Raw genomic sequence first — 72089 nt, 5'->3', positions numbered from 1 at the left:
CTCGTTTTGTGTTCTACACACCAAAAACTCATTCTTTCAGGCTTGCGAAACAACTTTTTCAATATCGACGCAAACGGTGCTCGTTTTGTGTTCTACACACCAAAAACTCATTCTTTCAGGCTTGCGAAACAACTTTTTCAATATCGATGCAAACGGTGCTCGTTTTGTGTTCTACACACCAAAAACTCATTCTTTCAGGCTTGCGAAACAACTTTTTCAATATCGAGCCTACAAACGGTGCTCGTTTTGTGTTCTACAGACCAAAAACTCATTCTTTCAGGCTTGCGAAACAACTTTTTCAATATCGACGCAAACGGTGCTCGTTTTGTGTTCTACAGACCAAAAACTCATTCTTTCAGGCTTGCGAAACAACTTTTTCAATATCGACGCAAACGGTGCTCGTTTTGTGTTCGCGGGACCAAAAACTCATTCTTTCAGGCCTGCGAAGCAGCTTTTTCAATATCGATGCAAACGGTGCTCGTTTTGTGTTCTACAGACCAAAAACTCATTCTTTCAGGCCTGCGAAGCAGCTTTTTCAATATCGATGCAAACGATGCTCGTTTTGTGTTCTACAGACCAAAAACTCATTCTTTCAGGCTTGCGAAACAGCTTTTTCAATATCGATGCAAACGGTGCTCGTTTTGTGTTCTACACACCAAAAACTCATTCTTTCAGGCTTGCGAAACAACTTTTTCAATATCGATGCAAACGGTGCTCGTTGTGTGTTCTACAGACCAAAAACTCATTCTTTCAGGCTTGCGAAACAACTTTTTCAATATCGACGCAAACGGTGCTCGTTTTGTGTTCACTGGACCAAAAACTCATTCTTTCAGGCCTGCGAAACAGCTTTTTCAATATCGATGCAAACGGTGCTAATTTTGTGTTCTACAGACCAAAAACTCATTCTTTCAGGCTTGCGAAACAACTTTTTCAATATCGATGCAAACGGTGCTCGTTTTGTGTTCTACACACCAAAAACTCATTCTTTCAGGCTTGCGAAACAACTTTTTCAATATCGACGCAAACGGTGCTCGTTTTGTGTTCTACAGACCAAAAACTCATTCTTTCAGGCTTGCGAAACAACTTTTTCAATATCGATGCAAACGGTGCTCGTTTTGTGTTCTACACACCAAAAACTCATTCTTTCAGGCTTGCGAAACAACTTTTTCAATATCGATGCAAACGGTGCTCGTTTTGTGTTCTACACACCAAAAACTCATTCTTTCAGGCTTGCGAAACAACTTTTTCAATATCGATGCAAACGGTGCTCGTTTTGTGTTCTACAGACCAAAAACTCATTCTTTCAGGCTTGCGAAACAACTTTTTCAATATCGATGCAAACGGTGCTCGTTTTGTGTTCGCGGGACCAAAAACTCATTCTTTCAGGCTTGCGAAGCAGCTTTTTCAATATCGATGCAAACGGTGCTCGTTTTGTGTTCTACACACCAAAAACTCATTCTTTCAGGCTTGCGAAACAGCTTTTTCAATATCGACGCAAACGGTGCTCGTTTTGTGTTCGCAGGTCCAAAAACTCATTCTTTCAGGCTTGCGAAACAGCTTTTTCGATATCGATGCAAACGGTGCTCGTTTTGTGTTCTACACACCAAAAACTCATTCTTTCAGGCTTGCGAAACATCGTTTTCAATATCGATGCAAACGGTGCTCGTTTTGTGTTCTACAGACCAAAAACTCATTCTTTCAGGCTTGCGAAACAACTTTTTCAATATCGATGCAAACGGTGCTCGTTTTGTGTTCTACACACCAAAAACTCATTCCTTCAGGCTTGCGAAACAACTTTTTCAATATCGATGCAAACGGTGCTCGTTTTGTGTTCTACAGACCAAAAACTCATTCTTTCAGGCTTGCGAAACAACTTTTTCAATATCGATGCAAACGGTGCTCGTTTTGTGTTCTACACACCAAAAACTCATTCTTTCAGGCTTGCGAAACAACTTTTTCAATATCGATGCAAACGGTGCTCGTTTTGAGTTCTACAGACCAAAAACTCATTCTTTCAGGCTTGCGAAACAACTTTTTCAATATCGACGCAAACGGTGCTCGTTTTGTGTTCTACAGACCAAAAACTCATTCTTTCAGGCTTGCGAAACAACTTTTTCAATATCGACGCAAACGATGCTCGTTTTGTGTTCTACAGACCAAAAACTCATTCTTTCAGGCTTGCGAAACAGCTTTTTCAATATCGATGCAAACGGTGCTCGTTTTGTGTTCTACAGACCAAAAACTCATTCTTTCAGGCTTGCGAAACAGCTTTTTCAATATCGACGCAAACGGTGCTCGTTTTGTGTTCGCGGGACCAAAAACTCATTCTTTCAGGCTTGCGAAGCAGCTTTTTCAATATCGATGCAAACGGTGCTCGTTTTGTGTTCTACACACCAAAAACTCATTCTTTCAGGCTTGCGAAACAGCTTTTTCAATATCGACGCAAACGGTGCTCGTTTTGTGTTCGCAGGTCCAAAAACTCATTCTTTCAGGCTTGCGAAGCAGCTTTTTCGATATCGATGCAAACGGTGCTCGTTTTGTGTTCTACACACCAAAAACTCATTCTTTCAGGCTTGCGAAACAACGTTTTCAATATCGATGCAAACGGTGCTCGTTTTGTGTTCTACAGACCAAAAACTCATTCTTTCAGGCTTGCGAAACAACTTTTCAATATCGATGCAAACGGTGCTCGTTTTGTGTTCTACACACCAAAAACTCATTATTTCAGGCTTGCGAAACAACTTTTTCAATATCGATGCAAACGGTGCTCGTTTTGTGTTCTACAGACCAAAAACTCATTCTTTCAGGCTTGCGAAACAACTTTTTCAATATCGATGCAAACGGTGCTCGTTTTGTGTTCTACAGACCAAAAACTCATTCTTTCAGGCTTGCGAAACAACTTTTTCAATATCGATGCAAACGGTGCTCGTTTTGTGTTCTACACACCAAAAACTCATTCTTTCAGGCTTGCGAAACAACTTTTTCAATATCGATGCAAACGGTGCTCGTTTTGTGTTCTACAGACCAAAAACTCATTCTTTCAGGCTTGCGAAACAACTTTTTCAATATCGATGCAAACGGTGCTCGTTTTGTGTTCTACACACCAAAAACTCATTCTTTCAGGCTTGCGAAACAACTTTTTCAATATCGATGCAAACGGTGCTCGTTTTGAGTTCTACAGACCAAAAACTCATTCTTTCAGGCTTGCGAAACAACTTTTTCAATATCGACGCAAACGGTGCTCGTTTTGTGTTCTACAGACCAAAAACTCATTCTTTCAGGCTTGCGAAACAACTTTTTCAATATCGACGCAAACGATGCTCGTTTTGTGTTCTACAGACCAAAAACTCATTCTTTCAGGCTTGCGAAACAGCTTTTTCAATATCGATGCAAACGGTGCCTCGTTTTGTGTTCTACAGACCAAAAACTCATTCTTTCAGGCTTGCGAAACAGCTTTTTCAATATCGACGCAAACGGTGCTCGTTTTGTGTTCGCGGGACCAAAAACTCATTCTTTCAGGCTTGCGAAGCAGCTTTTTCAATATCGATGCAAACGGTGCTCGTTTTGTGTTCTACACACCAAAAACTCATTCTTTCAGGCTTGCGAAACAGCTTTTTCAATATCGACGCAAACGGTGCTCGTTTTGTGTTCTACAGACCAAAAACTCATTATTTCAGGCTTGCGAAACAACTTTTTCAATATCGATGCAAACGGTGCTCGTTTTGTGTTCTACAGACCAAAAACTCATTCTTTCAGGCTTGCGAAACAACTTTTTCAATATCGATGCAAACGGTGCTCGTTTTGTGTTCTACACACCAAAAACTCATTCTTTCAGGCTTGCGAAACAACTTTTTCAATATCGATGCAAACGGTGCTCGTTTTGTGTTCTACACACCAAAAACTCATTCTTTCAGGCTTGCGAAACAACTTTTTCAATATCGATGCAAACGGTGCTCGTTTTGAGTTCTACAGACCAAAAAGTCATTCTTTCAGGCCTGCGAAGCAGCTTTTTCAATATCGATGCAAACGGTGCTCGTTTTGTGTTCTACAGACCAAAAACTCATTCTTTCAGGCTTGCGAAACAACTTTTTCAATATCGACGCAAACGATGCTCGTTTTGTGTTCTACAGACCAAAAACTCATTCTTTCAGGCTTGCGAAACAGCTTTTTCAATATCGATGCAAACGGTGCTCGTTTTGTGTTCTACAGACCAAAAACTCATTCTTTCAGGCTTGCGAAACAGCTTTTTCAATATCGACGCAAACGGTGCTCGTTTTGTGTTCTGACCAAAAACTCATTCTTTCAGGCTTGCGAAGCAGCTTTTTCAATATCGATGCAAACGGTGCTCGTTTTGTGTTCTACACACCAAAAACTCATTCTTTCAGGCTTGCGAAAGCAGCTTTTTCAATATCGATGCAAACGGTGCTCGTTTTGTGTTCTACACACCAAAAACTCATTCTTTCAGGCTTGCGAAACAACTTTTTCAATATCGATGCAAACGGTGCTCGTTTTGTGTTCTACAGACCAAAAACTCATTCTTTCAGGCTTGCGAAACAACTTTTTCAATATCGATGCAAACGGTGCTCGTTTTGTGTTCTACACACCAAAAACTCATTCTTTCAGGCTTGCGAAACAACTTTTTCAATATCGATGCAAACGGTGCTCGTTTTGTGTACCAAAGACCAAAAACTCATTCTTTCAGGCTTGCGAAACAACTTTTTCAATATCGATGCAAACGGTCCTCGTTTTGTGTTCTACACACCAAAAACTCATTCTTTCAGGCTTGCGAAACAACTTTTTCAATATCGATGCAAACGGTGCTCGTTTTGTGTTCTACACACCAAAAACTCATTCTTTCAGGCTTGCGAAACAGCTTTTTCAATATCGACGCAAACGGTGCTCGTTTTGTGTTCTACAGACCAAAAACTCATTATTTCAGGCTTGCGAAACAACTTTTTCAATATCGATGCAAACGGTGCTCGTTTTGTGTTCTACAGACCAAAAACTCATTCTTTCAGGCTTGCGAAACAACTTTTTCAATATCGATGCAAACGGTCCTCGTTTTGTGTTCTACACACCAAAAACTCATTCTTTCAGGCTTGCGAAACAACTTTTTCAATATCGATGCAAACGGTGCTCGTTTTGTGTTCTACACACCAAAAACTCATTCTTTCAGGCTTGCGAAACAACTTTTTCAATATCGATGCAAACGGTGCTCGTTTTGAGTTCTACAGACCAAAAACTCATTCTTTCAGGCTTGCGAAACAACTTTTTCAATATCGACGCAAACGGTGCTCGTTTTGTGTTCTACAGACCAAAAACTCATTCTTTCAGGCTTGCGAAACAACTTTTTCAATATCGACGCAAACGATGCTCGTTTTGTGTTCTACAGACCAAAAACTCATTCTTTCAGGCTTGCGAAACAGCTTTTTCAATATCGATGCAAACGGTGCTCGTTTTGTGTTCTACAGACCAAAAACTCATTCTTTCAGGCTTGCGAAACAGCTTTTTCAATATCGACGCAAACGGTGCTCGTTTTGTGTTCGCGGGACCAAAAACTCATTCTTTCAGGCTTGCGAAGCAGCTTTTTCAATATCGATGCAAACGGTGCTCGTTTTGTGTTCTACACACCAAAAACTCATTCTTTCAGGCTTGCGAAGCAGCTTTTTCAATATCGATGCAAACGGTGCTCGTTTTGTGTTCTACACACCAAAAACTCATTCTTTCAGGCTTGCGAAACAACTTTTTCAATATCGATGCAAACGGTGCTCGTTTTGTGTTCTACAGACCAAAAACTCATTCTTTCAGGCTTGCGAAACAACTTTTTCAATATCGATGCAAACGGTGCTCGTTTTGTGTTCTACACACCAAAAACTCATTATTTCAGGCTTGCGAAACAACTTTTTCAATATCGATGCAAACGGTGCTCGTTTTGTGTTCTACAGACCAAAAGACCAAAAACTCATTCTTTCAGGCTTGCGAAACAACTTTTTCAATATCGATGCAAACGGTGCCTCGTTTTGTGTTCTACACACCAAAAACTCATTCTTTCAGGCTTGCGAAACAACTTTTTCAATATCGATGCAAACGGTGCTCGTTTTGTGTTCTACACACCAAAAACTCATTCTTTCAGGCTTGCGAAACAACTTTTTCAATATCGATGCAAACGGTGCTCGTTTTGTGTTCTTCAGACCAAAAACTCATTCTTTCAGGCCTGCGAAGCAGCTTTTTCAATATCGATGCAAACGGTGCTCGTTTTGTGTTCTTCAGACCAAAAACTCATTCTTTCAGGCCTGCGAAGCAGCTTTTTCAATATCGATGCAAACGGTGCTCGTTTTGTGTTCTACACACCAAAAACTCATTCTTTCAGGCTTGCGAAGCAGCTTTTTCAATATCGATGCAAACGGTGCTCGTTTTGTGTTCTACACACCAAAAACTCATTCTTTCAGGCTTGCGAAACAACGTTTTCAATATCGATGCAAACGGTGCTCGTTTTGTGTTCTACAGACCAAAAACTCATTCTTTCAGGCTTGCGAAACAACTTTTTCAATATCGATGCAAACGGTGCTCGTTTTGTGTTCTACACACCAAAAACTCATTATTTCAGGCTTGCGAAACAACTTTTTCAATATCGATGCAAACGGTGCTCGTTTTGTGTTCTACAGACCAAAAACTCATTCTTTCAGGCTTGCGAAACAACTTTTTCAATATCGATGCAAACGGTGCTCGTTTTGTGTTCTACACACCAAAAACTCATTCCTTCAGGCTTGCGAAACAACTTTTTCAATATCGATGCAAACGGTGCTCGTTTTGTGTTCTACAGACCAAAAACTCATTCTTTCAGGCTTGCGAAACAACTTTTTCAATATCGATGCAAACGGTCCTCGTTTTGTGTTCTACACACCAAAAACTCATTCTTTCAGGCTTGCGAAACAACTTTTTCAATATCGATGCAAACGGTGCTCGTTTTGAGTTCTACAGACCAAAAACTCATTCTTTCAGGCTTGCGAAACAACTTTTTCAATATCGACGCAAACGGTGCTCGTTTTGTGTTCTACAGACCAAAAACTCATTCTTTCAGGCTTGCGAAACAACTTTTTCAATATCGACGCAAACGATGCTCGTTTTGTGTTCTACAGACCAAAAACTCATTCTTTCAGGCTTGCGAAACAGCTTTTTCAATATCGATGCAAACGGTGCTCGTTTTGTGTTCTACAGACCAAAAACTCATTCTTTCAGGCTTGCGAAACAGCTTTTTCAATATCGACGCAAACGGTGCTCGTTTTGTGTTCGCGGGACCAAAAACTCATTCTTTCAGGCTTGCGAAGCAGCTTTTTCAATATCGATGCAAACGGTGCTCGTTTTGTGTTCTACACACCAAAAACTCATTCTTTCAGGCTTGCGAAACAGCTTTTTCAATATCGACGCAAACGGTGCTCGTTTTGTGTTCGCAGGTCCAAAAACTCATTCTTTCAGGCTTGCGAAGCAGCTTTTTCGATATCGATGCAAACGGTGCTCGTTTTGTGTTCTACACACCAAAAACTCATTCTTTCAGGCTTGCGAAACAACGTTTTCAATATCGATGCAAACGGTGCTCGTTTTGTGTTCTACAGACCAAAAACTCATTCTTTCAGGCTTGCGAAAAAACTTTTTCAATATCGATGCAAACGGTGCTCGTTTAGTGTTCTACATACCAAAAACTCATTCTTTCATGCTTGCGAAACAACTTTTTCAATATCGATGCAAACGGTGCTCGTTTTGTGTTCTACAGACCAAAAACTCATTCTTTCAGGCTTGCGAAACAACTTTTTCAATATCGATGCAAACGGTGCCTCGTTTTGTGTTCTACACACCAAAAACTCATTCTTTCAGGCTTGCGAAACAACTTTTTCAATATCGATGCAAACGGTGCTCGTTTTGTGTTCTACACACCAAAAACTCATTCTTTCAGGCTTGCGAAACAACTTTTTCAATATCGATGCAAACGGTGCTCGTTTTGTGTTCTTCAGACCAAAAACTCATTCTTTCAGGCCTGCGAAGCAACTTTTTCAATATCGATGCAAACGGTGCTCGTTTTGAGTTCTACAGACCAAAAACTCATTCTTTCAGGCTTGCGAAACAACGTTTTCAATATCGATGCAAACGGTGCTCGTTTTGTGTTCTACAGACCAAAAACTCATTCTTTCAGGCTTGCGAAACAACTTTTTCAATATCGATGCAAACGGTGCTCGTTTTGTGTTCTACACACCAAAAACTCATTCTTTCAGGCTTGCGAAACAACTTTTTCAATATCGATGCAAACGGTGCTCGTTTTGTGTTCTACAGACCAAAAACTCATTCTTTCAGGCTTGCGAAACAACTTTTTCAATATCGATGCAAACGGTGCCTCGTTTTGTGTTCTACACACCAAAAACTCATTCTTTCAGGCTTGCGAAACAACTTTTTCAATATCGATGCAAACGGTGCTCGTTTTGAGTTCTACAGACCAAAAACTCATTCTTTCAGGCTTGCGAAACAACTTTTTCAATATCGACGCAAACGGTGCTCGTTTTGTGTTCTACAGACCAAAAACTCATTCTTTCAGGCTTGCGAAACAACTTTTTCAATATCGACGCAAACGATGCTCGTTTTGTGTTCTACAGACCAAAAACTCATTCTTTCAGGCTTGCGAAACAGCTTTTTCAATATCGATGCAAACGGTGCTCGTTTTGTGTTCTACAGACCAAAAACTCATTCTTTCAGGCTTGCGAAACAGCTTTTTCAATATCGACGCAAACGGTGCTCGTTTTGTGTTCGCGGGACCAAAAACTCATTCTTTCAGGCTTGCGAAGCAGCTTTTTCAATATCGATGCAAACGGTGCTCGTTTTGTGTTCTACACACCAAAAACTCATTCTTTCAGGCTTGCGAAACAGCTTTTTCAATATCGACGCAAACGGTGCTCGTTTTGTGTTCTACAGACCAAAAACTCATTATTTCAGGCTTGCGAAACAACTTTTTCAATATCGATGCAAACGGTGCTCGTTTTGTGTTCTACAGACCAAAAACTCATTCTTTCAGGCTTGCGAAACAACTTTTTCAATATCGATGCAAACGGTCCTCGTTTTGTGTTCTACACACCAAAAACTCATTCTTTCAGGCTTGCGAAACAACTTTTTCAATATCGATGCAAACGGTCCTCGTTTTGTGTTCTACACACCAAAAACTCATTCTTTCAGGCTTGCGAAACAACTTTTTCAATATCGATGCAAACGGTGCTCGTTTTGAGTTCTACAGACCAAAAAGTCATTCTTTCAGGCTTGCGAAACAACTTTTTCAATATCGACGCAAACGGTGCTCGTTTTGTGTTCTACAGACCAAAAACTCATTCTTTCAGGCTTGCGAAACAACTTTTTCAATATCGACGCAAACGATGCTCGTTTTGTGTTCTACAGACCAAAAACTCATTCTTTCAGGCTTGCGAAACAGCTTTTTCAATATCGATGCAAACGGTGCTCGTTTTGTGTTCTACAGACCAAAAACTCATTCTTTCAGGCTTGCGAAACAGCTTTTTCAATATCGACGCAAACGGTGCTCGTTTTGTGTTCGCGGGACCAAAAACTCATTCTTTCAGGCTTGCGAAGCAGCTTTTTCAATATCGATGCAAACGGTGCTCGTTTTGTGTTCTACACACCAAAAACTCATTCTTTCAGGCTTGCGAAGCAGCTTTTTCGATATCGATGCAAACGGTGCTCGTTTTGTGTTCTACACACCAAAAACTCATTCTTTCAGGCTTGCGAAACAACGTTTTCAATATCGATGCAAACGGTGCTCGTTTTGTGTTCTACAGACCAAAAACTCATTCTTTCAGGCTTGCGAAACAACTTTTTCAATATCGATGCAAACGGTGCTCGTTTTGTGTTCTACACACCAAAAACTCATTATTTCAGGCTTGCGAAACAACTTTTTCAATATCGATGCAAACGGTGCTCGTTTTGTGTTCTACAGACCAAAAGACCAAAAACTCATTCTTTCAGGCTTGCGAAACAACTTTTTCAATATCGATGCAAACGGTCCTCGTTTTGTGTTCTACACACCAAAAACTCATTCTTTCAGGCTTGCGAAACAACTTTTTCAATATCGATGCAAACGGTGCTCGTTTTGTGTTCTACACACCAAAAACTCATTCTTTCAGGCTTGCGAAACAACTTTTTCAATATCGATGCAAACGGTGCTCGTTTTGTGTTCTTCAGACCAAAAACTCATTCTTTCAGGCCTGCGATACAGCTTTTTCAATATCGATGCAAACGGTGCTCGTTTTGTGTTCTTCAGACCAAAAACTCATTCTTTCAGGCCTGCGAAGCAGCTTTTTCAATATCGATGCAAACGGTGCTCGTTTTGTGTTCTACACACCAAAAACTCATTCTTTCAGGCTTGCGAAGCAGCTTTTTCGATATCGATGCAAACGGTGCTCGTTTTGTGTTCTACACACCAAAAACTCATTCTTTCAGGCTTGCGAAACAACGTTTTCAATATCGATGCAAACGGTGCTCGTTTTGTGTTCTACAGACCAAAAACTCATTCTTTCAGGCTTGCGAAACAACTTTTTCAATATCGATGCAAACGGTGCTCGTTTTGTGTTCTACACACCAAAAACTCATTATTTCAGGCTTGCGAAACAACTTTTTCAATATCGATGCAAACGGTGCTCGTTTTGTGTTCTACAGACCAAAAACTCATTCTTTCAGGCTTGCGAAACAACTTTTTCAATATCGATGCAAACGGTCCTCGTTTTGTGTTCTACACACCAAAAACTCATTCTTTCAGGCTTGCGAAACAACTTTTTCAATATCGATGCAAACGGTGCTCGTTTTGTGTTCTACACACCAAAAACTCATTCTTTCAGGCTTGCGAAACAACTTTTTCAATATCGATGCAAACGGTGCTCGTTTTGTGTTCTTCAGACCAAAAACTCATTCTTTCAGGCCTGCGAAGCAGCTTTTTCAATATCGATGCAAACGGTGCTCGTTTTGAGTTCTACAGACCAAAAACTCATTCTTTCAGGCTTGCGAAACAACGTTTTCAATATCGATGCAAACGGTGCTCGTTTTGTGTTCTACAGACCAAAAACTCATTCTTTCAGGCTTGCGAAACAACTTTTTCAATATCGATGCAAACGGTGCTCGTTTTGTGTTCTACACACCAAAAACTCATTCTTTCAGGCTTGCGAAACAACTTTTTCAATATCGATGCAAACGGTGCTCGTTTTGTGTTCTACACACCAAAAACTCATTATTTCAGGCTTGCGAAACAACTTTTTCAATATCGATGCAAACGGTGCTCGTTTTGTGTTCTACAGACCAAAAACTCATTCTTTCAGGCTTGCGAAACAACTTTTTCAATATCGATGCAAACGGTGCCTCGTTTTGTGTTCTACACACCAAAAACTCATTCTTTCAGGCTTGCGAAACAACTTTTTCAATATCGATGCAAACGGTGCTCGTTTTGTGTTCTACACACCAAAAACTCATTCTTTCAGGCTTGCGAAACAACTTTTTCAATATCGATGCAAACGGTGCTCGTTTTGTGTTCTTCAGACCAAAAACTCATTCTTTCAGGCCTGCGAAGCAGCTTTTTCAATATCGATGCAAACGGTGCTCGTTTTGAGTTCTACAGACCAAAAACTCATTCTTTCAGGCTTGCGAAACAACTTTTTCAATATCGACGCAAACGGTGCTCGTTTTGTGTTCTACAGACCAAAAACTCATTCTTTCAGGCTTGCGAAACAACTTTTTCAATATCGACGCAAACGGTGCTCGTTTTGTGTTCTACAGACCAAAAACTCATTCTTTCAGGCTTGCGAAACAGCTTTTTCAATATCGATGCAAACGGTGCTCGTTTTGTGTTCTACAGACCAAAAACTCATTCTTTCAGGCTTGCGAAACAACTTTTTCAATATCGATGCAAACGGTGCTCGTTTTGTGTTCTACACACCAAAAACTCATTCTTTCAGGCTTGCGAAACAACTTTTTCAATATCGATGCAAACGGTGCTCGTTTTGTGTTCTACAGACCAAAAACTCATTCTTTCAGGCTTGCGAAACAACTTTTTCAATATCGATGCAAACGGTGCTCGTTTTGTGTTCTACACACCAAAAACTCATTCTTTCAGGCTTGCGAAACAACTTTTTCAATATCGATGCAAACGGTGCTCGTTTTGTGTTCTACACACCAAAAACTCATTCTTTCAGGCTTGCGAAACAACTTTTTCAATATCGATGCAAACGGTGCTCGTTTTGTGTTCTACACACCAAAAACTCATTCTTTCAGGCTTGCGAAACAACGTTTTCAATATCGATGCAAACGGTGCTCGTTTTGTGTTCTACAGACCAAAAACTCATTCTTTCAGGCTTGCGAAACAACTTTTTCAATATCGATGCAAACGGTGCTCGTTTTGTGTTCTACACACCAAAAACTCATTATTTCAGGCTTGCGAAACAACTTTTTCAATATCGATGCAAACGGTGCTCGTTTTGTGTTCTACAGACCAAAAGACCAAAAACTCATTCTTTCAGGCTTGCGAAACAACTTTTTCAATATCGATGCAAACGGTCCTCGTTTTGTGTTCTACACACCAAAAACTCATTCTTTCAGGCTTGCGAAACAACTTTTTCAATATCGATGCAAACGGTGCTCGTTTTGTGTTCTACACACCAAAAACTCATTCTTTCAGGCTTGCGAAACAACTTTTTCAATATCGATGCAAACGGTGCTCGTTTTGTGTTCTACAGACCAAAAACTCATTCTTTCAGGCCTGCGAAGCAGCTTTTTCAATATCGATGCAAACGGTGCTCGTTTTGTGTTCTTCAGACCAAAAACTCATTCTTTCAGGCCTGCGAAGCAGCTTTTTCAATATCGATGCAAACGGTGCTCGTTTTGTGTTCTACACACCAAAAACTCATTCTTTCAGGCTTGCGAAGCAGCTTTTTCGATATCGATGCAAACGGTGCTCGTTTTGTGTTCTACACACCAAAAACTCATTCTTTCAGGCTTGCGAAACAACGTTTTCAATATCGATGCAAACGGTGCTCGTTTTGTGTTCTACAGACCAAAAACTCATTCTTTCAGGCTTGCGAAACAACTTTTTCAATATCGATGCAAACGGTGCTCGTTTTGTGTTCTACACACCAAAAACTCATTATTTCAGGCTTGCGAAACAACTTTTTCAATATCGATGCAAACGGTGCTCGTTTTGTGTTCTACAGACCAAAAACTCATTCTTTCAGGCTTGCGAAACAACTTTTTCAATATCGATGCAAACGGTGCTCGTTTTGTGTTCTACACACCAAAAACTCATTCTTTCAGGCTTGCGAAACAACTTTTTCAATATCGATGCAAACGGTGCTCGTTTTGTGTTCTACACACCAAAAACTCATTCTTTCAGGCTTGCGAAACAGCTTTTTCAATATCGATGCAAACGGTGCTCGTTTTGTGTTCTTCAGACCAAAAACTCATTCTTTCAGGCCTGCGAAGCAGCTTTTTCAATATCGATGCAAACGGTGCTCGTTTTGAGTTCTACAGACCAAAAACTCATTCTTTCAGGCTTGCGAAACAACTTTTTCAATATCGATGCAAACGGTGCTCGTTTTGTGTTCTACACACCAAAAACTCATTCTTTCAGGCTTGCGAAACAACTTTTTCAATATCGATGCAAACGGTGCTCGTTTTGTGTTCTACACACCAAAAACTCATTATTTCAGGCTTGCGAAACAACTTTTTCAATATCGATGCAAACGGTGCTCGTTTTGTGTTCTACAGACCAAAAACTCATTCTTTCAGGCTTGCGAAACAACTTTTTCAATATCGATGCAAACGGTCCTCGTTTTGTGTTCTACACACCAAAAACTCATTCTTTCAGGCTTGCGAAACAACTTTTTCAATATCGATGCAAACGGTGCTCGTTTTGTGTTCTACACACCAAAAACTCATTCTTTCAGGCTTGCGAAACAACTTTTTCAATATCGATGCAAACGGTGCTCGTTTTGTGTTCTTCAGACCAAAAACTCATTCTTTCAGGCCTGCGAAGCAGCTTTTTCAATATCGATGCAAACGGTGCTCGTTTTGAGTTCTACAGACCAAAAACTCATTCTTTCAGGCTTGCGAAACAACTTTTTCAATATCGACGCAAACGGTGCTCGTTTTGTGTTCTACAGACCAAAAACTCATTCTTTCAGGCTTGCGAAACAACTTTTTCAATATCGACGCAAACGGTGCTCGTTTTGTGTTCTACAGACCAAAAACTCATTCTTTCAGGCTTGCGAAACAGCTTTTTCAATATCGATGCAAACGGTGCTCGTTTTGTGTTCTACAGACCAAAAACTCATTCTTTCAGGCTTGCGAAACAACTTTTTCAATATCGATGCAAACGGTGCTCGTTTTGTGTTCTACACACCAAAAACTCATTCTTTCAGGCTTGCGAAACAACTTTTTCAATATCGATGCAAACGGTGCTCGTTTTGTGTTCTACAGACCAAAAACTCATTCTTTCAGGCTTGCGAAACAACTTTTTCAATATCGATGCAAACGGTCCTCGTTTTGTGTTCTACACACCAAAAACTCATTCTTTCAGGTTTGCGAAACAACTTTTTCAATATCGATGCAAACGGTGCTCGTTTTGTGTTCTACACACCAAAAACTCATTCTTTCAGGCTTGCGAAACAACTTTTTCAATATCGATGCAAACGGTGCTCGTTTTGTGTTCTACACACCAAAAACTCATTCTTTCAGGCTTGCGAAACAACTTTTTCAATATCGATGCAAACGGTGCTCGTTTTGTGTTCTTCAGACCAAAAACTCATTCTTTCAGGCCTGCGAAGCAGCTTTTTCAATATCGATGCAAACGGTGCTCGTTTTGTGTTCTACAGACCAAAAACTCATTCTTTCAGGCTTGCGAAACAACTTTTTCAATATCGATGCAAACGGTGCTCGTTTTGTGTTCTACAGACCAAAAACTCATTCTTTCAGGCTTGCGAAACAACTTTTTCAATATCGATGCAAACGGTGCTCGTTTTGTGTTCTACACACCAAAAACTCATTCTTTCAGGCTTGCGAAACAACTTTTTCAATATCGATGCAAACGGTGCTCGTTTTGTGTTCTACACACCAAAAACTCATTATTTCAGGCTTGCGAAACAACTTTTTCAATATCGATGCAAACGGTGCTCGTTTTGTGTTCTACAGACCAAAAACTCATTCTTTCAGGCTTGCGAAACAACTTTTTCAATATCGATGCAAACGGTCCTCGTTTTGTGTTCTACACACCAGAAACTCATTCTTTCAGGCTTGCGAAACAACTTTTTCAATATCGATGCAAACGGTGCTCGTTTTGTGTTCTACACACCAAAAACTCATTCTTTCAGGCTTGCGAAACAACTTTTTCAATATCGATGCAAACGGTGCTCGTTTTGTGTTCTTCAGACCAAAAACTCATTCTTTCAGGCCTGCGAAGCAGCTTTTTCAATATCGATGCAAACGGTGCTCGTTTTGAGTTCTACAGACCAAAAACTCATTCTTTCAGGCTTGCGAAACAACTTTTTCAATATCGACGCAAACGGTGCTCGTTTTGTGTTCTACAGACCAAAAACTCATTCTTTCAGGCTTGCGAAACAACTTTTTCAATATCGACGCAAACGATGCTCGTTTTGTGTTCTACAGACCAAAAACTCATTCTTTCAGGCTTGCGAAACAGCTTTTTCAATATCGATGCAAACGGTGCTCGTTTTGTGTTCTACAGACCAAAAACTCATTCTTTCAGGCTTGCGAAACAACTTTTTCAATATCGATGCAAACGGTGCTCGTTTTGTGTTCTACACACCAAAAACTCATTCTTTCAGGCTTGCGAAACAACTTTTTCAATATCGATGCAAACGGTGCTCGTTTTGTGTTCTACAGACCAAAAACTCATTCTTTCAGGCTTGCGAAACAACTTTTTCAATATCGATGCAAACGGTCCTCGTTTTGTGTTCTACACACCAAAAACTCATTCTTTCAGGTTTGCGAAACAACTTTTTCAATATCGATGCAAACGGTGCTCGTTTTGTGTTCTACACACCAAAAACTCATTCTTTCAGGCTTGCGAAACAACTTTTTCAATATCGATGCAAACGGTGCTCGTTTTGTGTTCTTCAGACCAAAAACTCATTCTTTCAGGCCTGCGAAGCAGCTTTTTCAATATCGATGCAAACGGTGCTCGTTTTGAGTTCTACAGACCAAAAACTCATTCTTTCAGGCTTGCGAAACAACTTTTTCAATATCGACGCAAACGGTGCTCGTTTTGTGTTCTACAGACCAAAAACTCATTCTTTCAGGCTTGCGAAACAACTTTTTCAATATCGACGCAAACGATGCTCGTTTTGTGTTCGCGGGACCAAAAACTCATTCTTTCAGGCTTGCGAAGCAGCTTTTTCAATATCGATGCAAACGGTGCTCGTTTTGTGTTCTACACACCAAAAACTCATTCTTTCAGGCTTGCGAAACAGCTTTTTCAATATCGACGCAAACGGTGCTCGTTTTGTGTTCGCAGGTCCAAAAACTCATTCTTTCAGGCTTGCGAAACAGCTTTTTCGATATCGATGCAAACGGTGCTCGTTTTGTGTTCTACACACCAAAAACTCATTCTTTCAGGCTTGCGAAACAACATTTTCAATATCGATGCAAACGGTGCTCGTTTTGTGTTCTACACACCAAAAACTCATTCTTTCAGGCTTGCGAAACAACTTTTTCAATATCGATGCAAACGGTGCTCGTTTTGTGTTCTACAGACCAAAAACTCATTCTTTCAGGCTTGCGAAACAACTTTTTCAATATCGATGCAAACGGTGCTCGTTTTGTGTTCGCGGGACCAAAAACTCATTCTTTCAGGCTTGCGAAACTAACCCTAATCCTTCAATCTTTGGATTGAAATATCCTTTATTGTTGATAAGTTGGAAAATTCAGTTGAATAAGCAGCTAAGCAGAAACATATTAAAATAAAATAATAATAAATAGATATTGTGCAATAAAATCAAATGTGGAACATTGTAAAAACTATATACTTAGGAAAAATAGCAGATCCTAAGAAAGGCTCAGCATGTCCAGCTTAGAACACATTTTGACATGCTGAAAGAGACTGGTACATTCCACCTTTACTTAACATGCTAAGTCTGTCTTACACACAACCCAGTTCATTCAGAAAATGTTTATTCATACGGGTGACTCAGCAAAAAGTCAAGATCTGCTCTTTCCAGGACTGTAACAATCTGAATCCATGACTGTAAATTATCAGACGTGAAAAAGGAAAGTGAGACAGCACTAATGAAAGCAGCTAGCTGCTCCCAGCAGGGACAGCCAGCTCTTCAGTTTTTCTGTTGTCTGGTTTTCCCTCTCATGTTTCCAATGAATGCAGCTGGGTTGTCAGCTGGACCCATGCACTGCACTGTGGGGTTCCTTTGAATTTCTTTCCAAAGAAATCAGTGATCACTCTGAGAACAGCAGAGGCAGGTCAGACACTGAACATATAATGTAATTATTATTCTTATTAATAGATCTTTAGTTTATCACTTTGATCAATTAGTTTCCCTTACACTGGGATATATGTAGTTAGGATTAATTGGAATGTATGTACCCGACTTAAAATCTGTATGATTCAACTGAAATGACTTTGTAAAGTGCCTTGAGACAACATGTGTTGTGAACTGGCATTATATAAATAAAACAAAATTGAATTAAACTGAATATCTATTTGATTAATACCTTTGTACATATTATTAATAAATGGTCTGTTTTGGTGTATGCTGATATTATTGCAGTTATTGTTGAGTGCAGTCTGTTCCACACGGTCGAAGGTTTCACTTAAACTGAGTGACTGTCACTGTGGGAAAGAAGAAAAGTGATGGCAAAGATAATAACTATGAAAACAGAATAAAATATGTCCTGCAAATGCAGTTCAAGCCTTCAGCTGATCCAAAATGCTGCAGCAAGAGTTCATCAGAACTTTTAGCTGTTTTTCTCTCCTAGATGAAGCCACTAAAGGATTAACTACTGTCATGTACTCTCATCTCAACATTTTCTTTGACATAGAAATGACTCCTTGATCAGTGCTTCTAAGTTATTAGAAACATGAGTTTTTCTCTCCAGTGTCGCTACATGCATGCTCAGTATGAGGGATTGCTGCAAAGTCAATGACACAATGCAAGCCACTGTCACCTGTTGCTACATGCTCATCCAGGAAGAGTGAATGCTGCAAGTCACTGACTTAATGCATCTGCTGGGTTTTCTTAGATAGAAAACTTTTGAACCAAATTGAAAATAAACTTGATTTGACTGCATTGTTGGATAACAACAATCAATTGGAATGTATGTAATTGACTTGCAATTTGTCTGTAAGACTTGACTGAATTCACTTTTTTGTAAAGTGCCTCGAGCTGAAGTAAATGTTAATGGTTGTAGCTCCTTTACTCGTTTCATCTAGGAAGAAAGAACAGATAAACTGAGCCAGTTTTCAAGGTTAGAGTTGTCATGATGTAGGGTTGTTTGATTTTTCGTTTCGGGGTTTTTCCTTATGTTTTTCACTGTTCAAGTTTTGAATCGTGTTTCTGTTTATTTTCCTGGTAATGCTTTTGTTTTGTCGTCTTGTTCATGTTTTTTCAAGTTTGGTTTTCGGATCTGGTTATGCTTTTGCTTCATGTTTTTCTAGTTTGTGTTCAAGAGTCTCTGTTTTGCTCCAGTCACGTTTTGTTCTGTTAATTAAGTTTATTCAGTTCACCTGCTTCAAGTTAATCTGTCTCCTTACTCCACCTGGTTTTCACGCCATATATATTCACACCTGTTCTGTTAGTCTTCGCGGAAACATCTTTCACTCTCATGCTCATGTCTAGCTCTCATGCTCAAGTCTTTTTTTTTGATCATGCCATGCCAGTCTTGCCTGCCCGTTTGTTTTGTTCCTGCCTCCTGTAGTGAGTGAGTTTTTGTTATTAAATCTTTTTTACTTACCATCACGCTGCCTGCTCGTCTGCATTGTGGGGTCCAATTCCAAGTAAACCGTGACAGAACCGTGACAAGAGTATGAAAGAGAGCACATATAATTGGTCACAGTAAAAGCGCAGTCAGTAGCTATGTCTAGAACAGAGACAGGGTTAAACACTGAAAGACAGGGCCAAGTGTATCATCGGTAGAAGGTGAGAACCAAGTTGTTGCCAGCAGAAGCTTGGACGATGCCCCCCTCCAGGAAGGTGTCACAGGTAGACGAAGAGGCCAGGTGTAGTTTCTAGCAAGAGAAAAGAGAGAGAAAATAAAGTTAAAAGCTAAAATAACAGCATATAATGCAAAATTGGAGAGTAGTATGAGAATAGCGAAGAGAGTGAAAGTGGTCATTATGTCATCCAGCAGCATAACTACAGAGATAGCTCAGGATAACCTAAGCCACTCTAACTATAAGCTTTATCAAAAACGAAAGTTTTAAGCCTAACCTTAAAAGTAGACAGGCTGTCTGCCTCATGGACTAAAACTGGGAGCTGGTTCCACAGGAGAGGAGCCTGATAACTAAAGGATCTGCCTCCCATTCTACTTCTAGAGACTCTAGGAACCACCAGTAAACCTGCAGTCTGAGAACGAAGTGCTCTGTTAGGAATATATGGAACAATCAGATCTTTGATATATGATGGAGCTAGATGATTAAAGGCTTTATATGTTAGAAGGAGAATTTTAAATTATCTTCTGAATTTAACAGGGAGCCAGTGAAGGGAAGCTAAAATAGGAGAAATATGATCTCTCTTTTTCATTTTCATCAGAACTCTTGCTGCAGCATTTTGAATCATGAAGGCTTTTAACTCCATTTTGTGGATATCGTGATCATAAAGAATTACAGTAGTCCAGCCTTGAAGTAACAAATGCATGGACTAGTTTTTTAGCGTCACTCCTGGATAGGATATTTCTAATTTTGGCAATGTTCCGGAGATGAAAGAAGGAGATCCTAGAAACCTGTTTAATATGGGTTTTAAATGCCATGTCCTGGTCAAAAGTAACACCAAGGTTTTTTACTTTATTACCGGAGGTCAATTTAATGCCCTACAGGTTATGTGATTAACTAAGCAGTTTCTTTTTCAAAGACTTCAGTCCAAAGACAGCTTCTGTCTTGTCTGAATTTAAAAGCAGAACATTTAAAGTCATTAAAATGTTTATGTCTTCAAGACATGCTTGTAGTATATCTAACTGGTTGGGCTCATCAGAATTTATTGATAAATAAAGCTGAGTATCATCAGCATAACAGTGAAAAATGCCTGATAATGTTACCTATTGGAAGCATATACTTATATAGTGAAGAGAACTGGCCCAAGCACTAAACCCTGTGTTACTCCACAATAAACCCTGGAGTTTGAAAATGATTTATCATTTACATGAACAAATTGGAATCTGTTAGACAAATAAGATTTAAACCAGCCTAGTGCTGTTTCCCTGATCCCTACAGCATATTCCAGCCTTTCTAAGAGATTATTGGGATTGACTATATCAAATGCAGCACTGAGATCTAACAGGACAACTACAGACACAAGTCCATTATCTGAGGCCATAAGAATATCATTACTGACATTCAGCAGAGCTGTTTAAGTGCTATGACGAGCTCTGAAACCTGACTGAAACTCTTCAAACAGGTCATTCCTGTGCAAATGCTCAAACGTGAGAGAGACTAAATGTACATCCTTCAATCAAACGAGGTGTGAAAATTTTGACAGGTGGGCGGGACTTCCGGTGGCCGGGACATCCTAGGGCGGGACTTCCGGTGGCGGGCCTTCCTGTGACGTAACCGGATATCATCATTAACCGGATATCATCATTAACCGGATACCGTCATTAACCGAATGTTGTCATTAGCCAGATGTTGTCATTACAAGGAAACGAATCTTTCTAATTGTATGTTTTTAGATGTTTTTTACATCTAAAAACAAAACATGTAGTTTATCCACTTTAAAAGGTTACTCAGGTTAATGCAGGCACATCACACGAAATTCTGATAAAAAGAGAGAACCTGACAGAATTGTAAATTCATTTTGTTTTAACACAGGGGTTATTTAGATGGATGTTTTTATATCTAAAAAACAAGGAGACAAAAAGTAGATACAGAACCTTTCTTCCTCTGCTCAAATGTTTGAGCAATCTAATCTGCACCAGTAACTTGTAGAGATGATCTAAAACAGGGAAATAAATGAACTGAAAAAATAAAAAATAAAGGTTATAAAATCCTCAGTCACTGTTTATTGAATTAAGGCATCCACAGCTGTTTCGTGTGTATTGTCTCAGACACAGTCTTCACACTGACAGTGCTCTTTTCCTGGCCCAAAGTCTGGAGCATTGTCTCAGTCAATACACATCCACTGTTTAATGAATAGGTGACCAGACCTCAGACATCCGCAGCTGTTTCTTGCGTATTGTCTCAGACACAGTCTTCTCACCAACTGTAGTCAAAGTAATTAAGAGGAATGTGCTCTTTTCCTGGCTATAAGTCTCGAGCATTGTCTCTGACAATTCCCATTCCCTGTTTATTGAATTAACACGTCTGTGCTGTTGCTGAGGTGTCTCGAGGGGTGTGGCCAAGGGACGTAACTATGCGCGCTGATAGGATTTCGTCCTTAGGGGGCAAATCTAGAATCAACGAATTAAAAAAACAGAGGGGCATTCTTCAGTGTTTGTTTTAAATACTAGCAGAAAACGCAACAATTTACCTGCAGCATTCGCTGGAAAAGAACGCTTGTTGAACAATGGTTAAAGTTAAGAGAGTTTTTCATCAATCCGGGGAGAAAAGCAAGGTGTGCCAAGATGATGAACAACCATCTACATCATCTATTTCCTTGTCTGAGATACCTATCGGAATTCCTATCGTAACATACTCTGCAGATGATGATTCAACTTCACCAACAACAATGGATGAAAAACAGGCCTCAGGTCAGCTAAGACGTACGTCTCTTCTGTGTGAAACCCCAGTAACCGTCAACAGGCATACACACCGTGAATTGGATGCCCCGAAGAAATCAACATATTACCTATGCAAGTTACAAAGGCCTCCGTTCGACACTCTGCAGGAAGAGTGGTCTTTGGAACCATATGGACTGAGCGGTAGCTGGGGGTATATTTTCATGTACGAAATAGGAAAGCTCTGTCTGTATCAATTGGATCAAGACGAGGTATTTAATGTATCATTGGCTCTGTGTACTCTTACCCACAACGACTGGGCTGTGTTACGGCTGGCAATCCCACACCTTAACGATAACCCTGAATCAGTTTCAGTGTACGAAAGGGAGGATGAAGATAAAAGCTCTCCTCAACCAGCAAAAAGGATGAGAATGTGTCCTTCCGATGTTGAAATAGCTGCGAGAGAACCTCTCTTTATTCCAGTGTGGGGGTCAAAAACCACAGCAAATGGCCGCTGGTCTTTTCAGGCAAGCAAACGCAAGAATAACCGGACGACCCCCTCAGATCTGTTTGTGTTGGAGGCATTCAATCAGAACTGCGGTGTATTCAAGACTGTGCTGGCTCTACCGTATGATGATGTTGAGAAGATGAATGAAATTGGACAGCGTCTTTCCAACCTTTTCGAAAACTCACGCTGCTGGATTGATGTTATGTCAGTGAAAAGAATCCTGACGTTCCCTGTTGTGGATCTAAAGCCCACCCTCTTTTGAGGACCCACCCTCTTTTGAGGACCCACTGCCCTTCTTGAGGACCCTCCCACCTTCCTGTGCTATATATCAGGGTCTAACTGCGAGCTCACAGACCCTTTTCTTCCTAAAGGCGGGTGGCAGAACTTGAGAATGTATGGAGCGTAAGGGAAAACACCATACTGGGACCTCTACAACCAGCAAGAAGAGACCGTCTTCTCTCCCGATCATGATGATGAAAACTTCAACACCGGGCCATATCATCCACCTTCTCCAGACCTCTACTCACCAGCCACCTCATTGTCGCAGCTCTTTGAGTTCCTATTCAGTCCAGGGACACCGACAGGATACAACCTCAGATCGTATCATCCGCCTTCTCCCGACCTCTATTCACCGATATGCCTACAAAAGTAGGCTATTTTTCCAGATAAACAGGAATCCTCTAGGTGTGTACAGCACCATTTTCTCTCCAATTTTCTAACATTGTGCTTTAAAGTACGCAGCTCTGAATTAAACCAGAGAGCCAGCCTCCTATGAATAATTACCTTATTTTTCAAGGGGGCTGTATTGTCTCCTGCACCACGCAATGATGAAGAAACAAAATTATTGCCCTCCACTGTGTTTTTCTGTGATAATGAGGAAATTAAAAGTGGAAAAGATTATTTTAAGGGTTGTTACAGCATTGTCTGATAATGATCTACTATAATTAAATGTTCTTTCAGGTGTGGAGTACTCGGTTAAATTAAACTCAAAGGTTATTAAAAAATGGTCAGAGAGGACAGTGTTATGAGAAAATATTGTTATTTATTTACACTCAATGCCATATGTCAGCACAAGGTCCAGAGAATGAAGACAAAGGTTGGTAGGTTTGTTAATATTTTGAGCAAAGCCAGTTGAATCTAAGATAGCATTAAAGGCTAAATTTAGGCTATCACTTTCAGTGTCAACATGAATTTTAAAATTCCCCACTATAATAACCTTATCTGTATCTAAATCACTAAATCAAATAAAAGGTCTGAAAACTGATCTAAAAATTGGAGTAAGGGCCTGGTGGATGGTACAAAACAACAAACAGAAGTGGTTTTAGTCTTTTGCAATTTGGATGAGGAAAACTAAGGATTAAATATTCAAAAGAGTTGTAGCTATTAATTGGTTTGGGACTAATCAATAAATCGGACTGAAAGATGGTTACTACTACTCCTCCTCGCCCAGTATTTCGAGGTACGTGATAATTTAAATAATTAGTAGGAGTTGATTCATTTATAGTAACATAATGCTCTTGCTGCCATGTTTCTGTGAGGTAAAATAAATCAATCCGATTGTCACAAATCGAGTCACAGCAAAGTCTTTGAAAAATGGTAAATGGACTGAACTTATATAGCACTTTTCCAGTCATACAGACCACTCAAAGCGCTTTACACCTAGAGCCACATTCACCCAATTGCACTCACATTCATACACCGATACGCAGATCAGTAGGCAACTTGAGGTTAAGTGCCTCGCCCAGGGACACATCGACATATGGCAGGAGGAAGCTGGAATTGAACCCACAACCTTCTGATTGCAACACGACTACTCTGAGTTGTGTGTATTTTTGTCATTTTCATGATTTCTTCCTTTCAGATTATTTTTTAATCTATTCAATTTTGGCCGTGGGTGAGACAATGTCTTAGTACGGTAATAGCTGGGTAATAGTACAGAAGCTGCAGAGAGGTTTGAGATAACACAATAAAATAATTCGTACTGTTAATCTGCAGCACATTCTAGACATTTCATGCAGCATTAAGATAAAAACAATTGTTTTATTCATGTCTTACTTTAAGTGAAATCTTTTTTAATGTTAAAGTAATTGATCACTTTTGCAGAGCAGTGGAATGTTATATGAGCTTGTTATGTGAACAAGAAACTGAAAGGAGATACGTGAGGCAGTAAATAAGCAGGCAGACTGAGCAGAGGTCATGTGATCAACACACATTTCAGTAGGCTTTACTGGCACTTCAGCAGCTGATAAGGATTGTAAGACATCAGCTTAGAATTTCTCAAAAGCTGAGTCTGGAACTGAGGCCACAATTTAGCTTTGGCTAGAAACCTCAATGCATACCATCTACTTTGGGATTATATGTGTAAAGCAATGTTTTCTTAATTTGTCATTTGTATTTGTTAGGCTAACAAATAAAATAAGAACAAAAGTAAATTAAATATTTTTTGTATGACAAAGTTACATGCTACACAAAAAAGAGCCCTGAGAACAATTCAAGTGTAAATTGAATAACAGAAGTGTATGCATTCATGTGTATGATCAAAATTGTATTTTTAAATATCATTATATTTTTTCATGGTAAATGGCCTGCACTTATACAGCGCTTTATCAAGTCCAAGGACTCCAATCAATCAGTTATCCACACATTCACACACTGACAGTGGTAGGCTAAACTTTAGCTACAGCTGCCCTGAGGCATAATGACAGAAGTGTTATGTATTTTTGACTTGTTCTGCAGCACTGTCAGGCATTCCTCTGGAACCTGTTTAATACAACAGCCATAACTCATCCATTATAGTTGCATTTTGGCCACATATGATCCAGTTTTGAATCCATTAAACCAAACATGACACACCCCAAACGGAACCAATACAAACAGAGATGTTCTCTGTTTGTGTCTGCCTGCAAGTCTAACTTGTGCCAGCTTCTTCTCATACTGGACATTGATTTGTGCTCCATATAACCCAAGGGCTGTTGCAAACCTTTCCGCTTATCACCTGTGATTCATCTTTTCTGAGGCTTGTGAAGGTTTTTACTAATTTCCAACTATTGTAAGCATCTGAACTGTTTTAACAATTCAGAATATTAAAAAATATTTAAGTAAATATTTAACTGAATGGCCACGTTTTACAAAAGGAAGAAAAAATATAGAACAGGTATTAAATTACATTTCCTATAAGTAGTAAGTGTGATAATCACAGTAAGTATTGCAAATTGCAAAGATCAATCTATATACAATGAATAACCACTGCATCCACCAAACCCTTTCCTACAAGACCCTCCACAGTCACAATGTTATGATAGGCAGAAGCTGAAAGCTAAAACAGATGAGACGGGGCATCTTTTGTGCTCCAGTTCAACTTCTTGGAAAACTATAGACCTCCTGTTCCCAAAGCCAGGAAAACATTCTTAGTGAATTTTACAAACACTGTAATGAGAGCAAAAATACCGAAGAAGTGACCTCCAAACTATGTACTGTGAACTGGCCAGAAAAGAACTGTATTCATGAGGTGGTCACCTGTCAAACTGGTCAGGCCGAAAAACCGTCCCTTTGTAATAACCACTCCTCTTTTTGATGCATCCCCAGCTATACCATAATGTTATTATTGTTCTTCATTTATCATACAGGCCAGAGGAAATGTGTTCAGTGTTTCCTAAATATTTTTTATCAAAATATACATATTGGGACTTTGATGCCAATCCCTTTGAAACAAATTTTCTAAACATTTCAAACATTTTAAGTATTTCATTTTGAAATGCATCAGCCAGCATAACCTTATCTGTTAGTGTATGTTTTGGGTCATGTCCCTACTTACCTTTAAGTAATTTACATGCATCAATTTTTTTTATTTCTGAGCAAGCACAAAGTGACAGCAACAACTTAATGTTCTCCTTCCACCTGGCCATGTCTTTCAGTGTTTAAACATGTCTCTTTGCGAGATCCATCTATTGGCTGAGCTTCTGAGCTTCGACTAACTCTGTGATCTCTTTAATTCTAAAGACCTAATAACTGGCTCAGAGCTTTTCTGCTTATCTGTCTTTTTCTCCTAGATGAAGCCACTAAAGGAGCTATTACTGCCTTTAATGGTTTACTTTTCTTTCACATAGAAAGCACTCCTGGTTTTTTTTGGTGGTTTTTTGTGTGTATCCTTTGTTCTCATAAACCCCTAGGTGGTCATGACAGATGGCTGCTCACACTGAGCTGGGTTCTGGTTCTGCTGGAGGTTTCTTCCTATAAAAGAGGAGTTTTCCTCTCCACTGTCACTACATGATAATCCTTGAGGAGTGAATGCTGCAAGTCACTGACTCGATACAATCCCCAATGTTAAGATCTTCTTAAGAAGAATTTGAAATCCTATTCTGAATTTAACAGAGAGCCAGAGGAAAGAAGCCAAAAATGGTAAAAACAAGATCTCTCTTGCTAAATTGCTTAAGAGCAACTCTCTTAAGGATGTGTTAAATGTTTTTTACTTTCTGGCATTAAAGATTCATTTAAGTCCAGGCTAACCTTCTTGGTTAGGCTAACATCTAAAAACCAAGTGGATACTGTGCTTTGAGCCAGTCACTACCAACTGAAAGAGGCAAACGTAGTTAAAAATCTGATCTATTTTGGATTTAATAATGTTATATAATAATGTTAGAAATCTCTCCTAACAGTGAATTTTAAATCCTTTATCTGGGTGGGTGCATGGTGTCTGAGCTTGCCCAGGAATTTACACAATGGATCTTGGGTGTGTTGGTATGCACACTGTAGAGATAAGCAACAGAGGTGGGACTTTTTCTTGTTAGAACATGAAAGTCTCTTAGTTTATCCACAGGGTCAATCATAAGAATGTTTGTATCGCAGCATAGCACCCATATACCCTGCTTCCTGATACACATTAAAAGGAGAATTATAGTCTAAGCTAAGAAGATCTCATAATCTCGTTTTAATTGTAAATAGTACAAAGCTAAAGAAACTACAGCCATAGACAAGGTAAAAAAGAAGGTACGTCTTTTGTCTGGTTTTACCATGTAAATAATGTTTGAAAGTTGAAGACAAAATAATACATGAGATGGGTAAATCTCTAAAAAACAGACCAAAGTCCCAACAAAGACTTGGCACAAGAGCTGAGAAATGCATCGTCATTCAGGAAAATGTTATCTAGAATCACTTTGTTGTTGACTAATTGTTATTGCAAAAATATTCCTACTTCTTAAATTGGCTTATGTTTATTGTTACAAACAGGGGGTTTAACACTGTTGCCTACAGGTTCCAATCCGTGGGCTCTTTCTGATTGGAGTTTGCAGGTTGACCCCATAAAACCAGTCCCCCCACCCCCTTGCAAACATGCAAGGACAACTTGGTAAAGACAATGAATTTCCATTCAATGTTACAACAAACTGTTTTATAGAGATATGGGATAAACCATCACAAAGGTAGTCCATTGACATTGAATTTGGCCCTCCTGAGTTAATTAGAATTAAACTTTAACTGCAGTTAAAACTGCAGTCTCTATGTCTCCACCAACTTTGCTGTCCTGGACATCCATATTTCTGTCTATTTGTCTTTGCAATATAGTTCTGGATCAAACTGATTTTCTGTCAGGTCTGAACTTTGACTAGACCATTCCATTGTACCTCTGACTGTATTTTAAGGTACTTTAACAAGTTTTCTCATGGATTGTCCTTATTTACCTCCATGTATCTTCCCATCAAATCTGACCAGCATTCTTGACCCTGCTAAAGAAAAGCATTCTACTAGCATGATGTTGCCACCACCATGTATTACAGGGTCATTTTGTACAAGTGATGTACAGGGTGCCACTACACATAGTCTAGTAGGTCAAAAAGTTTAATTTTGGTATCCTTTGACCAGAGCACCTTTATTCACGTTTTCCTTGTCCTCTACATGACTTGTGACCAACTGCAAACGAAACCAAAACATCTGCAAACCATAGTTGAACCTGAAAGCCAACTGTGTCATGATCCCAGGGTGTTATTTATTATTGTAGAATCATTTATTATTGTCATTATGAGCTTTCAGGTGCAAAGAGGATCAGGCGGCGGTCGAAGGCGAGACATTAATGACCCAGTCCCCGGACCCTTAGCGGTATACACGTAGCAGGGTATTTAAAAAAACGAATATCTCCCCTACATAATTTTTTTAAATTATATCGTACACATGTGAGGTTTTTCAGAAAAGTTTTCATCCATACCAACCCGCAGAAATACACCGAGTGTACACTGCAGATGTATAGGGAGCAGTGTACTGCAAAAATTAAACCTATGTCAGCCAATCAGAATCCTTCAAAACAATTACGACTTCCTGTTAGGTTTAGAACATGGCGCCACAAGGTTCCTTTATATGGACAGAAAAATAAGTTAAACTTCTTTTAAACACAGTCTTACAATATAAAGCTGATAAAACACAAGATAGTGTTAATTGAGGATCGTTCATTATTCATTTTTATTCCACTGTACTATCAACAATAGTCACACATTTAACATCAGAGCTGCAATATTTATCTTGAGTTTTTATAAATCTCCACTTTGGCCAGGGTTTTCAGAATTATTCGTTTTTAGTGATGTAAAACGGAGTTTATGTGTGGATAAAAGGCCAAACAGCATAAAAAGTTATTCGTTTTCCCAAATATCCGCCAACGTGTGGACACGGCCTGAAACTGGCTCTAAGGACGCGGAATCTTACCTTGCTGGGAGGGAAGAAGCCTGACTTTTTGCGGGAGGTTGACAGATATCAACCAAAAATCAGGCTCACCTCTAGGCACAGCATGGTCTTCGGAACCCAGCTCCTTGAGGAAGGTTGGACTGGAGAAATGCAGAAGCGGGTTGGGGTGTGTTTACTTGATGACCCCCTAGCTCAGTGGTCCCGTGTTGGGGTTTGCCATGTCTGTACATGTCAGGGCCAAGTGTCTGTTGGGAACGTCTGGTGGAGACCCCTAACAAATGGGCCGTAGGTCAAGTGAACAGAGTTAAACTTAAAATTAACTGAGGTGAATCAACACAATGATGATGTTAGTACCTGTTATTGCCACCTCTCAGTAAATGTCATGTAGTGAGACTATTCTATTTATGTCCACATTGTTTTCCTTACTTGGTAATGTAAAGTGAGCACATTTATCAAAGCTGTCTGATAAGCTTGTTACAACCCAGCAGGGTTAATATCTGGCCGTTAGCAGCAGGACCACTGACCAGCATAGCAAAGAAGGCTTATATTGCTGCTTGTAAAGACTCTTACAATTGATTTAAACAGATGCAGATGAATTAAAAAGCCCATAAAATGATCTTTGTGTGATCCAATACTTTGAACACCACAAATCAGAATTTAAGTCAATCTGGATTTGGTATGATTTCCATCTACTGAAAAACCTTTATTGAGCAAACTCTGAGCTGACAAGTGTCTTCCTCTCGTCTTCCACCACAAGGAAAAACTAGTTCAACCACGAGCACTTCTAAAAGGCTGAGCTGACCTATTTGGAATAAAAACATTTGTTTACACACTACCTTGCCAAAAGTATTTGTCTGTCTATTGATGAACTTCAATAATATCCCTTGCCTAATCAATAAGGTCCAATGTGTTAATGGACCTCATGTGATTTTAAGTTTGCTCGAACTAAATATCCATCTGGGAAAAAAATGTAAGGATCATTTACAGCATTAAATGCTTGCACTGGGCCTCCTGTGTGTCAGCGCTCTGGTGTTACGTGTTTTACACAAGAGGATGTTCACCCTTTCGCCTGGATTGATGAATCAGAGCTGTTGGTAGGGATCTAGTTTCCAATCAGTACAAAAATCCCAACAGTCTCTTCTTTGTGCATTGGAATCATCTTCTCCAAAGGAAGGGCATTACAGTGAAAATGCACAGACTTTATAGAATTGGACTCGTTTAGTTTCCAGGTGTGCTTTGATTTTAGATTTTTCAGTGCTGCTACAGTTCTTTGTGTTCCTGTGTGCATGGATCTTTACAAAATGGTGGCCTGTTCAAGATGTACCCGTCTCCTACTGCTAAAGTTCTTTATATTTATTCACAGTATATGTTACAGTAATCCAACCTGATGCATAGGTCTGTAAATGGTTTCCATGCTCATGGTGGCATGCAGTCTTGCAGAGGATAGATCAGCATAGACATCCTAACAAATGGGCCACCAAACAGGAAGTGATGGGGGACGCCCAGTCTTGCATGCTTTTGTCTTAAAGGCATTTCCCCCACCCTCAATAATCAAGAAGAACATTTCCTTTTCCACAGAACTATAAACAATTATTAGAAATGGAGCTTCTGTAGCTCTAACAATAGTGTTATCAGTTATGGGTGTTGACAGTTCAGCAGCAACTTAAATATGTGTAATGGTGTTATTTTCTGGATATATGTTTTTTTAGAGCAAAATTTGACAGTTATGTCTAATGACTTAATCTTTAATCTTCACACAGTAGGCAACATTAATAAAAGAAATTTCAACTTTGTTTTTACTCTGACTGTTTTAATGTCCTTGAAATCTTCATGACAAATCAGTGATTTATTTCCAAATACCAAAACATCATAGCACCAACACAGAACCAAAAACCTGCAATTAAACTGGAAACCTGGAGAAGAGAATCAGAAACCCTACAACACACACACTCACTTCACATCCTGGAATGGAATAGGAAGGAAAATTCCAAATAGGAGGTCAGGAAATGGCAAGGTGCCATTCAGATGTTACCTTCCACCTCAAAATGAACTGAAAATAAAAAGACAAATGACAGAAATTAAATTCAATTCAATTCAGTTTATTTATATAGCGCCAATTCACAACACATGTCGTCTCAAGGCACTTCACAAAAGTCAGATACATACAGTCCAATTAATCCTAATCATTGAACAGTGCAGTCAGAAATGCAGAATAACAGGACAACTTTCCAATTTAATCTCATTCATTTTATTTATATTTAAAATGTGAATTTGCCATGGTGCTGTACAAGCTAGTTATATACATAACCACACATTTAGAGTACAGTGTTATACTAAACGCTCAAACAGGAAGTCCACATGAATCAAAAAATATAAGAAAAATAAAAAGGTAAAAGACAAACAGACACCATAAAAATCTCATGCTATTAAGGAGTAAAGGGTAGTTTTAAGATGAGATTTAAAAGTTGTCACTGTGGGAGCCTGTTTGACATAAGTGAGCAGCTCATCCACAGTTTGGGTGGCAGCACTGAGAAAGCTTGGCCACCTATGGGTTTTAGGAAAAACAAGTACAAACTGATCAGCCGACCTTAGTGCCCTAGATGGGGTATACTGTACAACCCTAGGAGATAATGTAAAGAAAAGCCATCCAAGAACATGAAAACAGCAAGTATGATTTTAAAATTAATCCTAAAAAGCAACTGCATTTAGGACAAAGTGAGGTGTGTCAGGGACATGTGGCTATTAATAGCATTCATTACAGTGTAGTACAGTACAGTAACCCAACAGATTGTTGATAAAAGCATGAACCGCATACTCCAAATTTTAAACATTTACTTTATGAATGACTGGTAAAGTGCCCATTAGCTGCACATCATTTGAGTCAATTTAATCTTACTGTGAAAAGTAGCATGTTGTTGATTTTAGGTAAAACTATCACCTGAAATATGGCAAATACCTCCACATATTCTACATTAAGTAGGCCACAGTTTTCTCTTGTCATTCATGACAAGAACCATAAATTGTGAGGAGGCTGATTAAAACCCAGTTAATATGTACTCATGCGTTATGTGGAAGAACTTATTTTTTCAACCGAGGTTCAAGCTGGATTTGTAAGAAAATGTCAGGGTCACTTGTTCCAAACCATCTGCTGTAAGGAGTGGCAACCAGAATGAGTCTGTCCTGCTACCGTATGGTTCATATGGTGATCACTGGTAGCCTACTCACAGAACAAAACTGTGAGTTAAAAATCTGAACTTCTTATCAGTGAAGGACATTCAGCTCTTTCTGAATCCAAATCTGTTCTTAAGAGGTCTCCTGTATGTAATAACAATAATAACCTGACTGATACTCTGATTTGGACATGGTTTGATTCACATGCAGACTAGAGATTGGTGGGAAAATAACTTAATTTGTAAGCAGCTGGCATGTGGAGCATACTCATTACGTTATCACTACAAGATGATATATGTGTGGTTTTCTCACTTAACTGTTCCTTCTGAAACCTGGGACATCTGTATGTCCCCCATGTTAGGCTGTAGCTCCATCCTTCAGGTCATACTGTCTACCAGGCCTCCTCTGTGTATGGTTCTCGTCATTCCCAGTTCTGACAGGCTGTTTGAATGTTCTGATAAACACGTCTGCACTCCTGATTTCACCCCTAGGCCAGTCAAGTTCCTCTTCTGGTCATGTCATCTCCTTACAAATTGAATCGTTACCATTCCTGTTACTGGTCTGCATGTGTAACTAATTATGTGCATTCCTTCTTTTTTTGGCGCTGATGTACTGTGAAAAATATTACTGCTACCAACAACAACAATAATAATAACAATGATGGTGATACAAGGAGAGCATTCATTTTCCATGAAAGCTCTGTGTATTCCATCAGGCAGCAGTGTACAATAGAATGGATGACATCAACAGCACAGTATTATTTCAACCACCAATTTTCATATTACATATCTTTTCTTGAACACTATATTTTTCCTTTATTTATTACAAGTGAAATTCTAGCTGTTTTATTTTTCCTACACTCTTATTTTTTCATATTTATTACCACCCAAATATATTTAAAACATGTTTTTTTCCCTCAAAAACATGTTATTTTTCTAATTACTGTCCTTTTATTTCTTAAGCAATGATACATTTTACCTTCTTATATACTAATATATCCCTGTTGTAGTTTTTTACTCAACAGATTTCCCTGAGCCCATTTATTTCTTTCTTTTTTACATTTCTTTATTGTTGTGTTGTCTATTCCATCTCTACGTGCAGCTGTTAATGTATATACAAAGGGGCGGGACTGATTGGAACAGCGTCACCACCTCAACTTCTCTCATGTTGGCTGAGGTCAAGCATCTAGGACAGGGATCACCAATTTAAATAGGAGGAGCTCCACTTCCTCCCTCATCCAAACACTTTGGGGTCCAAACATTTTAAATCAAGATACAAAAATAATTTATTTCAGATTTATTTAACATTTAATTAACATTAGAGGTTTTTTATTAACTACTGATCAATTATTCAAATGCCCATGAAATCATATGCTGAACAGAAAAGAGCAATCCAGTTTAAGTACCAATATTAAACACACTTTGAATGGTACAGTTGAGCTCGGTTAGTGCAACTTGGTATAATTCTGCTCTCCTTGTTGTGCTTGTGGCTGGCATGGCAATTTGCTTAACCTTTTCCTTAAGTTGTTGTCAATTCAATTCAATTCAGTTTTATTTATATAGCGCCAATTCACAACACATGTTGTCTCAAGGCACTTCACAACAGTCAGGTACGTACATTCCAATTAATCCTAACAATTGAACAGTGCAGTCGGAGTTAGCTTTTTATTCAAATTGGATACAAAGTTTTTCTATCTAAGGAAACCCAGCAGATTGCATCCAGTCAGTGACTTGCAGCATTCCCTCCTCCCGGATGAGCATGTAGAGACAGTGGACAGTCACTGGCGTTGACTTTGCAGCAATCCCTCATACTGAGCATGCATGTAGCGACAGCGGAGAGGAAAAACTCCCTTTCAACAGGAAGAAACCTCCAGCAGAACCAGGCTCAGTGTGAGCGGCCATCTGCCACGACCGACTGGGGGTTTGAGAGAACAGAGCAGAGACACAAAAAGAACACAGAAGCACTGATCCAGAAGTACTTTCTATGGGAAGGAAAAGCAAATGTTAATGGATGTAGCTCCTTTAGTCGTTTCACCTAGAAAGAAAGAACAGATAAACTCTGAGCCAGTTTTCAAGGTTGGAGTCTGAAAGAGAGCACATAGAGTTAGTTACAGTAAAAGCTCAGTCAATTTCTATGTCTAGGAGAGAGAAAGGGTTAAACACTAAAAGACAGGGCTATGTGGATCATCGGTAGAGGGTGAGCATTAAGTTGTTGCCAGCAGAAGCTCGGACGATTCCCCTCTCCAGAAAGGTGTCACAGGCAGATACAGATCCAGGCCAGGTGTAGCTTCTAGGAAGAGAAAAGAGAGAACAAGGTTAAAAGCTGAAATAACAGCAAACAATGCAAAATTGGAGAGTAGTGTGAGAATGTAGCGAAGAGGGTGAAAGTGGTCGTTATGTCCTCCAGCAGCCTAAGCCTATAGCAGCATAACTATATCATTCTTTTCCTTCTTAAAGTGTTTCTTCCACAGCTTCCATGCACTTTTTGATAATTTTCCAGTCAGTGAAAGGCTTTTTGTGTTTTCCCAAAATCCACTGTACTTACATTGAACACTTGTATGCTCACTGTTGTGCTGTAAGAGACCGTACGTTTCTGTTCATTCATCTTTAAATGTGTGATTTTCAAAGTCCACTTTATGTATTTTTGATGAAGCCATCTTCTTTTACTCACTAATCTGTGCACCACCAAGTCATTGTACTGTCAGCAAGTGTGAGCTCCCAGTAACTTAGCCATGTTGAAGAACCCACATTGCTTCTTCTTTGTCGTTTTCTGGCAGTTGGCGTACAACGATGTGGTGCATTACTGCCACCAGCAGGCTTGGAGTGTGGGCCAGAATGTCACTGACCTACATGCTGTCCATTGCGCCTGTTCAAAAGTCAGACGTGGCACCTGGCAGTATAGTAGATGAGAAAATGCTTTGCGGTTAGGGTAGCAGCAGTAGTCCTGATTGACACAGCTGACTTGCATCATGTGCAGCCTGGGGCCAGATGTTTCACAGGGCTATACCATATTAACATGATATGAGCAAGTGAACTTAGACAAGGTCGGACAACATGCAGTAATATATAAATGTTTAAAATCAGGTTGGGTCTGGGTTGGAAGGCACATGGGTCTGGTCCGTGACCTCTGCTCTAGGAAGTAGCAGCTGAGTCTCATTATGGCTGCCTGGTTCTGAAAAGGAGCTAGCAGAAACGGCTAACTTCTCTCATGTTGTCAGGAGTGTTGTGGATATGGTGGTAGATAGCGCTGTTAGTTGGGATAGTTTACTGTTATCTGTTGACTAACTAAGAAAATACTTCAATTTGCTGAAGTACTGAGAGGAAGTAACGTTTACGGACCCGCTTTCAAAATAAAAGCATGACTCAATGATGATCTCACAATATAACCAGAGGAAACGTATTTTAAGAACATCAACGTTAAATTAGCATCTTTAAACATTTACAATGATGCTTCCTGAATAATATTTAGGTATACATATAAAATCCAGAGGTGTAACTTTGAATTTCCACATCAGATATGAAAGACGTGACATTTAGAGATGATGTAGTTTCATTCTACAAAGCTCCAATTTTATTTTAATGGTGTTATGAATACAGTAAAATATTAGGAGATATTGCCATATTAGTGTTGCTTTAATTCTGAAATTATATAGGCATACATAGATTTGCCATGATTGGGGTTTTTATTTTTTAATTAAATTCCACATCAGATGTGGATGAATCTTATTGACTGGCATCTATGGGATGTTAAACTTTTAATCTGTACAGAAATTACCCTGTGATACTGGACAATTTTCTTTAAATAATATTATTAATATAGTGGTTGCCCTGCGATGGACTGGCAACCTGTACAGGGTTGTACCCAGCTTTTCACCTGTAGACCTCTGGAGATAGGCACCAGCACCCGTGACCCTGTATGGAACAAGCTGGTATAGAAAAAGGATGAATAAATTGATTAACTTGGTGACTCATAGTTAATATCCTCTTTAAGGGATTTTATTGTGAAATTCTGCAACATATATGAGTAATACGAGTAACGTGTGAATTGTTTACTCTTAACTGGGACAAAAATCATCCTGTAATAAAAGTTTTATTAAAAACATGCTGATTATTAGGCTTTAATTTAGAAATCCCATATGAAATATAAATACAACACAATGACATTTATATAAACTGAAATTCAAAATGACACCTCTGGAATATTCTAATATAACCTATATTTACACTATAATCATTGGCTTAAAAGAAAGCTGTTTGCCAGAGACCAATTCATGTTAAGGTTAGGAGGTAACCAACTATGACACAAAAAATGTACATATCTGCTGTCAGAATCTGAAGCCATATTTCTCAGCATACCTGCAATATTTTATTCAGAGGTGTAATACCTGTAGGGTACTCAGATTTGCAAACATGAGTTTCAGTTGTACATTGAAGTATAGTATATAGATTTTTTGTTTTTCCACTGACTTTCTCTACATGTAGGCCTACTCTGATTGATGCAAGCCCTATTTTGGCCTTTACTTTCCCAGGGGGCCAGGGCTGTAATCTTTGAATAATTTTATAAATAAACATCTTTATGAGGCTTTAGTTTACAAATAAAACATGAACTAGAAACCTGCAAGCAGCTTTGAAGGCCCTCGCACCCCTCAGCACAACTCGGGCTGTTGAGCGACCGCAGGAGCCTGGCATCACCTCATACACGCCACATACGATGACACCGCATCACTTCAACACGTCGCCAGTAGGTGGCACTTTGAGCAACATGTCATATGATCTTCGGTCATGCAGAGTTTCGGTCTGGCAAAAAGCATTCCAAATTTTGAGTAAATCGGACCTTCCAGAAGGACGCTGCAGTCGCTTGTTTGTTTGTGGGCGGGGCTAAAACAACATCATCAATTGACTGTGTCAAAATGTCCATCATTAAATCACGATCATGTATACTACATTTCAAATTGATCCGAGGATATATGAGGGAGATAGAGCACTTGAAGTGACCTAGGGGGCTCTTGATCCAAATTCCAATGTAATGTAATAGAGCTGTTTATGGGCTGCCAAAGATCAAGAATTATCAGTTTGGAGTGAATCGGACCATGCATGTGTAATTTAGAGGCAAACGTATGGCAGTGGCGTGACATCAGAATTCGCCACGCCATCATGGCCACACTCTCCAGCTAAAGCAGTCAGTACTGGCGACTGTCTAAGACCATCATGTTATCTGTTACTTGGGACAGTTTCACATTAATTATGTGAAGAAAATCAAAAATTGACTCTCTAAAGGAAAATGGGACACTTGCTGTTCTCAGGGGGCGGGGCTTCGATGATGTCAGCATATGACCAGTGAAAATTGTCCAGGCCTAGAGGCAGATCAATCCCAAAAGGTTTCATGTGTCTGTGACTTTCCTTGTAGGAGCTATATCCATTTAGTGTTTTTTTGCGAGAAGTCATATTTTGAGGCGTGGCCACGCCCACACGCTTTCATGTATCAAAAAGCTTTTGATAGCTTTTGATCCCCAATCCCTTAAGAGTATACTGAGTGATTTTCAAGTCTCTAAGTCAAAAGCTGTAGGAGGACTTCGCTCAGATATGCGGGTTAGAAACGGCCACAACAGGGTCAAACTGGCAACTTCAATCCAAGATGGGCGACTTCCTGTGGGGTTTGGACCAATGCTCCAAGATACTTTTTTGTAGGTCCGGCCACGTTACATATGTGTACTAAATTTCAGAATCCTCGGTCATAGCATGGCTTGGGGCTGATTTTTTGAAATTATCTAGGGCGCGCTGTGTACGAATTAGGCCACGCCCACCAAATATGTCATCAGATCTCTGTTGGGGACTGGACAAGGATCAATCACATTGAATTTGGTGCAGATCAGATGATCTATGTGGAAACTAGAACCAAACGTATGGCCATGGCGTGACGTCTGACTTCACGGCGCCGCCACGGCCACGCCCTTTTATGAAAAGTTACTGTGCTTCAAACGAAGTTAGACCCACTAGTTATCTGTGTTCGGACACACTTTCAAGTTGATTGGGTCAAGAGGGTCAGAGAGGCACCTTTCCATGTGAAAAAAGTGACTTCCGGTTCTGAGGGGGCGTGGCTTTGATGATGTCAGCATATGACCCCATAGGATTGTCGGGAACCCAAATGTCCTCCTTCATGCCAACTTTGGTGTGATTTGGAATTTTTTTGGGAAAGTTATTGCAATTTTTCACTTTGAGCGCGAACGCCAAGTTCGCACCCTAAACATGGCCGAAAACTCAAGATTTTGATAACTTTTAATCCCCCATGCCGTAATTGCATATTGACCAAATATGAAGCCGATAGTTCAAAATCCCTAGGAGGAGTTTGTTAAAGTTCGAGGTGAGTAAAAGTGACAAATGGCCAAAAATTGGCCTTTGACCCAAAATGGCCGACTTCCTGTGCATTTTAGGGCATACCCCCAAGATACTTTTTTTCTTGGTTTGAGGAGCTCTATGTGTGTGCCAAATTTCAGATCTGTACGACTTACGGTTCGGCCTATCTCACGTTTGGGTTTGGCCACGCCCAGTGACCGCGACATTAAAGAACAAAAATTTCACGCGGGGGACAATTTTGGGTAAAATTATACGCGTTTTCGTCCATGGCAAAGCCCCCAAATTGCCCCCCCAAAAGTCCCCGGAACAATAATAAGAATGCTTGCAATTACAATAGGCCCTTGCAGTTTTCTTGCTATACGACAGGCCCTTGCAGTTTTCTTGCTCGGGCCTAAATATAAATAAAACATATAAACTTTATAGAATCTGAACTATTAATCAGGACATAAATTATTCGTGGATGACAGTTTACTTATTATTAATATGGTGATTAATATTGTTCATATTTACCAAGCTCTGAATATAATTCAGGAAGTATCATTGTAAATGTTTGAAGAAGCTAATTTAATGTTGAAGTTCTCAAAATATGTTTCCTGGTTAGATTCTGAAAACAGTCCAGCATTCAGTCATGCTTTTATTTTGAAAGCAGGTCCGTAAACGTGACTTCCTCAAAAAAAAAAAATATCTATCTATCTATCTATATATATATATATATATATATATATATATATATATATATATATATATATATATATATATATTTGGTTGCATTTAATGGCACAGAAATGTATATTTCTAGCTGCTTTTTGGCACAGTAATTATTTTATAGTCATTTCTTTATTTATTTCTGTAGATATTCTTTATTATGGCAGGATTGGTCCTCTATAAAAACGTAATAGACGGACGGCCCTTATTTGGTCCAGCTCCGCGCTGTTTTAGCGATAAAAACGCTGCTTTTATGTTGAACTGAACTCAGTCAGATGGAACCAGACGGGCGGAATCATTGGATGACAGATTGACAAGCTGGACTGGAGTTTTACTTCCATGAAGCTTACCTGACAGAATGAAGCTGCCAACTATTTTCATGGTCCTCCTCTCCACGTACCGCGGCTCCGGTGAGTTCAGTCTGAAAGATTTTTCAGATCTCTGTTCTCGGGTTATCTTTGTTCTGTGTGTGCAGAGTGACAGCATATAAATCCGAAAGAAAAAGTAGATTCTTAGGTTTGATTAGATTGAATGAAAAATTTAGCCACTATAACAGACCAGATCTGTCTTTCGCTACTGTTCCACTCGTAGGCCGATTTGCTCAATCTGGATTTCCACAGTAAAGGTTTCCGCATATTATCAGTTTATGCACTTTAAAGGCTTATTTAAATTGCTGAATGAAGAATATACCGAGAAATATTTAGATCATCATTTAGCAAAGTATGCCTTACTTCATACATGTGTTTTAAGCTAGGACCTTTGCTAAGGTTGATCGCATTAATAACGTTGTTTGATGTAAAAAAAAAAAAAAACTAATAATATTTAAAGTTTAACATTCAGTCCCATCTCCAGGAAAACCTGTATTCCTTTTACAACAAATGTGCCTGCATAAGGAGAGAATAGATGGCTGTGGCTGTGAGCTAATTGGCTGATTTGTAGTTTATTGATGTGCTTCAGTTGTACACAACAAAACCATGTTTGCCTATTCTTTATTGAAATGTCTGACTTTTTACATGTAAAAACTGTGAAACTAACAGGATCTGCAGGCTCATATCCCCGTGCTCATAATGTCACTTGGACCTCCACCAACTTCAAAACTCTCCTGAGCTGGGAGCCCAACCCATCAACTGATTACTCATACACTGTGGAGTTTTCTGTGTAAGTATCAGAATGGGTCTGCACTTTCATCATGCATTGTGTACTCTGATGGTGGAGTTAACTAAATAAATGATCCCCATACAAATATGCTCCATAACGTGAATGTGAAATAAAAATTAACAGAAAACAGAAGGTTCCACAGCTATGTGGTGTTCTTTGGGCACTCCTGTTTTAGTGTATTTAGGACGAGAGACAACATACTTCTACAACTGTTACTTATGGTAAATGGCCTGCACTTGTACAGGTCCTTCTCAAAATATTAGCATATTGTGATAAAGTTCATTATTTTCCATAATGTAATGATGAAAATTTAACATTCATATATTTTAGATTCACTAACTGAAATATTTCAGGTCTTTTCTTGTCTTAATACGGATGATTTTGTCATACAGCTCATGAAAACCCAAAATTCCTATCTCACAAAATTAGCATATTTCATCCGACCAATAAAAGAAAAGTGTTTTTAATACAAAAAATGTCAACCTTCAAATAATCATGTACAGTTATGCACTCAATACTTGGTCGGGAATCCTTTTGCAGAAATGACTGCTTCAATGCGGCGTGGCATGGAGGCAATCAGCCCGTGGCACTACTGAGGTCTACTACTCAAGTCACTACTGTGGCACTACTGAGGCCCAGGATGCTTCGATAGCGGCCTTTAGCTCATCCAGAGTGTTGGGTCTTGAGTCTCTCAACGTTCTCTTCACAATATCCCACAGATTCTCTATGGGGTTCAGGTCAGGAGAGTTGGCAGGCCAATTGAGCACAGTGATACCATGGTCAGTAAACCATTTACCAGTGGTTTTGACACTGTGAGCAGGTGCCAGGTCGTGCTGAAAAATGAAATCTTCATCTCCATAAAGCTTTTCAGCAGATGGAAGCATGAAGTGCTCCAAAATCTCCTGAAAGCTAGCTGCATTGACCCTGCCCTTGATAAAACACAGTGGACCAACACCAGCAGCTGACCATCACCCCAGACCATCACTGATTGTGGGTACTTGACACTGGACTTCTGGCATTTTGGCATTTCCTTCTCCCCAGTCTTCCTCCAGACTCTGGCACCTTGATTTCCGAATGACATGCAGAATTTGCTTTCATCCGAAAAAAGTACTTTGGACCACTGAGCAACAGTCCAGTGCTGCTTCTCTGTAGCCCAGGTCAGGCGCTTCTGCCGCTGTTTCTGGTTCAAAAGTGGCTTGACCTGGGGAATGCGGCACCTGTAGCCCATTTCCTGCACACGCCTGTGCACGGTGGCTCTGGATGTTTCTACTCCAGACTCAGTCCACTGCTTCCTCAGGTCCCCCAAGGTCTGGAATCGGCCCTTCTCCACAATCTTCCTCAGGGTCCGGTCACCTCTTCTCATTGTGCAGCGTTTTCTGCCACACTTTTTACTTCCCACAGACTTCCCACTGAGGTGCCTTGATACAGCACTCTGGGAACAGCCTATTCGTTCAGAAATTTCTTTCTGTGTCTTACCCTCTTGCTTGAGGGTGTCAATAGTGGCCTTCTGGACAACAGTCAGGTCGGCAGTCTTACCCATGATTGGGGTTTTGAGTGATGAACCAGGCTGGGAGTTTTAAAGGCCTCAGGAATCTTTTGCAGGTGTTTAGAGTTAATTCGTTGATTCAGATGATTAGGTTCATAGTTCGTTTAGAGACCCTTTTAATGATATGCTAATTTTGTGAGATAGGAATTTAGGGTTTTCATGTATGCCAAAATCATCCGTATTAAGACAATAAAAGACCTGAAATATTTCAGTTAGTGTGCAATAAATCTAAAATATATGAATGTTAAATTTTCATCATGACATTATGGAAAATAATGAACTTTATCACAATATGCTAATATTTTGAGAAGGACCTGTATAGCACTACAATTAGTCATTCACCTATTCATGCACACATTCAGATACTGACAGTGGTAGGCTAAATTGTAGCCACAGCTGTCCTGGGCCAGACTGACAGTGGGGCTGCTGCCATACAATTAGCACTCCCAAATCTTCATCAGCAGGCAAGGTGGGTGAAGTGTCTTGCCCAAGGACACAACGACTGAGACAGGATAAGCCCCTATCTGTAGGATCTCTGCTCCTCCCCTTCTGGTTGGTTCTGGCAGCTCATTGTCTGCAACTGCAATGCATTCTTCTAATGAGCTCATGGGCTTCTTAAGGTAGCTGCTGATACAGACCTTTGCTGGAACATAACCTCAGTTATGTGGACTCCTGTCTGTCTGCCTATCCGTCTGCCTGCCTGTCTGCCTGTCGACCTGCCTATCTGCCTACCTGCCTGCCAACATCTGGTAATACTCCCTCCTAAGGACTGCACTGTAAATATTCTCATCACCAGTTCTCTCTCTCTCTCTCCTTGGATTCCTGGGTTTACCTCCTCCTCCTCTGGCGTCTGGACAACTCCAACTCAAGATTCCTTAAACAAAGTCTACAGTAGAAATAAACCTCATTTACTGTCTTATCCTGTGTGCTGAGTCTGTTTCATCATCTGGTCTTGTTCTAATTCGACTATCTAAGCAATTCATGATACTATCACCCGAACCACTATAATTTGGCACAGGCAGATATGATCTCTTCAGATCCTCATAAATGTGTGTATGTACATTAGTATGAAGAGGAACAGTTTTACAAAAATGTAAAAAGTTATATAACTCTTCTTACATTTATATAACTCTATAATAACTATAATGATAACTGTAATGATTATGATAACTATATTACTGCTGGTTATCCCAGCAGTATCTGAAACTTTGAGTTTAACTTTCACATACTGCTGTGATAATCAATAAAAGAAGCATGCTGATACGATGTTTTCTTTTTTATCTCAACGGATTTATATAATTAGTCAGGTTTAATTATGGTAACAATAGTAACCTTTCCCACTACTATTCCACCATCATTTATTGAAGTAGTGCTAAACTTGTCATTGATTAATAAAAGAATCAGAATTGTTGATTTGCATTGATGGAGGCAAGTTGAAGCAGCGTGTATTTACAGAAACCAGTGAGATAAACACCAATACATCAAGTGGGGGGGGGGCTGTTGCAAACTGGGGTTGTGAGCGAGTAACTGAAGTGACCAGCCATGCCCCCCAAACACAGCATGCTTTTGGCGTGACCTGCTGTGCTCAAGAAAAGAATTGGCAAGGACATACCATCTGTACTGATGTGACGAAACCAAGGTGAACTAGGAGCGGGTAAGAGATGTGATTGAGCCAATCCAACAAAATAAAATAAAAAAATAAGACACTAATGCACCAGTTAGTTAACCTACAAAAAAAATAAATTTATCAGTTCAAAAGTATTCTGACCCACGGAACACGGGATGCCCGATTATTGGTCTAGCCCTGATTACTACTGATACTGATACTACTACTGATATTGATACTTCTACTAAAACTACTACTGATACTGATCCTACTACTGATGCTACTATTGAGATTGATACTACTACAGATATTGCTTCTAATACTGATACAGAGACTACTACTAAGACTGATACCATTACTGATACTACTACTGATAATAATAAGACTACTCATATTGAAACTACTGCTGATAGGGTTAAGCATATTCTTCAGGAAGCAAAGATCCAAATTGGGCAAATAAAGCATGTTGTGCTGGTGACCTCGTGTAGGGGGCCCGACCTACAAAACCAAAAAGGGTCCCATCATACAAAACCCAATAAATTATATGTTTTATCCTTTATTTCTTGGATGTTCTGGACAGAATAGATGTGTTTTAGTTCTATTTGGGGGTGTTTGTTTCATCACATAGTTTCAGGCTCAAACAGTAGTCTGCCTTGCATACCTCGGTAACTAAAAGGATCGGAAAATATTTTAGTTGAATAAATGTTTTGGAGTTTGAGGCATTGTTATGCAGGAATATAGGAGTTTAAAGATGTCCAATCAGAAGATGTAATGTGTTTAGTTTACCTGTGTGTGTGTGTGTGTGTGTGTGTGAAGTGGAGGGGGGAAATTCTGACAACATATAGTAAGACAAGAATGTGTGTGTGTCAGATCTGTCCTATACTTTGTATATTTATGTGTTTCTTGCTGTTGTAGGGCTGGAGGAAACAGACAGAGGAACCATTACTGCATCCGCTCCAATGCTACAGTGTGTGACCTGTCTGTCTCTCTGACTGAGCTGAACTCCTGCTACACAGCTGATGTCCTGTCAGAGCCAACACTGGGAACCGCATCTGATGACACTGAGTTCCCCCATACCACCTCACCCAGATTTTGTCCTTGCCAAGATAGTAGGTTCCTCATATTTGCTACATAAGCATAATGTGGTAGAACATCACAGCATAGCCACATAAACATCTTCAGTGTTATATTAAATGTCCTTTAGTGCTCTAATGCATTAAATAGAGACAAATACATAGCTGTTGTCCTGTATTGCTACCAGTGGTAAATACAGGGGTTGGACAATGAAACTGAAACACCTGGTTTTAGACCACAGTAATTTATTAGTATGGTGTAGGGCCTCCTTTTGCGGCCAATACAGCGTCAGTCCGTCTTGGGAATGACATATACAAGTCCTGCACAGTGGTCAGAGGGATTTTAAGCCATTCTTCTTGCAGGATAGTGGCCAGGTCACTACGTGATACTGGTGGAGGAAAACGTTTCCTGACTCGCTCCTCCAAAACACCCCAAAGTGGCTCAATAATATTTAGATCTGGTGACTGTGCAGGCCATGGGAGATGTTCAACTTCACATTCATGTTCATCAATCCAATCTTTCACCAGTCTTGCTGTGTGTATTGGTGCATTGTCATCCTGATACACAGCACCGCCTTCAGGGTAAAGAGTTTGTACCATTGGATGCACATGGTCCTCAAGAATGGTTCGGTAGTCCTTGGCAGTGACGTGCCCATCTAGCACAAGTATTGGGCCAAGGGAATGCCATGATATGGCAGCCCAAACCATCACTGATCCACCCCCATGCTTCACTCTGGGCATGCAACAGTCTGTGTGGTACGCTTCTTTGGGGCTTCTCCACACCGTAACTCTCCCAGATGTGGGGAAAACAGTAAAGGTGGACTCATCAGAGAACAATACATGTTTCACATTGTCCACAGCCTGCGATTTGCACCATTGAAACCGACGTTTGGCATTGGCATGAGTGACCAAAGGTTTGGCTATAGTAGCCCGGCCGTGTATATTGACCCTGTGGAGCTCCCGACAGACAGTTCTGGTGGAAACAGGAGAGTTGAGGTGCACATTTAATTCTGCCGTGATTTGGGCAGCCGTGGTTTTATGTTTTTTGGATACAATCCGGGTTAGCACCCGAACATCCCTTTCAGACATCTTCCTCTTGCGTCCACAGTTAATCCTGTTGGATGTGGTTCGTCCTTCTTGGTGGTATGCTGACATTACCCTGGATACCGTGGCTCTTGATACATCACAAAGACTTGCTGTCTTGGTCACAGATGCGCCAGCAAGACGTGCACCAACAATTTGTCCTCTTGAACTCTGGTATGTCACCCATAACGTTGTGTGCATTTCAATATTTTGAGCGAAACTGTGCTCTTACCCTGCTAATTGAACCTTCACACTCTGCTCTTACTGGTGCAATGTGCAATCAATGAAGACTGGCTACCAGGCTGGTCCAATTTAGCCATGAAACCTCCCACACTAAAATGACAGGTGTTTCAGTTTCATTGTCCAACCCCTGTACTACAGGTTTTTCAATTTGCAACCAGAACATTCCCAGATCCGAAGACAGTTAAATGCAACATCTGTTTCCCAGTAGCAGAAGCTGATGCTGTTGCAGAACTGTCATACCTTCTAGAACATGGCGAACTTAAAACTCCTCTCTCATGTTTTCAATCTTGGCAGAGGTAATTAAGATTAAAAAAGGAAATATTCTTGTGGTGTTTTTTCCCATATAGGAAAACTCCTCTGCAACTTTTTGTGGAGTCTGTCTGAAAGAACCCATGGAGACAGGAGCACCTGAATACATGTTCTATCCAGTTATTCAGTACAGTCTTTAATCAGACATACTCCCTTTCTGATCACAGTTTTATGCTGTTTAATCTGCTTAATTCAGCCTATTTACACAGGACTAAGTCTCATTAAAAACCACCTGGACACTTTACAAGAGGGCATGAGTTAAAGCAAGTTTATGTAGTTAGATAAAATATGATTTCAAATGCATATCTGCAGCTTAATGTAAGACAATCTTTTCATAAATAAACAGTGAGCAGGTATCGGCATAAGGCAATTAATAACTTATTTTGTTATAAATTTTAAGGTAAGGTAAGTTTATTAATATTGCGCTTTTCAGTAACGAGACACTCAAAGCGCTGTACATACAATTACAATACAATCACAAAGAAAATAAACACAGATACAAACACAGAAAAACAAATCAAATGATACTACAATCCTTCTAAGAAATCTAAAAATCTATGAATCCTTCTGAGAAATCTAAAAATCTCTGGCCAAAATTACAATGATACAGAAAACATTAATAATCCTTTGGGTTTTACTGGTAAGAGTTGGTTCTAAACCAATCTTTCTAAAGAGGTAATTATATCATTAAGTCCTCTATGTAGGGGAAAGCATCTTGTGCTAAGAGAGAATGATCCTTGGGTTCGCTGGTATAAATGCAGTTGTAGTCCAATAATAAGTCATTTGCATCCATTGAAATTTAACTAAGAAATCACTGAGTTCTAACTAAGGAAGCTGAGTCACTGGTGTAAAAACAGCTTTTGTTCAAATTTTTAAGAAACTAGTATTATTTTCCTTTCACTGGTAAATCTAAAAATCTATGAAAAGGAGAAGAAATGAAGAACTGAAAACCACATTTAGGTAAAAAAATAAGGAGCATGGGAAAGCAACACATATAAGAAAAGATTTTGCAGGGGCATGGTGGACTCGTGAGGGTGCCAATACTTAAGTATGATCATGTGTGCAAAGAATTAGACTGTCAACACTGACGAAGGTGCCATTGTCCTTGAAAATGAGATGGAAGTTTTATCAAACGGCCATACAGTTCAGTTCACAGATGAGGGGGGTTGTTGGGGCAGAGCGTCATGTTTACAGAACATCCAGGAGAAATGTTTTGATAAGAAGCCTGTGAAGGCCATATCAGGGCACCTGAATTAGACAAACAATAAATGCTTTGGTTCAGGCCTGCCTTCAAAGTCCTACTGGCATTCTCAATTTCAAATCCAAATAGCCAAATTTCTGGTACTTTCAGTAGATCTTGAGCAAACAACTTTCTCCAAGATTAAATCATATCACCTTTGAGTCCGGGAAACGCAGCCAGCTTGCGATTCTGTTCTCTTAACATATCAGTCTGAGTGCTGAGAGCTCTAAAGATCCCTTCAAACATCCCAGGCAGCTTTGGAGTGCTTTGAACAGCTGCCGATGTTTTACGAATCTTTCGATAAGCCAGGTAACCGCCAACTCCAAAAAGCAGAAATCCTGTTATCAGAAATCCAATTATGTACAAATCTTCCACGTCCTCTACTGCCATTGTTGTCAAGCACACAATCTTCCACTGCTGCCAGGAATCCATTGCATATCCGGAGAAGAACGTCCCATCTGGACAAGTGGGTTCCCCTTTACCCCGTCTTCCCGTCAAGAAAATTTGATCGTTTGCGTTGAGACCAGCTGACCAAATCCATAATGAACAAATTAAGAGGATATGCGAACAGAGGCTTTAAGAAAAACAGACAAAATGCTGAAGCAGGGCAAAAAATGGGGGAGGATCAAGGAGAGAGTGGAAAAGCGTCTGACCCCACCAAGAGCAGAAGAGAAAAAAAAAAATCTGTACATTAAAAAGGATGTACAGATTACTTAGGACAACATAAATTATAAAACAGTTTGTACATTGGAGAAAATATAATGATAAAAATGAGGAATGTGCAGAATGACAGAATAAAAGAGCAGTTGTACAAACACTACCAACAGTAGAAAACAGTATGGATAGCGGTGTAGGTTTATTGAAGTAAAATATTTCAAGAAGAAAATGTGAGATTCCTTATTTTTGTGGATGCTGTAGTCCAGGTAAGAGCTGTTTTATGAGACAAAACATGTTTATAATCCCCTCTTTTTAGAACTAAAGTGGACACATTTGTAATCTTTGAGATGAACTTACAGTACTCGTACTTGTCAGGTTCAAACAACCTAAAATACTTATAATCATCACAAATAGAAGACATCCTCATCTGTGACTGCTTCCTTCTCAGCTCCACCTTTGACCCTTGCCTGCAGACAAATTCATCACATCCTTACACACACATACATCATGAAAGGTTATAAAGATCAAATTGTAAAGTTAATAGAAAAGGAAAAAATATAAGATAAATCTATATACAATTATTCCAACATTTCCCCCTGTTTATCTTATATTTGCTCATATTGTCATATCACTTAAACAGCCACTTCTTTTGGATTTTTTAACTGTAAGATCATTTGCATGAGTACAAAGACAATTATACTCAGAGGCACTTACTGACATTTAAATCACAGAATCATATAGAGATGGATCTGGGTACAGGCAAGAAAAGTGGTCAGTCACATCCTCATCATCTTCATCATTCAGATGTTTAAGTAACGGATAGAGTTGGGTAACTCTGTCTGCCATAGGAGAAATAGCTGTGGTGATGAGACGGTTAAGAAGAGAACGAAGTCAAGGAATACAACAACATCCACACAATGTCAAAAATTGCAGCAAACACTGCAAGGGAAATTATTACTGATGATACTAAAATTTTATACTTCCCAAACACATCCAGCCAGGAGTTCCACATCGAGGTGCCTACTCCAGAATGCTCCTTCATTTTGCCATTTAGAGATCTCAAACCTTCTATGGCTTTAGTGAGGCTGCCATCAGCAGCAGTGCTGTGAGGTATGAATGTGCAGCATTTTTCTCCAAAAATTGCACAAACCCCTCCTTTTTCAGCTAACAACATGTCCAAAGCAATTCTGTTCTGGAATGCCATCAGGGAAGTTGAAGCCAATTGGTCATGGACAGCTTCAAACCCGCTTTGTGTCCAATTTCCTAGTTTTTGAACATTGTAGTGAATATAGTTGATCCTGTCTACGTTTTTGTTCATTGTACACCACCAACAGATACTTGTTTCAAATCTTGCAGCTACTTGATCAGTTAATTTATCTTCATCTATAGCATCTATGTACGTAGTCTCCCTCAGTCTGCCAAGCTACTGCTCTGCACTTTCTATTATGCCAGTCATGTGGGTTTACACTAGATCATCTACTACTTCATCTACTGACATAGGATATACTGAAACTGGTGACTAGAGCACAGAGTCCCGTTACTTTTTAAGGTAATCGATCAAACAACCTGTCGTCACCACACCACCACCAAATGACTCCTCTAGAGACTGGTTTAAAATACTTATTTACTTTTACAGTTGTAGTACACCATACTGCAGTGAGATTTCCCAATTTATTGCCTCTCTCTGTCATATTTATACATGTGTAGTTTCCAGTGGTGACTCGTTTATGGAATACTGATTTGTCCTTGTCTGCTCTAATTACAGGAAAAACAAAATCCCAGTGCTGACACGTTTCATTAAAATTAGTTTGATTCATCACTTCCATCACACAGGGTTATGGTATCACAGCTGGAATTACTTGTAATAAAAGCCTGGGACCCATACACACAACACAATCTCTTTTAGTCATTAGTTAAGTACCAATTATATCTGTTATAATCATGTCCTTTCCTTCCTCGTTTGGTCAAGTTAATGAGTGGGATCAGCACTACAGCTGTGGTATTAGATTTCACGCACACCTGAATGCCATAGGTATAACAAGTTTGTTTAGTACACATAGTTAGGTTATCTTGCCTTCCTTGGTTTAGCGCTACTTGTTTCATATGACTCATAGCAGGTGTTGTTAAATTCTGTTTTATCTTGACTGGTTCCCAGAGGTACCAGAAAAATAAGAAAATCAATATGATGAAAAATATAAATGCCCAGCAACAGAATGCATTGCTAATCCATCTAAGAGTCATTTTGGCTGAAATTTTGACTCCTCTAAGTGGTTCCAGTGTCTTAATTTTCTTCACTGACTTTCGGGTCTCTCCAGCCTCTAAATGTCTGGGTCCACCCTATTATCAGTCTGTAAATCACTTCCTCTGGCGGAGCTTTCAACCAAAATGACCTTTTTACAATGTGTAAGGTGAATCCAGGTTGATCGCTCAGCTTTTTGTACTGCTGTAGGAGTGGTTAGTAATACCTGATATGGGCCCTCCCACTTAGGTGAATACCAATGTTTCTTCTTTACACTCCTTATTAACACCCAGTCTCCTGGTTCCACTAGTTGGTTTTCCTGCTGGGAAATAGAACATTCCTCATTAGTTTGATTTTGTTTCTGTTGCTTTTCTAACATACTCTTCATATAATTAGCTAGGTTGGCTTCTTCATCTAACTATTACTGGTTTTATTCCTTCACGTGCATCATGTTTCAAAGGGTATTGTTTTACACTGGGCCTGTATTCTGTTTTTGCTCTGATTTGGACAGGTAACGGTCCTTTTACTAAGCCTACGTTAGTAGGGTCTTTTAACCATAACTTATCAGGGACTTCACTCAAGAACTGTTCCTCCTGTTCAGTAAGGTATATTTCTCATTGTTGCTTTGTATGCAAATGTATCCCTTCCTGCACTGTCACTGTCCAGAATAATGGCTTCCTAGTTAATCCTGTGGATGCACTGATTTCTGTATTCATTTTTGTTGCAAACCAGTCTGTGGCATCTTTTCCCCTCTGCACTATTCTTCCCATGTCCTGCCACTTGAGTTTTTTATCCTTGAATAAAGATATGTGTGGAGATGTCCACATTTTGCAGAGCTTCTTAGTGTCTTCCGCTAACACTACTTCCCATGTCCTGCTACTTGAGTTTTTTATCCTTGAATAAAGATGTGTGGAGATGTCCACATTTTGCAGAGCTTCTTAGTGTCTTCCGCTAACACTACTTCAGCAACTGACGTACTGTTCCCATCTGCATAAACATAAGTTACCATAACGTTTGTAGGGGTTACTTTAGTTAATGCTTCTCCATAAGTTTTATCTGGTCCAGGAGTATTTTTATGCCACATGGTAATATGTAGATCATCTGGTGTCATCTGATCTTGTAGTCTTCCTTCTGTTAATAAAGTTGTCCCTATGTCTAGGGGTGGCTTGTTCGGAACATTAGAATAGATAGCTGACATGACTGTCCATTGGGATCTCTTATCCAAACTGGTTCATACTCACAGACTTGTGTCAATTTCCCACTAGCTGACCTTACTGTTATTTGCTGATCACTAAGTCTGGAATTTGGGATTGTTTCTCTACAGGTGGTCCTGCATGCTCCGGTATCACAAAGAAAAGTAATTGATTTTCCATTAAACAGTAAGGTAACTTCAGGTTTATTGCTATCTAGGGAGAGAAGGTCCTAGAAATTTAGGAGGACATCCTGCCCCTGTGTTTTTGGTTTTTTGTTTTCATCGGTGTCTGAGGTACTAGGAACAATTTCACTTGTCCTAGTCATGCTGAATTATTATTTCTCCTTTCAGGACAGTCTCTGATCAGATGTCCTTCTTTCCCACAACACCAACACCCTGAGGTGTATTGTCTAGTTTCCTCTGCCTACTCCTCCTCTCTGACCCCTGCGAGTTTGTCCTCTGCCTCTAAATCCTCCTCTTCCTCTGTTGTTCTGATAATAAATCTGTTCTTCTTCTTGCTGAAAAAAGGTGCTGGCTATCTTTTTCTGTTTTTTATCCTTCATTACTTTTTCTGCATGGAGGGCATGATTAACATAGTCTTCTAGATTTGCTGTGAGGAACCCTATAAAATGTCTCCTTACCCAGGTATTAATTGCATCCCTGGAACCAGCATGTAGCGCATTTTTTAACTGCTGTCGATAAGCTCCTTGCTCGTTTTCATCTTCTTGTAGACCACTGTGTATTTTAAACACTTTTGTCAGTCTAATCCTATATTCTTCAAAAAGGCTCTTCCTCTTTTTGTTTCACTCTAGCTATTTCTGCGTAGTCAGCTCTGCGTCTGTATCTAACTGTAAGCCTATTGATTAATCCCCTCACTCTGTTTGTTCTGCTGTTAAAAAGAGTAAAATATTTTCTAAGGTTACACAGAAAAAATGTGTCATGCCATGAACCTCCGTGACAAGCTGTATCAACAGCCTCCAGCATCTCAAACAATAATGAAAAAAAATAAACACAAATAAAACATACATGAGGTACAGCCATGGTGGGGATGGATTTATTCACCAAAGGGACTCATTTTAGCCCATCCAATCCTGTCAAACCTCATCAGATCTTTGGTACAAAACAAAAACTTTCCACCTACTCTTTTTACTCACTTTCCTTTGTCCTGCTGTTCTACTTTGCAAGACCATCAAAAATTACTACTTAGCACTCTGACCTTTTCTGCTTTCCACAAAAACGTCCATTCTTATCTCCTGCATCACATCTCTCTCTTTTTAGTTACTTTTAACCTCATAACCTTCTTTGTCCATTTTTCTTCAATTATGTGTACTTTTAATGTACTTTTAATTATTGCATCCTATAGATTAACTAATTTTTTAGAGTTTAAACGACCATCATAATGATATGTGGTTATCCATTTATCTAAATATTTTAATTTTAATATTTTAATTTGATCCTTCTATAAATTTTTCAATCTTTGCATTATAATTCATTTTTTAGTTTATTTTTACTCGCCCCTTTTTCCATTTTGTTTTAATTTGGTCCAGTATATAAATACCTAGGGTATTCTAAATGTTGGATTATTCTGCTCAGTAGGGTGACAGAAAAATCTCCTTTTGTGGTAATTCTCACTTCAACTCTTTCGAGTGGAGAATTCTTGCTTTTGCATCCACAAAAGTTAGTCACTTACAATCCTACTGCTTTGGTATGAGGCAAACCTAGCGGTTTAAGTCCTTCATTCATTTCTCACATGCACACATTTTTTAAATGTGGAATTTTCTTTGTATTTTTGTTTAAATACCGTATTTTCCGCACTATAAGGCGCACCGGATTATAAGGCGCACCTTCAATGAATGGCCTATTTTAGAACTTTTTTCAAATATAGGGCGCACCGGATTATAAGGCGCATAGAATAGAAGCTACTGCAGTCAAACGTTTGACTGGGGTTGCGTTATGCATCCACTAGATGGAGCTGTGCTAAAGAGAATGTCAACAAAACAGTCAGATAAGTTATTACTTCGGCGACACCCCTGACTACGGTAGCCGTAATGCTGCAAGCGGTGCGGCTTTGTAGTTTACCAGTCGTACTGAAACATTTTGACAGAGCGCCGTGTACAACCAGTATGGATCAACCAATTAACCAATTGATCCATATATAAGGCGCTCCGGATGACAAGGCACATTGTCATTTTTTGAAAAAATTAAAGGTTTTTAAGTGCGCCTTATAGTACGGAAAATACGGTACTTAAACGCATCCTTGAAACACGGAATTTTCAGTATTACTTCTTAATACTTAGAGGACTCCGCCGTCCTTGAAACACGGAATTTTTAGTATTACTTCTTAATACTTCGAGGACTCCGCCGTCCCCTTTTTTAAACATGACTTTTTAGTATTATTTCTTAATACTTAGAGGACTCCGCCGTCCTTGAAACACGGAATTTTTAGTATTACTTCTTAATACTTCGAGGACTCCGCCGTCCCCTTTTTTAAACACGGAATTTTTTAGTATTACTTCTTAATACTTCGAGGACTCGCTGTCCTTCTTTTACCTGTTAGGGCCTAGGATTCACAGGGTTTTATTGCACGCAATGACCCCCAGTCATTTGTCACACTTTTTTAATCCAAACTCAACTCACCACTTTGTCTTCTCCTCTCTCTCGGAGTTCCGTCAGCCGTCAGACCCCAGCGGGCGGGCCGAGATCCAGTCCCGGAAAGGATCTGTGAGTCTCCCTGATGAAGACTGCCGTGCGCACGGTCTTTACTGGAGACCACCAACCTGCTGGAATCCTCAGGCGTAATTGGAATCCGGCTCCGAAGGACCAAATAATGTGTTGTGATTATGAATCAGAGAATATTATTTAATATTTAATATTAATATTTTAATATTTTATCAAATAATATTTCGGTCTGTTAAGGGTTGTCCTGCGAATACCAGCCCAGTAAGGCGATGGTATTAGGACAAAATAGAAAGGTGTGAGACGAGCTCTGACATAAACTCTGCACACACATGAAATGAATTCACACAATTTCTTAAAATACAATAATTTATTAACAAAAATAAGTCAACTTGACAAAAATAAGTCTTGGAACCAACTTGGGAATAATCAGCAACATTTAGACAACCCTTCACAATGCAAGATCAGATAAAATATTATTTTAATGAAATAATATTTTAAAGAATGAACTGCTGAATAAAACCAACCTTCTGGATGACTAATTCTCAACGGTGTCTAATTAGCTGCCTTCATTTATTCAAATAATATTTGAAGAAATATTATAAAGGCAATATTTTGGAAACGAGCCAAATCTTTCTGAAGAAATGGGTTTAATGGTGTTTACTTAGTTATCAAATCTAGTAAATGATGTTCAGGGACTATTATTCACTAGCTTGAAAACCAACAACCTTTCTGTTGAATACTCTTTAGTAGCAAGCATGTGTTCTTACCGGTTAGCAGTTGAGCTAACAAAGAAGTAGATAGCTTAGCACCAGAAACAAACACATACCTTTTAAATACCTCGGTTAATATAAGGGTTAAAATGCATAAGCGCGGACGGCGCGTTATGATCAATGTTCTGTTTAAATATCACCCTTTAAATAAAGTTTGTCATAACTTTAAAAGCATACAAAGAACACAAACCGGGCACGTGTGCTGCAGATGGCCTGCTAGCACTAAGGTAGCCGAGTTTCACAAAAGCAAATTTCATAAATGAAAACGTTCAGATCATTTCATCAACTGTTAATCTGTCTCCGCCCAAAACACCTAACCTCATGAACCGTGGTGAGGAAACGTTGTCCAAGGGCGAAGTTTGAAAAAACGTCCAGTCAAAAGCGGTTAGCTTTCAGCTAACCTGACCTCCGGAGCTGTGGCTTGAAAGACAGCTTGTTCTGTCCGTCAACCAGCTGTTCATTACCGTAAACACGGTGGTGCAGGCCGTTGTCCTTCTTTCAGACTCGGCTTGTAGAAACAGCCTCTCTACTGAGGATTTCTCTGCGACACAGTTTTGCTTCTGTGGGGGCTTCGGAGAGAAAATGTAAGCAACTCTTACACCTTAATTTCCCCGTTCATGAATGAAATCACCGGTTACACAAACAGTGCTCCACTCATACTTATCTTGTGCATATGATCGAGTGATCATATGCACATATTCCCTAGTTACAATAAACGTTGCTCTCTAAGGATGGGAAAAACAGCTGCAACGTATACAGGTCATAAACACCATTATCTTGTAACAGTACACTTTCACAGTCTCCCCCATCTTAAGATCAGTATGTCTTCTGTTCAGCACAATCAGCCACCTTCTTTATGACATCCTCATCTGTGACTGCTTCCTTCTCAGCTCCACCTTTGATCCTTGCCTGCAGACAAACTCATCACATCCTTACTCACACATACATCATGAAAGGTTATAAAGATCTAATTGTAAAGTTAATAGAAAAGGAAAAAATATAAGATAAATCTATATACAATTATTCCAACATTACTCACCGTCTTCCGCTTCATCCAGGACTGGGTCGCAGGGGCAGCAGACTCAGTAGAGACTCCCCAGTCACTTCCTCCAGCTCCTCCTGGGGGAGCCCAAGGCATGACCCAAAGTTCATGGCCATAGTTGAGGATAGGAGCATAGACCGACCGGTAAATCGAGAGCTCCGCTTTTCGGCTCAGCTCTCGTTACCACAACGACCCGGCACAGCGTTCCCATTACTGCGGCAGCTGCACCAATCCGTCTGTCGACCTCCCGCTCCATTCTCCCCTCACTCGTGAACAAGATTCCAAGATACTCGAACTCCTCCACTTGAGGCAGGAACTCCCCTCCAACCTGAAGAGGGTAAGCCACCCTTTTCTGGTCGAGAACCATGGCCTCGGACTTGGAGAAGCTGATCTTCATCCCAGGCGCTTCACACTCGGTTGCGAACCACCCCAGTGCATGCTGTAGGTCTTCGCTAGAGGGGGCCAGCAGGACCACATCATCTACAAAAAGAACCGCACCCCATCCGGTCCCTGGCTGCGCCTAGAAATCCTGTCCATAAAGTTATGAATGGGACCAATGACAAAGGGCAGCCCTGCCGGAGTCTAGAATGCACCGGAAACAGGTCAGACTTAGTGCCAGCAGTGCGGACCAAACTCCAGCTCCGCTTGTACAGAGACCGGATGGCCACTATTTAAGGGCCCCCGACTCCGAACTCCTGGAGCACCCCCCACAAGGCACCACGAGGGACACAGTTGAGTGCCTTCTCCAGGTCCACAAAACACATGTGGACAGGTTGGGCAAACTCCCATGAACCATCGAGAACCCTGCAGAGGGTGTAGAGGTGGTCCAGCGTTCCAGTGGACGAAAACCACACTGCTCCTCCTGAAGTTGAGGATCGACTATTGGCCAGATTCTCCTCTCCAATAACCCTGGCATAGGCCTTAACCCGGAGGCTGAGGAGTGTGATTCCCTATAATTGGAACATACGCTCCGGTCACCCTTCTTATGAAGGGGGACCACCACCCCGGTGTGCCAGTCCAGACCGCCACGCAATGTTAAAGAGGGGTGTCAACCATGACAGCCCCACAATATCCAGAGACTTGGAGTACTCAGGGCAGATCTCATCCACCCCCCCAAGCCCTGCCACTGTGGAGCTTTTTAACCACCTCAGTGACTTCAGTCTGGGTGATGAAATAGTCCAACCACCCGGGTCCCCATCCTCTGCTTCCACCAGGGGTAATGTGTGATGGCAGGATTGAGGAGATCCTTGAAGTACAACTTCCCTTCCCCCGATAAAGTCCACAGTCGAGGTCAGCATCTCCCCACCCCCACTGTAAACAGGGTTGGCGAAGCACTGCTTCCCTGTCCTGAGGCGCCAGACAGTTTGCCAGAATCGCTTCGAGGCAAACTGGTAGCCCTTCTCCATGGCATGAGTTTTTGCCTCTGCCACAGCCCGGGCTGCGGCACGCTTGGCCTCACGGTACCAGTCAGCTGGCTCAGGAGCCCCACAAGCCAACCACAGCCGATAGGACTCCTTCTTCAGCTTGACAGCATCCGTTATTGCCGGTGTCCACCACCGGGTTTGGGGATTGGTGCTGCGCAAGGCATCGCAGACCTTATGGCCACAACTATAGGCGGCAGGATCGACAATAGAACGTGTCATGGCAAACTGTCTCCGAGTGGACTCTTATGTCTCCAACCTCCCTTGGAATCTGGTCAAAGCTCTCCCGGAGGTGGGGGTTGAATTCATCTCTGGCCAAGATGCTAGATGTTCCCAGCAGACCCTCGCTATACGCTTGGGCCTGCCAAGTCTGTCTGGCTTGCTCATCTTCCAGCGGACCCAAATCAGCACCAGGTGGTGATCGGGGACAGCTCAGCCCCTCTCTTCACCAGAGTGTCCAAAACATGCGGCTGAAGATCTGAAGACACAACAACAATCAGTGACCTCCTGCCTGGGTGTCCAGGTGTCAAGTGCACTGATGAACACCCTTATGCTTGAACATGGTGTTCATTATGGACAATCCGTGATTAGCACAGAAGTCCAATAATGAAACACCATTCAGATTCAGATCGAGGCCATTCCTCCCAATCACAGCTCTCCAGGTGTTACTGTCTTTTCCCATGTGGGCATTGAAGTCCCCCAGTAGAATAACAGAGTCTCCAGTAGGGGCACTGTGCAGCACCCCCGACAGTGACGCCAAGAAGGCACTGCCACTTGGCCCGTAGGCCGAAACGACAGTCAGAGACCTGTCCCCAACCCGAAGGCGCAGGGATGCAACCCTCTCATCCACCAGGGCAAACCCCAACACGAGACGGCTGAGCTGGGGAGCAACAATCAAACCCACCCCAGCTTGCCGCCCCCTCCCTGCGGGCCACTCCAGAGTAGAAGAGAGTCCAACGTCTCTCGAGGAGCTGGGTTCCTGAGCCCACGCTGTGCATGGAGGCGAACCCGACTATTTCTAGTTGATATCTCTCGACCTTCCGCACAAGCCCAGGCTCCTCCCCCCCCAGCGAGGTGACATTTCACATCCCTAGAGCCAGCCTAAGCATCCGGAGATTGGGTCGTCGAGGTTTCCACCTTCGTCCGCTGCCCGATCCTCTTTGCACTGGTCCCTCATGGTTCCCCCCTGCAGGTGGTGGACCCACTGGGGGAAGGGCTCTTGTTTGGGCTTGGCCCGGCCGAGTCCCACGAGGAGGACCCGGAGAGGAATACATAATTTCGCCAGACAGCCAAAGCTAACCAACAGGTGGCTAGTGCCCCAACAGCAAAGATTGAAATCGTGGCCAACCTAGAAGTAATCCTCCTGGAACTTAGTGGGTTTCGGCAGGAAATCAACGAAAGGTTGAAGACAATTAAAGGCGAGATTTCAAGGTTAAATATAAGACTGGGCGAAATGGAAGAGAGAATAGAACAAGCCGAGGAAAGGATACAAACTATGGATGATGCAGTGGCGGAGATGCTAAAACTTCAGCTGAAGCTAGAGGACAAGCTAACAGACTTGGAGAGTTGCTCCAGGCGAGACAACATAAGAATATACGGAGTGTTTATGGGTGCCGAAAAGGACTTTACTACTACGGTATTATTCTTTGAAAATCCGCTGCATGAGGGGCTACAATTATCCAAAGAATCATTGCCAGATCTGCACGTTGAGAGGGTGCATTGTTCCTTTGAGCCACAGCCACAGGATGGAGGGTCCCCTCGTTCCATCATAGTAAAATACCAGAGATAATTCAAAAGACCTGGTCTTCAGCAAAGCATGTTAGATGAAGAGGTTCAAATGGATGGAGAAACACGTAAACCTCGACTATGACTACGCACAGCGCATCGTTGCCAATGTAGAGAATAAGGTTTTGAAAGAGAACCAAAGACGGTTCCAGGTCTTATTTCCAGCAGGGCTGTGGGTAAAATACAAGGGCGAGATCAAAGTGTACGACTCAGCAACAGACGCGGCAGAGGACCTAAGGAGACGAGGATATGCAGTCAAACTAAGCACAGGAGTCCCTCACAGAGAGGATAAAGCAGCTGACCTGGACGAGAGCGAGGCAACCCACAGCGAGGAAGGCATCCGACTCCGGCAGAAGTAAGAGCTGTAAAGCTCTCACAAGGTAAGGGCTTTCAGAAGATCCTCACCAAACAATCTGTTAGATTAAAGACTTTAGTCTTTTTGCTTTACTAGTCGGCGTTCCCATTACGGTCAATGAGAGTAAAAGGCTAGGTGAGTAAGCAACGATCTTCATTATCGGCAGTTCTGAGGGAGTAATTGCAGGATATGGCTTAAGCAACTAAACATCACCCCCTCTGGGAACAGGGGTAGAGTTTGTCTTGTAGTGCCCATTAGGGGTACTAGGATCATTCGGTATTGTATATTGTTACTGTTTGTCGTTAGCTTACATTATGTTCGGTAAGAGTGTTTTACTTTACTTTCTGTTCATTCTCTGCTGTTGTGGTCAGAGGAGGGGAAGCTTGTCAGTTTGTTTACTGAATGGCCTACTAAGTGAAATACTTAAATGCAGGACACGCTGATAAAAATGGTCTCACTTAATATAAACACTGTGCTCAATCCAATTAAAATTAAAGCCAATGAAAATGCTATCACAGTTAAAAAGGGACAAAGTCCAGATAGCATTCATTCAGGAATCGCATCTTGATGACTCTGAACATGCAAAATTAAATAAAATGACATTCAAAATGGTATATTTCTCTTCCCATAGCTCAGGAAGAGGAGGGGGGTGACGATTTTGCTGTCTGGGGCAGTTAATGTCACGATCTGAGGTTAGGGCTCGGCATATTGTGAAATACGATTTACTTAAATAAGGCTCCTGGTTCAGCACTTACAAGATCACTGGAGAATCAGACGAATACCCTGTTTAGCACTATGCAGGGAAACACAAGGAGCACGAGGAGAGACATGACATTTAATGAGGAACCAGTAGAGAACAATGAACATAGACCAGGTTAAATGCAGGGAGAGGAGGAGAGTGGACCAATGAGAGGAAAGCTAAGTTGATCTGATTATTAGTGGAAAAAGGTGCGAGAACCGGCTGTGGAGACTGAGGGAATGGTGGTTACTAAAGTGATTAATGCTGAGAAACGCAGGGACACAAGGAACTAAACTAGACTGAAAATGTAAACAAACCAGAAACCGGGAAGTGGGACACTGGGTATGAAAGAGACAATAAATACAGAACTAGCAGGGGGGAGCAGAGAGAGCGAAGACCTAAGATAACAGATAACTAAAACATAAACAATAAGTGGAAACTAAACCTAGCAGGAACAAATGATCAAATACTATTAACTGCCAGAGAAGAACTGAAACAGAAGGGACTTACACAGAATAATAAACCAGGAAGGGAGAAATAAACATGAAGAACTAAGCAAGAGAAAACTATACTAGAAGTAAGGCTGCGGAGAACAACTAATATTAAGGGAAACAAACAACTAAGTAAACAATAACAAAAGGAGACCTAAGAACAAGGGAGGACGGATCACCAGAACTAAAGGTGCAGAAGTACTGACAGAACTAAACCAAACACCAGGATAACAGAAGGAATAACTAAACATAGGAAAACTACTCAACATGAGGAACCAACACTTCTGACAGTTAATTTTGAATATATATCAGAAAATAAGGATAACAAATGGAAATACAGCATGTTATGGTAATTGGGAAAATTTAGGGGGTCTAAATGTTTACATACTTAATGTTTACATACATTTTGGGAGTAACTGACTGGTTTATAAACATGTCTTCGACGTTATGACAACAAAAAGTAGAGGGAATTGTAATATGCGGGGGGGATTTTAATATTTGACTGCATCCAAGACTAGATTCATCCAATGGACCCAAAGCCATAAATATGGGTAAAAGAATAAATACATTAATGGAGGAATTTGGAATTTTGGACACTTGGCGGGAATTGAGGTCGAGACTACACACATTACTTCGCCGTACATAACATATTTTCACTTACTGATTTTTTATGTTCAAAAATTATTTTCATAGATGTGAGGTCGGTACCAGTGCGCTTTTGGATCACAATCCAGTCTACCCGTCACTTCAGTTGTTCATCAAGAGCAGATCCACCCTTTTATAATGAGTTGTCTAATGAATTATTATTTGTTTGTGTTTTATCTCCAAACACGGCAAACAGTATAACTTGGAGACACTGATCCTGAGTCTAGATGCTGAAAAAGCTTTTGACTCAGTTTGGGGGGCCTTTTTACACAAAGTCTTAATGAAGTTTGGTTTTTACCCAAGTTTAGTGGGTACAGTTGCAGCATTGTACAGCAAATCTACAGCAAGGATTAAAGTTAATGGGGACTTCTCTGATGTTGCAGAGAGGATCCCGTCAGGGTTGCAGCACCTCCCTGCTACTCCTTGCCTTCTTTCTAAAGCCCCTGGCCCAGTGGATAAGACAGGGACCTGCTATTAAAGATGGCATCAGGGTAACAAAAACTGTCCCCATTTGCGGATGACGTGGTTATATTTTTAACTCAACCAAATCAAACACTTCCCAAATTAATGGCAGGATTTGAGAAATACGGAAATGTCAACATAACCCAAATACTGTGTTTGAATTTCAACCCAACAGAAAAGATTCAGTGTTTACTAGTTAAAGTGCCTATACAACATTTTCATGAATGGGACAGGATGTGGACGAAATACCTATGGCAGCACAAAAGGGCCAGATTTAAATATAAAACACTGCCATTATCAAAAGAAAAAGGGGGTATGGGTCTTTTGGTCTTAAGGAATATTACTATGCTGCCCAGCTTAAAACTCTAGTACGTTAAGTTACCCAAAGTACTCAGCAGGCTGGAAGGACATAGAACATAATATCACAGAAGACATGCCCATTATGGCCATGTTAGCAGATACCACACTGCAGAAGTCCATAATGGCTTCCCATGATTTTATGATCGATTCCTTACAAAATTCCTGGAATGAAACCATCAAGATTTGCAAACTTGCTGATCTCTCCAAAATTTTAAGGTGGTGTGCTTAGGACTACGATTTTGTGCCAAATAGATAAGGTGACCACTTTAAAAGAATGATATCAAAAGGATTAATGACCTATTACTCCTTTACCCAAAAGGAGGCCTTTTCGAGTTTTGAGGCCCTAGGGATTAACCATAACTTAGAGCAAATTGATTTTTACAGCTATCTGCAGGTTAGACATTATTTCTACCAAAACATGAAAGCAGTGTTTGAAGGAATATATTTAAGCTTTTTAGGGATATTCCTAACATTAACAGAGTCTCATCCACAGAACATAATATCCAGGTTATACTAAGGTATCCAAAAATGTTTTTAAGAAATATTAAGTAACGGTGGGAGAAAGAGGGCAACATGGTTTTTTCACTTGAGAGTTGGGCCAAGATATGCCAACTACAGTGGACAATAACAGGATCCAATACATGGTGAGAGTTCAGTTGGAAGAATATATTTAGATACTTTATCACACCTGTTCAGACACCTCACCGAGGTGGTGGATACATGGTGTGATGGCTTCAGCCCCACTTTGATAAAGTCAATTCACATTCTCACCTCATAAGTTTGTTTTGTTTTGAGATTAAACATGTGTTTTAGTTAGGTAATTCATTAATTTCCTTACTTAAACTAACAATAATAGAATGGAACACACAGATAGTAGCATAAAGTGGTTTGTTGTTATTATGTTTTTCTTTTTTGAGTTACCTGGTTTGGGGAGTCGGCTGCTTCCTGTCTTGGAAAGAGGCGTGGCCAAGAGCTGAGGACTTAGAAAGCATAACGCCAGCTCAGTAGGACCAACTATTTGCCTGTCAGCTAAGGGGGTGTTTAGGTGAATTTACATCATTTGGTTCTTAGGTAGTAGAGATGTTTAGTTCTGTTTCCCCCCTATTGTGTATGAGTGGTCTGGCTAATTCACTATATAGGTTAACCTTCTGTGTCTTTGCGTTAGGTCAGTTTGGAGTTACGTTGTGTATATTTTGTTTCCTTAGCTAATAGTTTGTGAGTTCCCATTTTGAGAAGAGTTATATTTAGTTGACCTCTTTTATGGGCCCATAAGCTATATTTTGGAACTTTGCTATTTTTTAAGTTTGTTGGGTAAAATAAAGACCCACTTGGAATATACTTTCCTGTGTCTGCTATGCCTTTACTGCTCGGTCCCTCACACATGGATACATGGCTAATGGTGCCAACCACTTTCATATTTTCTGGGAATACAAGGTCATCACTAACTATTGGATAGAGATATGTGAACATATCAGTAATGTCTTTTGTGCAAGAATTCCTCTGAAATGGGAAAGACTGTACCTGGTTGATGTACATGTGCTGAGTTCGAAAGACAAAAGATTTCTAATTATGTTACTTGTGGGTAAGAAAGCCATCACTAGAAAATGGTTGAAAATGGAACCGCCATCCATCAAAGGCTTGATAAACATTGTGCGAAATACATGTCATGGAGAATTTGTATTTTTCCCTCAGAATGAGAAAGGACATATTCTTCCAAATCTGGACAAAATGGACTGAGTATGTAAAACCCTTAAGATCAGACTTCTCCTGAGCAATACAATTTATAACTATAGATCTATCCCTGTTAATTCTGGTACGCTTCCAACACTTATTTCTGTTTGTAGAAGTATATTTGTCTAAATGTTGAAAACAATAAAAATAAAAAAATATTTATATATATAATACATATTTATATATATATATATATATATATATAATAAAGAAGTTTATGTGTTTACTTACTGTTTACAGGGTGGATCCCTGTGCGATTGAGCCGGTAGCATTTGATCACAGCTGGACTCGACTCTGTTTACCTAATGGGTGAAGGTTATTGTTTGGTTGGATTTCCTTAGGGGGTTTCATAATAAGGGAGGCTGAATACAAATGCATACCAAATTATTTGTAAAAAACACAAAAAACTCTGCATAATTCTTCTTCTACCTCATAAGCATGCACTACTGTGATCTGTATAAAATCTCAGTAAATTAAATTAAAGTTTTGTGGCTGTAACATTAAAACATCTGAAAAGGTTCAAGACGCATGAAGACTTATAACAGATGATTGCAGGAGGAGCCCAGATTCAAGACTGTTAATATTGAATTTTTTTCTACAAAAAAGGTCAACTGGAAGGATTTTAGAGAGTACAGTAGAGGAGCTTATCAGTTAGGCTGATAACAGAGGAACCTTGCTGACAGCTGTACCCATGCAGCTAGTGGGCCTATCTCAGAGAAAGTCCAGGCTCAGTCCGTCCCTGGGTGTGTCTTCCTGTGCACCATATTATCTGGTCATTGCTTCTACTTAATTAAGTTGGCTACTAGCTGTTGTTGTCAGTAACTGTCTTATAATTTGGTAGACCTGATGGTTAGAGCTGATGTCTAATTTTACTCACCAAAATATACATGACGTGTTTAAATATTTCACTCTCCTTTCTCCCCCACAGCTGAGATTGGGAGGCCTGACTTCAACCTGAAAGTGAGGGAGGACAAAAAGACCACCTTGTATGTGACTGACCCACCCACAGCTCTGTTTAAAGATGGTCGTCAGCTGAGCATCAGAGATATCTTCTCTGAGAAGTTACAATACAGGGTCATGTACCGGAAAAAAAAGAGCACCGGCATAGTGAGTAATGCCAAACAATCATGCAGAGAAGACCCTTCCCATGTTATTTTTTTATTATCCCATGTTATTATCCCATGTCATTTATGTATGATCATATGTACAATGTTTTCTTAAGTCAGGCCAAACTTAAGCCTTTAACTAATGCATACCTTTTCTTTTTTTCAGAAAACATATGAGTCCAAATCAAGTGTTATAGAGCTTAGCAATCTAGATAAAGGCGAGAGCTACTGCTTCAATGTCCAGGCCTACATTCCTAGCCGCAGCTCTGAGAAGCGGCTTGGAGAGCTGAGTACAACCAAGTGCTCTGATAATGATGACCAGTCTATCTTTAAAGGTCAGTTCTTCTATTCTGTTCCTTTTTTTGCAGGGAATTACTAACCTAAGTTATTGTTGATGTTCCAGTGGGCACATTCACGTCATGTTCTAGAAGGGTTAAAAGGCAATACCTCATACAAACTGTTTCAGCAAGTTCTACTTAGATTGTCTGTCAGCAAAACAACTTCAAATAATGCTGTAGGACATAAAGTCCAGCATCAGTGAATTCCTGACTATAAAAAGCTCCCCAACATCACATGATGTACATCATGTTTTTGTGCAGAATCAAAGCTGCCATAATAAAGAATACATACATAAATAAATGACTCAATAAAATAATTACTGGGCCAAAAAGAAACTAGAAATATAGTGTGTTGTTTAATACAACATTTTAGATTTTATTTATTTTAATCCACTCTTTTTATTTAAACCACAAATTTTCAAATCATATTTTTTTCTTAAACTGTAGATTTTTCCTTTGTTTATTTAAGACAAGTTAATTTCTTGTTTTATGTTTCCTACACCTTTTATTCCTTTTATATTTATTACCACTTAAATATATTGGAAACACATTTTTTCCCCTCATAAATAAATTATTTTCAAGGGCACACGCTGATGGTGTAGGGGTTAAGCGCGCAACCATGTGCAGAGGCTACAGTCCTCGAAGCGGCTGTCCTGGGTTTGAGTCCCAGACCTGCCGACATTTGCCAATGTCTCCCCCTCTTTCCTGTCTGCCTACTGTCAAAAAGTAAATAAAGGCCACTAGTGTGGAAAAAATATCTTTAAAAAAAAATTAATTATTTTAAAATTATTTTACTGTCCGTTTAACTGTTAAACAGTGATATATTTCCCCCTCTAATATATCTCTGTTGCATTTTTTTTTCACCCAACACATTTCCCTGACCCCATTTATTTCTGTCTTTCTTTTTTACATTCCTTGGTCACGGTACTATGGCAGGCCATTTTAACATGAAATCGGTTTCATCATACTTACATTCCAGATATCTGTAATTGATTTATGACTAGGCATATTAGTTAATTTAGATATCCCTGTTAAATTTTGACAAGGCAAAATACCAATTTCAGATATCTCTAATTCAATTCTGACTAGTAGAAATTCAATTCAGTTTTATTTATATAGCGCCAATTCACAACACATGTCGTCTCAAGGACCTTCACAAAGTCAATTTAATTTAATCATATAGCCTTCAAGTCAGGTATATACATTCCAGTTAATCCTAACTATCAAACAGTGCAGTCAGATTCATTTATTTATTTAAATTGGTTAAAAAGTTTTCCTATCTAAGGAAACCCAGCAAAAGTGTTAGTGACAACGGAGAGGAAAAACTCCCATTTAACAGGAAGAAACTGCCAGCAGAACCAGAACCAGGCTTAGTGTGAGCAGCCATCTTCCACAACAGACCGAGGGTTTGAGAGAACAGAACAGAGACACAAAAAGAACACAGAAGCTCTGATCCAAGAGTACTTTCTATGGGAAGGAAAAGTAATTGTTAATGGATGTAAAGTACAGACCAAAAGTTTGGACACACCTTCTCATTCAAAGAGTTGTCTTTATTTTCATGACTATGAATACATTATTCATAGTCATGAAAATAAAGAAAACTCCTTGAAAAATATACCCCTCCTTGAACCGCCACCTTAAAGTTTTGTGGCTGTAACATTAAAACATCTGAAAAGGTTCAAGACGCATGAAGACTTATAGCAGATGATTGCAGGAGGAGCCCAGATTCAAGACTGTTAATATTGAATTTTTTTCTACAAAAAAGGTCAACTGGAAGGATTTTAGAGAGTACAGTAGAGGAGCTTATCAGTTAGGCTGATAACAGAGGAACCTTGCTGACAGCTGTACCCATGCAGCTAGTGGGCCTATCTCAGAGAAAGTCCAGGCTCAGTCTGTCCCTGGGTGTGTCTTCCTGTGCACCATATGGAGGGGTTTGAGTGCTCGAACGATCCTAGAGGCTATGTTGTCTGGTGTTTAAATGCCCCTGGTAGGGTCTCCCATGGCAAACAGGCTCTAGGTGACAGGTCAGACAAAGAGTGGTTCAAGAACCCCTCATGACGACTACAAAATCGAGGCACGTGACGTCGCCCGGTACGGCAGAGCCGGGGTCCCACCCTGGAGCCAGGTCTGGGGTCGGGACTCGTCGGAGAGCGCCTGGTAGCTGGGTTGCTCCTCGCGGGACCCGGCCGGGCCAAGCCCGAACGAGAGACGCGACACCATCCCCCAGTGGGCCCACCACCGACAGGGGGAACCGTGAGGGACCGGTGCAAAGGGGATTGGACGAATGTGGAGACCTCGGCGGCCCTATCCCCGGATGCTTAGGCTGGCTCTAGGGACGTGGAATGTCACCTCGCTGGGGGGCAAAGAGCCTGAGCTTGTACGGGAGGTCGAGAGATATCGACTAGAAATAGTCGGGCTCGCCTCCACGCACAGAATGGGCTCTGGAACCCATCTCCTTGAGAGGGGCTGGACTCTCTTCTACTCTGGAGTGGCCCACGGGGAGAGGCGGCGGGCTGGGGTGGGTTTGCTTGTCACCCCCCAGCTCAGCCGTCTCGTGTTGGGGTTTACCACAGTGGATGAGAGGGTCGCATCCCTGCGCCTTTGGGTTGGGGAGAGGTCTCTGACTATCATTTCAGTCTACGGGCCGAGTGGTAGTGCGGAGTAATCGGCCTTCTTGGAGTCCCTGTCGGGTGTGCTGGATAGTGCCCCTCCTGGGTACTCCATTATTCTGCTGGGGGACTTCAACGCCCACAAGGGAAACGACAGTGACACCTGGAGAGGCGTGATTGGGAGGAATGGCCTCCCCGATCTGAATCCGAGTGGTGTTTTGTTATTGGACTTCTGTGCTAGTCACAGATTGTCCGTAATGAACACCATGTTCAAACATAAGGGTGTCCATCAGTGCACTTGGCACCAGGATACCCTAGGCAGGTCAATGATCGACTTTGTTGTCATATTATCAGACCTTCGGCCGCATGTTTTGGACACTCGGGTGAAGAGAGGGGCTGAGCTGTCCACTGATCACCACCTGGTGGTGAGTTGGATCCGCTGGGGGAGGAGAAAGCCGGACAGACTTGGCAGGCCCAAGCGCATAGTGAGGGTCTGCTGGGAACGTCTGGCGGACCCGTTGGCCAGGGATGTATTCAACTCTCATCTCCGGGAGAGCTTTGACCAGATTCGGAGGAATGTTGGACACATAGAGTCCGAGTTGACCATGTTCTCCGCATCTATTGTTGATGATGCTGCCTGAAGCTGTGGCCGTGAGGTGTGCGGTGCCTGTCGCGGCGGCAATCGCCGAACCCGGTGGTGGACATCGGGTTCAAGCTGAAGGAGTCCTATCGGCTGTGGTTGGCTTGTGGGACTCCTGAGGCGGCTGACGGGTACCGTGGGGCCGAGCGTGCCGCGGCCCGGGCGGTGGCAGAGGCAAAAACTCGGATCTGGGAGGAGTTTGGTGAGGCCATGGAAAAGGACTACCGGTTGGCCCCGAAGGGATCCTGGCAAACCGTCCGGCGCCTCAGGAGGGAAAGCAGTGCTTCGCCAACACTGTTTACAGTGGGGGTGGGGAGCTGCTGACCTCGACTGGGGACATTATTGGCCGGTGGAAGGAATACTTCGAGGATCTCCTCAACCCTGCCATCACGCATTCCCTGGTGGAAACAGAGGCTGGGGACTCGGGGTTGGACTCTTTCATCACCCAGGGCTGAAATCACCGAGGTGGTTAAAAAGCTCCGTGGTGGCAGGGCTTTGGGGTTGGTGAGATCCGCCCTGAGTACCTCAAGTCTTTGGATGTTGTGGGGCTGTCATGGTTGACACGCCTCTTCAACATTGCGTGGCGGACGGGGACAGTGCCTTTGGATTGGCAGACTGGGGTGGTGGTCCCCCTACATAAGAAGGGTGACCGGAGGGTGTGTTCCAACTACAGGGGGATCACACTCTTCAGCCTCCCTGGTAAGGCCTACGCCAGGGTATTGGAGAGGAGAGTCCTGCCGATAGTCGAACTCCGGCTTCAGGAGGAGCAGTGTGGTTTTCGTCCCGGCGTGGAACACTGGACCAGCTCTATACCCTCTACAGGGTACTCGAGGGTTCATGGGAGTTTGCCCAACCGGTCCACATGTGTTTTGTGGACCTGAAGAAAACATTCCACTGTGTCCCTCGTGATGCCCTGTGGGGGGTGCTCCAAGCGGAGCAGGAGTTTGGTTCGCATTGCCGGCACTAAGTCGGACCTGTTCCTGGTGCATGTTGGACTCCGGCAGGGCTGCCCTTTGTCACCGATTTCTAGACGCAACCAAGGACCGGAGGGTGTCGGGTTTGGGGACCAAAGGATTTCGTCTCTTCTTTTTGCAGATGACGTGGTCCTGCTGGCCCCCTCTAGCCAAGACCTACAGCATGCACTGGGGCGGTTCGCAGCCGAGTGTGAAGCGGCTGGGATGAGGATCAGCTCCTCCAAGTCCGAGGCCATGGTACTCGACCGGAAAAGGGTGGCTTGTCCTCTTCAGGTTGGAGGGGAGTTCCTGCCTCAAGTGGAGGAGTTTAAGTATCTCGGGGTCTTGTTCACGAGTCAGGGAAGAATGGAGCGGGAGATCGACAGACAGATCGGTGCGGCTGCCACAGTAATGGGGTCGCTGTGCCGGTCCGTTGTGGTGAAGAGAGAGCTGAGCCGAAAAGCAAAGCTCTCAATTTACTGGTCGGTCTACGTTCCTACCCTCACCTATGGCCATGAACTTTGGGTCAAGACCGAAAGAACGAGATCCCGGATACAAGCGGCTGAAATGAGCTTCCTCCGTAGGGTGGCCGGGCACTCCCTTAGAGATAGGGTGAGGAGCTCGGCCATCCGGGAGGGGCTCGGAGTAGAGCCGCTGCTCCTCCACATCGAGAGGAGCCAGTTGAGGTGGCTCGGGCATCTATACCGGATGCCTCCTGGACGCCTTCCTCGGGAGGTGTTCCAGGCACGTCCCACCGGGAGGAGGCCCAGGGGACGGCCCAGGACACGCTGGAGGGACTATGTCTCTCGGCTGGTCTGGGAACGCCTTGGGCTCCCCCTGGAGGAACTGGAGGAGGGGTCTGGAGAGAGGGACGTCTGGGCGTCTCTGTTGAGTCTGCGACCCGGTCCCGGATAAGCGGAAGACGACGAGTACGAGTACGAGTACCATCACCTTACTGGGCTGGTATTCACAGGACAACCCTTAACAGACCGAAATATTATTTGATAAAATATTAAAATATTAATATTAAATAATAATCTCAGATTAATAATCCTAACAAGCAAGAAATTATGTTGTATTAGTAAACAGGAAAGATAACATTCAAGAAAAAATATGATTTGAAAATTAGATAAAATAAAAAGAGTTGCTTAAAATAGAAATATATATATCTGATTAACTGATCAATTATTGAATAAATCTCTTTTTATTATTCTGTTGTATTAAATCACTAATCACTTATTGGCCCAGTAATTATTTTATTGAGCCGTTTATTTATTTCTGTGTATTTCTTTATGCATCAAGTAGTGGATTGCTAAGAATTATTCTAATAAAAAATGCTTTGTTTTTCTATTTTTGCAGTATATTCTCTTGCTGTTATTGCTGGTGGCATTCTCCTCATCTTGCTGGCGATAGGTCTCATTATCACGGTCACTATGATCTTGTGGAAACATAAGAGAACAATTCTGTAAAGTGGGACAGAAGGATGTCCACTGCAGGATGTATAAAGTCTCTCCAGCAGGAGAACCTGGCTGCGGTACAGAGCGGTGTCAACCTTCCAACGTCAAACACTGGATTGATCCTTCATGAAGTTTCTGTGAAACTGCCTTCAATATGTCAGAGATTTCAAAGGTTGTTCATTTCAAGCCACAGATACTGTTTAAATTCATAATGAAACTACTTTAGAACTTCATTGTCATTTTTTTTATTATTGTCTGGTGAGCGGTACACGAGATTAAAGAGCTGATATATATTTTTAGCTTGTGAACATTGTATTGTGACTAGTTATGAGGGATTTATTGGCCTCTATAAAAAAAGTTAGTGTATTAATATACTGCAAATAGCTTATATCTGCTGTTTATTGTCTATAAATGTAATAAAAAGGTCTGTTTAATGGTATTTTAGACATCGTTTTTTAAAGTGAAAAATGTATAGAATATGATTTAATATGGACATTTTAAAAATGTCTCTACAGTTTTAAGAAATGATGTTTAAATAAAACTAACTTATAAATCTTATTTATGTACCAATACTCCTGATTTTATTTCCCATTATACCGTTGAAATCAGAACACTTAAAAAATGCACACAATATGTGAATTCTGATATTCTAGTTTAATTTCAATCAATATGCTAACGATTTTTTCATTTAGGCTTAAAATGTCTGTTCAAATGAGCCTAAATAGCATTTTGCTTTGCGTTTTAAACTGTCAATATGTTAACTGCACAGCCTGTTCAGGCAAAACATGTGCCAACACTGCCACCTCATGGACACAGAAAATATGTCACCAACATTTCTT

The 72089-nt window shown here is 40.8% G+C and overlaps 1 protein-coding gene across 1 annotated transcript; it reads left to right on the top strand.

The window, feature by feature from the left end:
* The first annotated feature begins 39513 nt into the window (after positions 1-39513).
* LOC124858110 (tissue factor-like) lies at positions 39514-71808 on the top strand. The gene is made up of 6 exons (XM_047349918.1): positions 39514-39731; positions 40359-40479; positions 44547-44740; positions 65076-65254; positions 65420-65588; positions 71153-71808. The coding sequence occupies exons 1-6, from the start codon at positions 39680-39682 to the stop codon at positions 71260-71262; spliced, it is 825 nt and encodes a 274-aa protein (XP_047205874.1). The 5' UTR covers positions 39514-39679; the 3' UTR covers positions 71263-71808.
* Positions 71809-72089: the final 281 nt, after the last annotated feature.

This window comes from Girardinichthys multiradiatus, chromosome 21, assembly GCF_021462225.1.
Source record: "Girardinichthys multiradiatus isolate DD_20200921_A chromosome 21, DD_fGirMul_XY1, whole genome shotgun sequence".
In the NCBI taxonomy this organism is placed as follows: Eukaryota; Metazoa; Chordata; class Actinopteri; order Cyprinodontiformes; family Goodeidae; genus Girardinichthys; species Girardinichthys multiradiatus.
The sequence above is the reverse complement of the archived record's forward strand: the minus strand, read 5'-3'. Positions and strand labels throughout refer to the sequence as shown.

Coding starts and splice junctions, on each gene's coding strand:
- LOC124858110 (XM_047349918.1), top strand. CDS start 39,680: ATGAAGCTGCCAACTATTTTCATGGTCCTCCTCTCCACGTACCGCGGC. Junction 65,255..65,419: donor AAAAAAAGAGCACCGGCATA/GTGAGTAATGCC, acceptor TCTTTTTTTCAG/AAAACATATGAGTCCAAATC. Junction 65,589..71,152: donor TGACCAGTCTATCTTTAAAG/GTCAGTTCTTCT, acceptor CTATTTTTGCAG/TATATTCTCTTGCTGTTATT.